At 36.8% G+C, this 72,089-nt stretch overlaps 4 protein-coding genes across 6 annotated transcripts; all 4 read left to right on the plus strand.

Annotated features, from left to right (window-relative positions):
• The first annotated feature begins 31,150 nt into the window (after nucleotides 1-31,150).
• Nucleotides 31,151-35,604, plus strand: LOC111880556 (uncharacterized). 2 transcript variants are annotated; one of them, XM_023876983.2, is made up of 13 exons: nucleotides 31,151-31,567; nucleotides 32,031-32,205; nucleotides 32,307-32,390; nucleotides 32,562-32,803; nucleotides 32,914-33,154; nucleotides 33,246-33,325; nucleotides 33,409-33,493; nucleotides 33,620-33,751; nucleotides 33,843-33,956; nucleotides 34,036-34,083; nucleotides 34,157-34,241; nucleotides 34,356-34,391; nucleotides 34,936-35,604. In XM_023876983.2, the coding sequence occupies exons 1-13, from the start codon at nucleotides 31,431-31,433 to the stop codon at nucleotides 35,028-35,030; spliced, it is 1,554 nt and encodes a 517-aa protein (XP_023732751.1). In that variant the 5' UTR covers nucleotides 31,151-31,430; the 3' UTR covers nucleotides 35,031-35,604. The 2 variants fall into 2 exon arrangements, with proteins under 2 accessions (XP_023732751.1, XP_023732752.1); XM_023876984.2 differs by having other exon boundaries at nucleotides 34,160-34,241.
• Nucleotides 35,605-36,932: 1,328 nt separating this feature from the next.
• Nucleotides 36,933-38,233, plus strand: LOC111880566 (uncharacterized protein At4g33100). The gene is made up of 4 exons (XM_023876997.3): nucleotides 36,933-37,188; nucleotides 37,299-37,383; nucleotides 37,737-37,842; nucleotides 37,995-38,233. The coding sequence occupies exons 1-3, from the start codon at nucleotides 37,094-37,096 to the stop codon at nucleotides 37,815-37,817; spliced, it is 261 nt and encodes an 86-aa protein (XP_023732765.1). The 5' UTR covers nucleotides 36,933-37,093; the 3' UTR covers nucleotides 37,818-37,842; nucleotides 37,995-38,233.
• Nucleotides 38,234-44,393: 6,160 nt separating this feature from the next.
• On the plus strand, nucleotides 44,394-47,650 carry LOC111880565 (25S rRNA (cytosine-C(5))-methyltransferase NSUN5). Of its 2 annotated transcripts, none has more exons than XM_023876996.3 (13): nucleotides 44,394-44,763; nucleotides 45,168-45,226; nucleotides 45,368-45,418; nucleotides 45,501-45,636; nucleotides 45,730-45,815; nucleotides 45,896-45,994; nucleotides 46,085-46,138; nucleotides 46,250-46,394; nucleotides 46,509-46,570; nucleotides 46,654-46,747; nucleotides 46,847-46,927; nucleotides 47,000-47,161; nucleotides 47,261-47,650. In XM_023876996.3, the coding sequence occupies exons 1-13, from the start codon at nucleotides 44,523-44,525 to the stop codon at nucleotides 47,488-47,490; spliced, it is 1,500 nt and encodes a 499-aa protein (XP_023732764.1). In that variant the 5' UTR covers nucleotides 44,394-44,522; the 3' UTR covers nucleotides 47,491-47,650. The 2 variants fall into 2 exon arrangements, with proteins under 2 accessions (XP_023732764.1, XP_023732763.1); XM_023876995.3 differs by having other exon boundaries at nucleotides 44,395-44,763; nucleotides 45,727-45,815.
• Nucleotides 47,651-55,198: 7,548 nt separating this feature from the next.
• LOC111880564 (probable protein arginine N-methyltransferase 3) lies at nucleotides 55,199-58,087 on the plus strand. The gene is made up of 8 exons (XM_023876994.3): nucleotides 55,199-55,407; nucleotides 55,693-56,011; nucleotides 56,116-56,502; nucleotides 56,638-56,735; nucleotides 56,826-56,904; nucleotides 56,986-57,207; nucleotides 57,300-57,467; nucleotides 57,538-58,087. Exons 2-8 carry the CDS (start codon nucleotides 55,703-55,705, stop codon nucleotides 57,976-57,978), a joined length of 1,704 nt encoding a protein of 567 aa, XP_023732762.1. The 5' UTR covers nucleotides 55,199-55,407; nucleotides 55,693-55,702; the 3' UTR covers nucleotides 57,979-58,087.
• The last annotated feature ends 14,002 nt before the right edge of the window (nucleotides 58,088-72,089 follow it).

Below are 72,089 nucleotides of genomic sequence, written 5' to 3' on the forward strand. Positions count from 1 at the left end.
GCATAATTAAAGCATTCATAGAAGGGTTAGCAGTAGATTTCTTCTTCCTGATCTCATCCGGCTTTCTCTGCAACAACGCTTCTTCATCTTTTTCTTCATCCTTTTCTGCCATTTTCTTGAGGACGCAATCTTTTGCATAGTGGTTCTTTCCTCCACAGTAATAGCAGCTCACTCCCGAATCTCCTTAAGCTTTCGGTTCCTTCTTTGGTTCTTCCGCCTTCGGTTCTTCCCAGACCTTTTCTGAACTATAACTTCCCTGCCAATTTCTATTCTTATTTGTGGGAAATCTTTTCTTGATGAACCTCTTGGGGTTTGACACCATCATAGCATAGTCTTCAGAAGTGAGGTCGTAGTCCTCCAAGTTGAGATCTTCTTCTTCCATCACCGCTTTGCTTTTGGACAAAAGAGCCAACGAACCCAAGCTTGAGACCACACTCTTCTCCTGTAACACGATCTTTTCTTGAGATTTCAGGATGCCTACCAGTTTCGCCAAAGAGTAGGATTTAAATTGCTCATGCGCTTTAACAGTGGACACAACAGCTCTCCACTCAGATCTGAGGCCATTCAAAAACGTAACCTTCTGCTCAATTAGCTTCCTTTCAATGTTATGTTTAATCATCTTGCTAAGAAGATGATTGAAGCGACCGAACGTTTGAGTCACGGTCTCTTCGGCCCCCTGCTTGAATTCACCAAACTCAGACAAGAGTAAGGTTTGAATGGAGTGTTCAAGATCTTCGTCTGTAGAATACAATTCTCGTAGCCTGTCCCATATTTCTTTTGCAGTCGTGCATGAACTCACTAGCCTGAAAGTATCGGATTGAAGATCGAATCTGATCAATCTCAACGCTTTGATATTGCACTGAAATTTATCTTTTTCGTCTTGAGCAATATCTTTAATGTCTTTCAAAAGATCATTATACTCCTTCTGAGTTTTAATAATCCTTGAAGTTGCTGAATGAGCGAAAGGTCCATAAACGATTGCTTCCCAGATGAGGTATCCATTGTCCTCAGATCCTATAACATAGTCTTCAAAGTGATGTGCCCAGACTTCATAATCGTGGGTGTAAAGGATGGGAATCTTCGTTGTTGATCCAATGTTGTTCGAAATATTAATTGGATTGGATTGCGACTCGTCCATGCTTGATCGAATAACCTGTTAAAAGATCAGACTAGTAATGTATTAAATTAGGGCAAAACAATAAATATCGAGTTACGTCAATTATGGGATGACAGCTCAATAAATATCAGTAAATGCGGAATAACCCTAATCGAAACCTTTTTCACAGAAAAGAAGTGTATGAATTACACAGCCTTCTGCTCTGATACCAATTGAAGAGTTAAAAACTAACTTGAAGATCGATTAGATCTTTATAACAGGTAGAATAATAAATATGAAAACAGCGAATAACACAAGAATGGATCAAAGTGTGTCGAATGATTAATCAACAATCCTCAGCAGAGCTCGATAAAGAACTTCTACTGTAGAGGATTTAGGGTTTACAAGAACGATGAAGAAATAATCTATGATCTATCGTAATCGCTATCAATCGTTAACCTAATATGCATGCAAGCATATATATTTATATTAAACCCTATCAGCTCACGGTTGGACAGGCCCAAACCGGAGTAACAAAACTTGGACTATTAACCGAGCCCAATGGACGCAATACATCAAAAAGCTACGCTACCCAACATAAGCCTATAGAATCTTAATTACACACATGGCCTTATGTTCTTACTAAGTTAGACTGAGTGATTTTGGGAACGTTCCAAAAGTCTCAGGAAGTTTTTCTCGTTGTCCCTTTCATGTCCAGTTGTTAAACTCCTCCTGGTCCTTCGGCATTCTTCTCTATTGGGCAATTCCTCCTGAAGTGTCCCGTTTCACCGTATTCATGGCATACGGGACTTACTTCTGGGTTGGGGGTTGGAGTGACACATAGGTTCGGGGCCCTATAGTAGCAGGAGGTGTGCCCCTTCTTGTTGCACCTATTGCAATGCAATTCCCGACAGACTCCATGATGATTGTAGCTGCACTTGCTGCAAAGCGGGGAGTTTCCATAATATGGTATTCTCGATGCTGAGGTAGGAGGGCCAGTGGGGGTAGGGGCTGCTACAACTTGTTGCCTTTTGGTAGGCCCTTGAGTCGATCTGATTCCTTTCTTGTTCCCCCGCTTTCGCTTCATGACCTTAGGTTTGGAGTTTGGGGTGTCTGGGTAAGTTGTCCCTCGTTGGTTTCCTTGGTTGTTACTATGGTTGGAGTTATCGACACCATTTCCATTTCCATTTGGATTGTTGGCGTTAAGTTGCGCCATGACAGCTATCACGGCAGCTGTTACAACGGCTTGTAAGGTTGTGGGGACCATCTGTAGAATTGGTGTTTCGCTGGCTAGCTGGTTGTTTCCAAGGGAAGACATGATTATGTTGCATAATGAGAAAACAAGTTCGTGAGTAGCTATGGTTATTTCTAGTCGTATCTCATCTATGATTATAGATATGAACTTATACTTGTACTCATATAAATCACATGTTTTGTTGAACGATTGCAGTTGTTTCGACCTAAATCCCTATGATGTATTAATGGTAGTATGTAGAAATATGTATTGTACAAATTTTAGGTTACCCTAATAGATTATAGATATCAAATCCTTAAGTTGGCTCAAGTTACATGAGTTCTTGTAGGGCGTTCCTCTCTTGATTTACTACTGCTAGTTGTGATGAACTACATGGTAAACCTAGGACTTAATGTGAATAGTGTGATGACTCGCATATGCCTAAATAGCATAAAGGTGTCCAACCATTTCGCTCATTTCACGAGTGGCCTCTTCCGCTCTCTGCTCTGCTAAGGCTGCCCTAGCCTTAGCTTCCATGAGTTGTTGCCTTAGGGTGGTCACCTCCTCTTCTAAGGGGCGGAGATGATTGGTAAGGTCTTCCTGTTCTGCGTGTTGGTTCGATATTGCTTCTGAGAGGTAAGGATAGCTAAGGATATCTTTGGCGTCTTCATCCATGTCTGACTCCTCATCAGAATCCTTTCCCTCGTGGTTCATCTCTTGGTATTCTTCAGGACCCATTTCTGGGTTCTCCCTTTTTCACTTCCTCTGGTTCTCCCTCGATCCATTCATTGGCTATTACCGTAGGGTAATAGGGGTCTTCGAGGTGAAGCTCAGTCATGTTGTCTTCACGAGAGTGGAAGTATGAGATACATGTATAAGATTTAAGTGTGGAGGTCATATGGTATTCTAAAACGCTACTATAGTATTACATGTTTGATCCTAGGACTTCCTGATGTATGATACCGATACGTTTTTAGACTTGTTGTTATTGTTTAGTATCATAAAATACTCCTATAGTATTTTTAAACCTTAGTCTTGGCTCTAATGCTCCTCTACATGTATGGTTTGTAAGTTTTGGTCTGGTTGCAACGCCACCCTTACTCCTAAGCACATGTTGGTCGTATCTCAAATAAATATAGTTGATCAGGCTATATTTATCTCAGATATGATCACATAACTGCCCAGGTTTTACTGTAGTGTTCAACATCTAAATACTTTTGTTTTCTTTGTATTATGATATGGTTCTAGCAAGTATGTATACTTTTAGAAGATACTTATATTCTTAAGGTATACTTTTAGTCAGAGTGTTTTTAGTCCCATTGTATTTATAGTTGTATATATTGTATGGTTAAATATACTAGTTCACTATAAACAATGCTATGATACCAACCTGTCATACCCCCGAATCGGGACGGTGAAAACGTCTGGGGGCGGTTGACTTCATTGTACAGTATCATAACAATTAAATATGAATGAAACATAGCAACTAAACATCATACATTGGAAATACACACTTACATAGTTTACAAATTTAACTAGTTCATCAGTTAAACAAAAGTAAGAAGGTAAAATTTCTTGAAGTCGCACCACTTGATCTCAGAGCCGAGCTTATTACCTGTAACTGGATCCCCGAGAATACAAGTCGTTTTGAAAAGCATCAACTAAAAAGTTGGTGAGTTCATAATCAGTTTTGTATAAAAATGGTTTTTGTACTTGTTTAGAATAGTTTTCATAGTGTTTTCAGAAATCCGATATTTTCTAAAAAGAAATTGTTTGAAATATTTGTGTCCGATCTTATATTAATACATGTGTGTTAATGTTTGTGAAAATAGAAAAAGAATGATTCCAGACAACCCCATGTTGTCTGCAATAGATAATGCTAGAATCTCAACCCCCGTGGTTGAGTACCGATGCGTATAGATTATCGTTTTATCAAAAAGAATGTTTCCCGTAAATTTGTAACATTAATTCCTCTAAGTAAGCAATTATAACCATACTTGATAATGACAATTTCGCCTGTCATGACATCTATTAGACGCCGACTTGCTTAAGGTATGGTTTGTCATGCTAGACTAGCCTAGTCTAACTGTAGCGAACAGCTTAGGTGTGGGGTGTCACCCCCATATAGATTTATACACAAACACACGCTCTCGCTCTGGGAGACTCTATTTATAACTACAAGCTACGTTTGTACACTCATTTGGTGCCAAACGAAACGTCTCACTAGATCCTTAATCAAAGTTTACGCGGAAAAAGAAGAAAAACATATAAAACTCATTCCCAGGCCCAATGAGCCATGTAAGTGAACCACTAAGGCATCGATAAACATGTAAGTCATTTGAAGGCCCGATTGGAATGAGATTATATAACATGGGCCCAATATATATGTAAAAGGACCACTAAGGCCCATTTCACATGTAACATATTTACAGGCCCAAATAGCACGCAAATAGAAACCAAGGTTTGTAGCACATGTTAATGGGTCAATGAGACCGAATAAACATATAAATAGTATTCAGGACCTATCAAACATATTAATGGGTTACTAAGGCCTAATTTTAGTAAAAATAACACCTTAGTCCCCCTTTTCTTCAAAACTTGTATTTATGGCTAGTTTTTTGTAAAGATAACATTTTAAACCCATTTTTATCAAAAATATCATTTTTGGCTTTATTTTTGTGAAAATACACATTTTTCTGGTTTTTTACTTTTCTGACCCGGTTGTTGGAAAATTTGTAGAAAAATCATGGTAAGTCGAAATTTGGATCCATAAACTCTGGAAGTTTGGAAATTTTGTCTACTTTATTCACAATGTTTCTCATAATTTTTTAATGGCCTCAAACAAGTGTGAAATTGCTCACCTTCACAGGCTGGTCCAAGATTATTTCAAATATGATAGGCAGTTTTGTAAAATTCGCCAAAAATTGTAGAAAAATCGTACGAAAATGTGAGAGTAGTCATTTTAAAGGTAATAACCTGAACTTTTTGCGTGTAAAACAATTTTGAAAAATATTACCGTTAAGCCCATTTTTGATGAATTTAATGGGGAATCTTCACCGAAACCCATATTTTAAAAAATTAAACCCCATAAATCCATATTTTAATCATATTTTGGGGAAATCCTTAACTAAGGATAATATCTTTTAAACAAGATATTGTCTAGGATTGTTGACATTTCCAAGAAGTTATGACACCATACCCACTTTATGTCACTATTCACTCCTTACCATATCAAATCACAGTCCTTTTATGCATCTTCCAACTCTCCATTTGACTTACTTACACTAAAAGATCTATATCTCACTCACTCCCCAAAAGAATCATTTATCACATTCTTAAAACAAATACTCCCTCCATCCCTCTCTCTCTCTCTCTCTCTCTCTCTCTCTCTCTCTCTCTCTCTTTCTCAATTTTCCTCACTAGAGCTCGAAATTCCCAGGAAGTTCTTGAACTTCTCCTCCAATCTTGGTAAGTAAATTCATCCCACTCTTGAATATTCTACACTCCTTCACTCATATCATGGAATTCTTATACAAATATCATCATATTTGTTCTTAGGATCTTTAAATCCTCAAGCATTCTCTAAGTGTTATTGACTTGGAAACCCCCTCTCTGAAGGGTTTTGAGCATTCTAACACTTCCTAAGTGTACATGCAACCCTAATAACCTTGGATCTATGTTTGTCTAATTATTATGCAAAGTTGAATTCCAAGGTTATATTCCTATCTAGCATACATGGGGAACAATTTTAACTTGAATCATAGATAGAATAACTTACCTTGTTGTTGCTTGTGTTCCTTGAAACCTTGTGAGCCTAGCACCCCAAGTGTGATGCCTCAAATGCTTCACACAACACCAAATGCTCTTGGAAAGACTCTTGAGATAACACACACTTCTCAAAATCGGCCAAGCCCTCTAGTTCCTTAGTTGTGCCGATTTTTAGTGGAGAATATGCTTCTTATATAGTGTTGACACATCTAGGGTTACACCATGTAAACCCTAATGTGTCATGACTCTTCATTTCCATGACCCATGGGTTTGTAACTCCCATGGAGCATCCATGGAGTATCCTATGGGTAGAGCCCAACTTGATAATCCATGGAGCCTCTTAGCCCACTATACAAGATATGGATGATTTACATAATCAACCCATATATTTAATTAGTTATCCTTTGATCACTTAATTAATTCCAAATTAATTCTTTGATCAACTAATCAAATAATATTATTAATATATTAGAACTTATAATATATTAATAATCTCCAAGTGTTATTTCTCTCATTTAGTCTATCCAATTGCATGGTGCCATGCAACCCAAATGGACCATGCCGGGTCGGGTCAAGTACAAGCCCGAAATAGTTATGGACTTAGACACCTTATCCAACAGTCTCCCACTTGGATAAGTCTAATAACTATATCTCTAGTACTTCAGGAACCGACCGGCAATCGTAGCTCTTTCAAGGTTTCTCGGAACTGAGAAGATGATAGTACGCCATTTAAGATAAGTGATCATATAATCCTCCGTTCTAGATATCAGCCGGACAAATACATGGAACATTGTCTTGCTTATTGTCCAGCATTTGTTTCCCGATTTCCGATTTGTTTGACATAGAACTTAATTGAACACATCAACTTAGTTCTGACCGGGCCCGGTACATGGGTCAAAACAAAATCATCGAGGGGCCCAGATATCAGCTTCTAATCTAAGAAGGAACAGATAAACTTCGACGCATATGTTTGTTCTACCACTTATTGAATTACACACAAAAGTACGTTTTATAACATCGAGTTACCAATGCGGTTTCGTACAGTCAATGCATAACCAACTCGTAAGTAACAAATCATATCTCTAGGTTTGAAGACTTATATGATATTACCGTCTCACGATCACTCGAGATAGAATTCCATGAAGTGATTCCAGTGAGCGTGGGTTGAGTCCAATGCTCAGAACTTATGAGCACTCATGATTGTTGTAGCCTTGTCCAAGACCTCTACAACCAAACATGACAGTCTTGATTCATATCTACTTCCAACATATGACCGACTGTGGAGGTTTGAATAATATGTTATACCAAACAAAATTATTCTGGAAGTCAAAACATGCAAAAGAAATATAGTAAACGATCGACAAGAGATAGCAACACTTTACTCATAAATAAAACTCCTTTTATTCATCATCTAATGTCAATTACACTTTACAAATTTCTGGGTTATCTAACTACTAAATCTAATATCATCCTTCAGCCCTATGCTCCGAGCATGCTGAAGATGCTTAACCCGAGTCAGTCCCTTCGTGAGGGGATCTGCTGGGTTCTCATCCGATGATACCCTCTTTGCCACGAGGAGTCCTTCTTCGATCCGATGTCTGATGAAATGGTATTTTCTGTCGATGTGTCTGGATCTCCCGTGATCCCTTGGTTCCTTAGCTAAGGCAACAACACTTTCACTATCACAGAAAATTTCCATTGGCTCTTTAATAGCTGGTACAACTCCAAGGTCTCCAATGAAGTTCTTCAGCCATATAGCCTCCTTTGCTGCTTCGCTAGCTGCAATATACTCTGATTCACAAGTAGAATCTGCCACTGTCTCTTGCTTGGAACTCTTCCAAGAAATTGCTCCTCCGTTTAGGGTAAAGACCCAGCCCGACTGAGAGCGGAAATTATCCCTATCAGTCTGGAAGCTAGCATCACTATACCCTACAACTCTCAAGTTATCACTCCCACCGAGGGTAAGAACCCAGTCCTTAGTCCTCCGTAGGTACTTGAGAATATTCTTTACCGCAGTCCAGTGTGCCTTGCCAGGGTTCGCCAGATACCTGCTAACCATGCTCAAGGCAAAAGCTACATCGGGTCGAGTACACGTCATAGCATACATGATCGATCCTACAGCCGAAGCGTAAGGTGTTCGACTCATTTCTGCTATCTCAGCCTCAGTGCTAGGGCTTTGTGTCTTACTCAATCTGGTGTTACTCTGGATGGGTAACTCTCCTTTCTTGGAATCCTGCATGCTGAATCGCTTCAGCACTTTATCCAAGTAGGTACTCTGACTAAGTCCAATTAGTCTTTTACTCCGATCTCTCAAGATTCTTATCCCTAGAATATAGGCAGCTTCACCAAGGTCCTTCATAGCGAAACACTTCCCAAGCCAGGACTTTACTTCCTGCAGAGTTGGAATGTCGTTTCCTATGAGTAGTATGTCATCCACATACAATACCAAAAAGCTAACTATACTCCCACTAGCCTTGACATACACACAAGATTCATCTTCACTCCTAGAAAAGCCAAATTCCTTGACCTTTTCATCAAAGCAAAGATTCCATCTGCGAGGTGCTTGCTTCAATCCATAAATGGATTTCTCAAGCTTACACACTCTATTAGGGTACTCGTTGCTGACAAAACCCTCTGGCTGACTCATGTAGACATCTTCAGCCAACTTTCCATTAAGGAAAGCGGTTTTGACATCCATCTGCCATATTTCATAGTCATGAAATGCAGCTATGGCTAACAGAACCCGAATAGACTTAATCTTGGCTACCGGAGAAAAGGTCTCATCATAATCCACTCCAGGAATTTGAGAGAAGCCCTTTGCAACCAGTCTAGCCTTATAAGTGTGTACTTTACCATCCATGTCAGTCTTCTTCTTGAAGACCCATTTGCACCCTACTGTCTTACGACCTGGTACATTTTCAACCAAGTTCCAAACTTGATTGTCATACATGGATTGTATCTCGCTATCCATAGCCTCTTTCCATTTAGCAGACTCGGGGCCTGCCATGGCTTCCTCATAGCTGTTAGGGTCATCTTGACTTACTAGTGTTTCATCACTAATAAGTGTCTCACCTTCTGCAGTAATATGGAATCCATAGTAATGCTCAGGTGCACTCCTAACTCTCGTGGAACGTCTCAGAGGTACAGATTTGTCAATTGGCTCAACAGGAGTTTCCTCCTCAAGTTGAGGGCTAGAGTTTGAAGTTCCTTCACCGCTTGATTCTTGAATTTCTTCAAGATCAATTTGTCTCCCACTATCTCCTTGGCTTATAAACTCTCTTTCTCGAAAGACTCCTCTTCTTGCTACAAAGACCACATTGTCACTAGGTCTGTAGAAGAGGTAACCAAAGGATCGCTGTGGGTAACCGATGAAAATACACCTCTCGCTTCGAGGTTCGAGCTTATCATGAGTCTCGCGTCTCACGAAATCCTCGCAACCCCAAATCTTGATGTGGTCTAGTTTAGGTACTTTACCAGTCCACATCTCGTGAGGAGTTTTGGCAACTTTCTTTGTAGGGACTAGATTAAGAATATGGGCGGCAGTCTCTAAGGCATACCCCCAGAATGAGATTGGTAGCGAAGCTCGACTCATCATGGAACGAACCATATCCAACAAGGTTCGATTACGCCTCTCAGCCACACCATTCAACTGTGGTGTCCTGGGAGGTGTCAATTGTGAGACTATCCCACATTCCCTTAGATAGTCGAGGAACTCTGAACTAAGATACTCACCACCACGATCGGATCGAAGCATCTTAATATTCCTGCCCAATTGATTCTCGACTTCCTGTTTAAATTCCTTAAACCTCTCGAAAGTCTCTGACTTATGCTTGATCAAGTAGACATATCCATATCTACTATAATCATCAGTAAAAGTCAAATAATAACGATTAGCATCCCTTGTGGCATGTTTGAATGGTCCACACACATCCGTGTGTATAAGGTCTAACAAACCTTCACCCCTCTCACATGAACCTGTGAAGGGTGACATTGTCATTTTTCCAAGTAAGCATGATTCGCAACTATCACCTGACTTTAGGTCAAACGACTCCAAGACTCCATCTTTTTGGAGTTGGCCTATGCGTTTCTTGCTTATATGTCCAAGACGACAATGCCATAAAGATGCTTTATCCAAGTTATTATTAGTAGAATCAATACACAAAACATTATTTCCCAAGTTATCTACAACAGATACAGCTTCATACACACCATCACAAGGTAATGCTTTAAAATAAAAGACATTATTATAAAAAACATATATAGAACCAACTTCATTATTAAATGAAAAGGTAAACCCTTGTTTGTACAAAGCATGAAAGGAAATAATATTTCTTGCCATTCCTGGCGAATAACAACACTTATTCAAATCTAAACTAAACCCACTACTTAGCGATAAAGTATAAACTCCAATCTTGGTAACAGGTATAGCTTTCCTATTCCCCATGATCAAGTTTATTCTTCCTTGCTCCACATCCTCACTTCTTCTTAGTCCCTGCAAGTCACAACAAATGTGAATACCACACCCGGTATCAAGGACCCAAGAATTAGAATGGGGTGAGTTATTAGAAATGATAGTGTAAATACCTGCATGGTTGGGTTTAACTTTCCCATCCTTCACATCTTGCTAGTATTTTGGGCAGTTCCGCTTCCAATGAGCTTTTTCATGGCAATAGAAGCATTCAGCCTCTTTTGGGTCAGAAGAAGGAGTAATGAAACCTTTCTTGGTTCCACTTGAAGAAGAGCCATCAAGGGTCCGAACCTTGGTACCCTTAGAAGAGCTCTTTCTCTTCCTCCCTCGACTTTTCCCGATTGCCAAAACTGGAGTAGAGTTTTGAGTAGGAGTGATAGCAACCGACTTCCCCTTAAGACCTGTTTCTGCGGTCTTGAGAAGTCCCTGAAGTTTGCTGAGGGTGACTTCTTCCTTGTTCATGTGATATGTCCTGCGGAATTGATCATAGCACGATGGTAAGGAATGCAAAATAATATCTATTGCAAGATCCTCCGGGAAGTTCACATTAAGCTTCAGCAAACGATCCACATACCTTTGCATTTTCTGCATGTGGCTCGTGACGGATTCCCCGTCCTTCATCATGGTTGTTATCATGGAGCAGATGATTTCATACCTCTCTTGTCTTGCACTTTGATGGTATCTTTCCATCAAATCTTGGTGCATTTCATAAGGGTAGAAATCCTCATAAGACTTTTGGAGTTCCGCTGTCATCGTGGCCATCATGATGCAAGCCACTTTCGTAGCATCCCTTTCATGTGCCCGAAATTCAGCGATCTCCTGAGGAGTTGCAGTGGACTCATCAATCTCCTTAAGCTCCTTGTCAAGGACATATTCTTTGTCCTCGTAGCGGGTAATCATCCTGATGTTTCTGATCCACTCATTGAAGTTGGATCCATCAAAGGTGACTTTCCCACACAAGTTCATAAGGGTGAAGGAGCCATTAGGATTAGAGCCAGAAGCATTGTTGGAAGACATCTGAAGAGAAGAGAACAAGATTAGTTTAGATATAAGAGAGTCCTTAATAAAACACCCAAATGTAATATTAAGGCTAGGATCCAATCACAATATAATATAACTTAGAAGAGGTATGCCGTAATCTAAGCTATATCATATTTGAAAGGTAGGTGAATGACGATTCACCAATTTCCACCACGAAAACCGCAATATTTTAGTATTAGGTTTTTTTTCTTTTGAATGGTTCTTAGAAATTCCTAGATTCTTTGAGATTCAATGAACTTTTCAAAGGCATGTTTCAATCTCGAGTGTGCCCTCCAAGTTTTGTGACTGGGATACCGAGGATCACAAAACGAGGTGTGAAGTAACCATGCAAATCACTTGGTACCCTTAAAGTTTATCACTCAATCGATGTGCCGGTTAACCACACACGCTCCATCGATACTATAATAAACCCTAAGTCACCCTTTACCTACCTTGTTAAGTCCAAGTTAGTGTGCCGGTTAACCACACACGCTCCACCAACGACTTAATCAAAGTGTAAAGTGTAATTTCATGGAATAGCACCTTATTCACATTTTTCTAAAGTAACTAAGATTGGGAATTTAATAAAACATTTAGTTACTTTATAATATTCATCATACTTTGAATGAGAATTAATAAGTCCTTGTCTTACCCGTTCGGCTAACGACCCTCCACCGATCAAGCAAGCGGTGGGTGAGAGTGGACACCCATTAAGTCACCATTTTATAGGCAACAACCTTATACCCACCTTATAGACCGGCTTCGTGAATGAGGCGTACTAGCGGTAAGACGACTTTGTTCTTATACATATATATATATATATATATAATTATTAAATCATAATAATATAAGTATAAGGGTTGAATTTTAACTTTTAAAATTCTAAGGGTTGGAACTAAAGTTTTAACTTGACTTTACTTGTTCCAAAACTTGAGGGCAAGTTTTGTAAACTTTCAAAACTTTTCATTTCTTGTAACTTATGAGTTTAATAGAGTAATAAAATGAAGACTCTTCATTTTTCTAACTCTTATGTTCTTTTAATGGTTTTTAATCCAAGAGACTTTTGGTTTTCCATAACTTGAGGACAAGTTATGGACTCCATTAAAACACATTATGATCAAGAATTAAATTACCACATAGGTTACAAATAATTCCTATGATCATCTAAACATCATAAGAACAAGAATATGAATATGAACACTTTCAAGAATCAAAATCACATAAAACTTTGTAATTTTGATAACTAGTTGTTGTAAATGAATTAGCAAAAACATTACTCCATCTAAAACAAGTTTTCAAGTACCAAAACAGTTTAGAATAATGTTTCCAATCCATTTTCCAGCAAAGAAATTCGAAATTCCGTTTTTTTTTTTATAATTATTTTTGACTTTCTTCAACTTTTAAGCACAAATAACAAACAAACAAGCCTAGGCTCTGATACCACTGAAGGGTTTTGAGCATTCTAACACTTCCTAAGTGTACATGCAACCCTAATAACCTTGGATCTATGTTTGTCTAATTATTATGCAAAGTTGAATTCCAAGGTTATATTCCTATCTAGCATACATGGGGAACAATTTTAACTTGAATCATAGATAGAATAACTTACCTTGTTGTTGCTTGTGTTCCTTGAAACCTTGTGAGCCTAGCACCCCAAGTGTGATGCCTCAAATGCTTCACACAACACCAAATGCTCTTGGAAAGACTCTTGAGATAACACACACTTCTCAAAATCGGCCAAGCCCTCTAGTTCCTTAGTTGTGCCGATTTTTAGTGGAGAATATGCTTCTTATATAGTGTTGACACATCTAGGGTTACACCATGTAAACCCTAATGTGTCATGACTCTTCATTTCCATGACCCATGGGTTTGTAACTCCCATGGAGCATCCATGGAGTATCCTATGGGTAGAGCCCAACTTGATAATCCATGGAGCCTCTTAGCCCACTATACAAGATATGGATGATTTACATAATCAACCCATATATTTAATTAGTTATCCTTTGATCACTTAATTAATTCCAAATTAATTCTTTGATCAACTAATCAAATAATATTATTAATATATTAGAACTTATAATATATTAATAATCTCCAAGTGTTATTTCTCTCATTTAGTCTATCCAATTGCATGGTGCCATGCAACCCAAATGGACCATGCCGGGTCGGGTCAAGTACAAGCCCGAAATAGTTATGGACTTAGACACCTTATCCAACACTCTCTTCAACATCCATCTCAAGGAATCACTAAAGGCGAGTTCTTACCACCTTTTTTCACGTTTTTATCTTGTTTTATGGGGGAGAATACAAGTCACAACATCAAAAACACGCTTAAACTCAAATGACAGCTTTCAATAGAAAAGTTATGGTTTAATCACGATCTGTTTTGACCATCTTAAACACCATAACTTTCAAATCTGTTTAATATGAAAATATATCAGGTTTATACCTTTAAAATGACTACTTGCACAAGTTCATACGATTTTTCTATAATTTATGGTGATTTTTACAAAACTGTATATCACTGTAGTAAAGATTTCGGACCAGTCAGTGAAAATGGTCATTTTGATACTAGGTATAAATCATTAAAAATCATAATAAAAATTGTGAGTATACTAGACATATTTTCTGAACTTCCGGAGTTTACGGATTTAGATTTCGACTCACGATGATTTTTCTGTGATTTTTACAATAACAGGGACAGAAAAGTTAAAATTTATAACTAACAATTTACAAGTTATTCACACTTTGTAATGTGTTGAGCAAAGTGTGTATCTATGATGACTACATATTTTACATGTGTTTTCTGTTAAGTTACATTTAAATAACAGAAATTACTCATTCAGGGTAAGGGTTCTTGGTCATTAAAACCATTCAAGGTGAACTATAATAAGTATAGTTTGTGTTTTGCTAAATTACTAATCACTATGAAAAGGGTCAACTCTCACCACCAACGGGTTTTCATCACTACATGATAAAATGTAATGGATATAGTTTATGGTTCTTACACTACAATAACCCTACTAAAAGGGGTTCAATTTCACTACAGAAAAGGTTTTTCATTCACTCTACACGTAAACTCGTTAACGTAAATTGTGAGACACTACTTCATTGTACTCTTAGAGTGCGGGTTAAAAATTCCTGAAAGTTATAACCATAGTCTCTTGTAGGGAGAGCATGATAGTTGTATATAGATCTATATTGGGATTAACAACCCACACCCAAGCTTCTTGCAACAGCCCGACCGGTCGGTCGGGGGTGACAAATGTCATAACAGTTTCCGACGCCTGAAGAACGTCGCAGCAGGTCTACTATGTCATAGTATGGTTATAGCGACTCACATAGGGAGTTAACGACACATATAGTTTATGGGACTTTTTACTTAAAAAGGGGTTTTATTTATTTAAATCTGCCTACACTATTACAAGTACGAAATAACACACATACACTCGGTCTTGGGATTTAAGACTACATTTCATTTTATAAGGAAAATATTGGATTTTTCTTGAGTATACACTACATTTACAAACAAAGGTTTTCAAACTCTACATTCAAAAGCTCATGCACTCACCAACTTAGTTGTTGACACTCTTTCGAATTTACTTATATTCTTAGGTACTCAATAGAAATTGGTGACCACCAGCTTTTGAGGATGGAACGCTTCGGCGTTAATCAAAATATTTTATCGTTATATTGTAATTGATTTTGAAACATGTAACTTGTGAAATCATTTAACTTTCTCGATTATATTTATAATGATTGTATTTGCTTTGAGCACTATTATACTCGTTGTTGTGATACTATACATGAAGTCCTCCACCCCCGGACGTTTCCGCCATCCTTGGTTTGGGGGTGTGACAGAATACAAGTTGTTTTGTGTAGATCTGTGTGTGTATGCATGATTTTGTGTGTTTTCTTTAGTTACATATGTTTTATGTGTTGTAAACATCATGAACTAAAAGATCTACTAAAATATGATGATATTAGTATAACATAACACTTATTTCAACTTACCTTACAAGAAAAAGGTTTAAAATACATTTAGGTTACTTGGATCAAAGAAAAACTTCATGAAAGGGGCTAAAATCGACAAAATGACAAAGTATGGGTTATTTATGTAACTCACGGCTAGTAAGGGGTTCAAAAGGAAACTTTTTCTAAACATAGCTAATCTCGACATTTGAGACCTTATAGGGACCAAAAATGTAAATATTTTCATAAATGGGCCTTATTTGGGCTTCTCACGGTTTTGGGCCCAAAAATTGTAATTTTTGATATTTTGATTGTCATTTTCAAGAAAGTTGTGTCAAAAATGTAATTTTTTGATAAAAAGGGTCAAAGTTGTGAAATTATGAAAATTTGGGGCAAAAAGATGAAATTTTCTATAATGGGCCGAATATGTATATTTTCACAAAAACCAAGCCAAAAATGACAGTTTTGACAAAAATGATTTGAAAATGTTATTTTTACAAATACTAGCCTTAAATACAAGTTTGGTCCAAAATGGGGCCTAAAATGTTATTTTTACTAAAATTGGGCCTTTAATATGAAATTTTTGGCTTAATGGGCCAAGAATGTCAATTTTTACAAAAAGTGGGTTTTTTATGCCATTTTAGTAAATAATTGAGCTACTACTAGAAAAATAATAACAAAGCGGGCTAATTTTGTCATTCTCATGTTATTGGGTCTTAGTGGCTCATTTATATGCTTGATAGGTCCTGAATACTATTTATATGTTTATTAGGCCTCATTGACCCATTAATATGCGTGACGGACCTTGGATACTATTTGTGTGCTATTTGGGCATGTAAATACCTTACATGTGAAATGGGTCTTAGTGACCTTTTACATATATTTTGGGCCCATGTTATATAATCTCATTCCTTTTGGGCCTGAAAATGACTTACATGTTTAGTGAGCCTCAGTGGTTCGCTTACATGGTTCAATGGGCCTGGAATGAGTTTTATATGTTTCTCTTCGCGTAAATTCGATTAAGGATCTAGTGAGACATGTCGGTTGACACCTATTGAGTGTACGATCGTAGCCTGTAGTTATAACCAGAGTCTCTTGGAGGGAGAGCGGGGTTTGTGTATAGATCTATATGGGGATGACACCCCACACCTGAGCTGTTCGCTACAGTTAGATTACACCGGTCTAAAGTGATGAAAACCTTATTCTATTTTTCCGTCGACGTTCTACAATGCCAAGATAGGCGAAATTGCCATTAATTAGTATGATTATAACGACTCACTTAGAGGAATTAACGTTATGAAATTTACGGGAGACCATTCTTTTTTCTCTTTGGATTACTCGGGAACATACTCGCGCCGGTACTCGACCTCGGGGGTTGATACACCATCATTCTCTTTTACAGGCAACATAGGGTTATCTGGGGACATTCTCTTTACACTCTCTTCATTTACTCCTGGCATTCTATTAAACAAAAACACACATGCATTAATACAAGATCGGACACAAACATACAAAACTATTTTAATAAAATACAGGATTTCCTTGTGATTACAAAGTTGTACAAATCATTTTCGCAAACATGCTTATGAACTCACCAACATTTTTGTCACACCCCAAAACCAAGAACGACGGAAACGTTCTGGGGCGGAGGACGTCATGTACAGTATCACAACAATGAAAAGTAGTAAACAAGCAACAACATCATCCATTGCATTAATAATATAATTTTAATACAAGTGTTCTGTCAAATTATAATAGACACTAAAGTATAAACAAAATGAAAGATGAGTCTTGAACGAGCACCATCTTCTCTGAACCTTGCATCGGTACCTGCCTATGGTTGACCTGAGGATACAAGTTATTTTGAAAGAGAGTATCAGCTTTAAAGCTGGTGAGATCATAAGTATTTTAGTGTCTTAATTTGTATGTAAGTATTTGTATGTATACGAATTGTAAGTATTGAAAATGTATATGAACTGTAAGTATAAAAATGTTTTGTAAGTATCTGTGGGGATGGAGTCCAGCCATGTTATCTATACGAGAATTGGGGTAAGAAAATAATTATTAGACGAACTATCTAGATAATTATTTAGCAAAATTTCATCAGTTACATCGCTGTTTGTGAAGTGCATACCAGTTATATGTAATCGAAACAGGATAGGCCTTTGAATAAGTGACCTTAACTCCATATTCACACAGAATAGGGGTAAAGTAAATTTTCACAGATTCTAAGTCTATAACATCCTAATTACATATAGCCTTAGTGTATCCACTTAGCAACTATCAACTTAGTAATGAAGATCCCGTTTTAGTTCTCAAGTATGAAGTACTTATAGTAACACCAAATACTCCTATATCATTTTAAGTTTAATGTTATGTTCTACTGCTCTCATTGTGGTAGGGTTGGTAAGATTTTAGACTTGTTGCAACCACACAACTACACTTACGCACATGCTAGTCAACCCTCGGATAATATAGTTGATCAAGCTATATCTTCCCAGTGTTGACTATATGTCTCTAAGTCCACCTGTGTTGCCCAACAACCGTAATTCTTTTGTACTGTCCTAGTGACACTGATTTTAGCATGAATGCAGGCACGTATACTTAATTAAATATTTTATTATTTAAAGTGTAAACTCTTGGTCAGAGTATTTTTAATCCCATTGTATTTATAGTTAGTATATCTTTTATGGGTTGATATACTTAATTCACTATAAACAATGCTCTGATACCAATCTGTCACACCCCAAAACCAAGAACGGCGGAAACGTTCTAGGGCGGAGGACGTCATGTACAGTATCACAACAATGAAAAGTAGTAAACAAGCAACAACATCATCCATTGCATTAATAATATAATTTTAATACAAGTGTTCTGTCAAATTATAATAGACACTAAAGTATAAACAAAATGAAAGATGAGTCTTAAACGAGCACCATCTTCTCTGAACCTTGCATCGGTACCTGCCTATGGTTGACCTGAGGATACAAGTTATTTTGAAAGAGAGTATCAGCTTTAAAGCTGGTGAGATCATAAGTATTTTAGTGTCTTAATTTGTATGTAAGTATTTGTATGTATACGAATTGTAAGTATTGAAAATGTATATGAACTGTAAGTATAAAAATGTTTTGTAAAACAACTATAAATGTTTGAAAAACCCTAGAAATCCCTATGATTCCTACTATTATATAAGGGTGTCTTCTACCAAGACCTAACTGTTCTAAATGTAGTCTTCTACCAAGACTTAACTGTTCTAAATGTTCGTTTCTTGTAAAAGTGTATAATTTTCCCAAGTGTAACTATCATTAACAAAATACAGTTTGTATATCTAATGTTTAAGTGAAATGATCACTAAATATATGTAAAGGGGTAAATTAATGTAGTACTGTAGTGTTGTATTATAGGAACTACTGCTGTACTAACTGCCTTAAACCGGATTTATATTAAGGCATCATGTGATTAATTGTACCATACTATCGACTCGGTAACAACGACAAATGTAGGTCGTAAAAAGGTATGACGTTTGGCACCCGCATACCTGCAGGTCCGGCTGTAGCTAGCAGCAAGGTGTAGGATAGTCAATCCAGTATAGATCTATACGCAAACTCACGCTCTCCCTCCAAGAGACTCTGGCTACAACTCGGGCCATGACATTTAAGGCATGCTCCGATACAGTGGATCACAATTATGTCAACGTATTCATGTATATGTAATGTAATGAAATGTTCTACGTGTGCTAGCTGTAATGTATGTTCTCTCTATCTAGTAAGAATAGTAATGTACTGTAATGTTCTAGCTGTAATGTATGTTCTCTCTATCTAGCAATTATTGACTCATGAATGAACTGACTCATTGTATGATATCGCGTTCTAGTAATAGTTCTAGTATCTTCCTAAACTACCCATATGGTAGCTTACTAGTAATTTAACTGGTACTTATGGACATGGATGTATACCCTTGCTACCCAAGGGCATTGGATGAACTGGAAGGACCTTTATGACTATATATGTACATATGATATATAACTAATATTTAAACAACCTTCGGACGGATACCCAATGTCCCACCAGACCACATCTCAAGCGCGAAAAGGAAATAGGGTGGATATCCTTCCTAAGTCCTTTAAACATTTCTTATATATCTATACATATATAGGCATGCAATTGATAATATAAAAGCATAAAATAAGTTTTGTAAAATCTTTGAACATAATTATTATCTAAGAAAAGATCGACTTGATGTCGATCTACAAAACGGTTTGAAGGCATGGGTTTGATAAAACAGTTTAATATAAAGAAACATTTGTTTGGAACACAATTGTAAATAAGTTTGAAATGTAACATACAGAGTAAAATGTACAGTGTAATAAGGAGTTTTAAACACATAAAGTGTTTATGAAAAACATTTGAAGGAAACTGTTTGGTAAAACGGCTAATGAGTAGCCAATCATTTGAATGATGCTTATTAATCACATGTGATTGATATAATAATTAGCATCATTCTACTTGTATCCCCCCACATAAAACATTTAAAAACAGTTAAAACATTGATTAAGGGGTATGAACTCACCTGTTGTAGGTGATACGGATGAACTGAAGAGGTAGGACTGCTAGGTGTCAAGTGAAGTCTTGAACACACTCTATGATCCTAGTTAACATATAATATCACATATATGTAACAAATTAGTCTATAAACAACTAATAAACAAGTCAACACACCCTAGGACATGCTAAACACCTTTATCAAGTGTTATTAGCCTCTAGGATTGCATTTAAGTGTTTGTAGGGGAAGCTATTGTGGGTAGGGCTCAAGGAAAACTCCACCATGAGGTTCACGGCCCTAATGACCCTACTAAATGAGTTTACGGCCGTAAGCTCATACTTAGGTGACCATTTGATGTTTGATGCTCTATAAGGCCCTAATAAGCATTTCTACTTAATGGCTTGGTCTATGGAAGACTTTAGGGCATTATATAACTCCTTTAAGGAGTTTACAGCCCTGGGACCATATCCCTTGGAGATTACGGCCGTAATCTCCCTTGGATGGGTGGTCTTGGTGTTTTCAAGTCCCTAAATCAACTAGGAGCTAAACTATGCTAGTGTACAAAGCTTTAAAAGAGTTTATAGCACCATTTGGCACTATTGTTTGGAGTTCACGGCCCTGGAACTTCTTGGGTCGTGAACACCTTACTCTTGGTGTTCTAAGGGTGTTTGCTAGTCCTAAACTCATTAGGGTACATGTATAATGTAACAGCCCGAATTTCCAGGTATCTTTATTGTTTATGATTTTGGTGTTTTGAGAGGGGACTCGACGAGTTGGAGCTCAGACTCGCCGAGTAGGGTCGCGATTCTGGACGCGGGATTCGCCTGGACTCGGCGAGTCCGCGCTGCTTAATGAAACCCTAATTTCTCGGGTTTGGGACCTATTTAAAGGGCCTTATGGCCGTCATTTGTGCTCACCAGTCCCTTGAGTGAAACCCTAATCGAGTGTGAGCGTTTGGAGCAAAGTAGGAGGCCATTATTGATCTTGGAGGTGTCATTTTGCAAGGAAAGGGAAAATCAGCTAAGGGGAAAGCAAGAGGAGCCATCTTCTGAGGGTTTGGAGTCCAGAGCATCACTATTGTGGTAATACCTTTGAGCTATCCTTTTCTATGTTGATGTTTGCATTGATTTAGGGTTTATTGAACCCTTTTATGGCTAGATCTTGTGCTCCCTTGGTCCCTTAAGCGATTTAGACCATAGATCTGGACCCTTGGAGGTCCAGAGTGTCCCTTTGCCCAAGCTTTTTGGGAATCAATGGAGGTTTTGGATTGGAATCCTTATGCCTTAGGTAAAAAATGCTACTTATGAGCCATGGGGTGTGTTATGGACACCAAGTTAGGGGCTTTACGTGATGAATCAGTCTAGGAAGGCCAGATCTATGAATTGTTGGAGCAGATCTGACCTTAGAAGCGAGTTTGAGTGATTGCATGGCATGGACTCGCCGAGTCCGATGAGCAGACTCGGCGAGTAGCTTGAAGATTGCCTTGAGTTCGCTCAGTGAGTGGTCCAGTCGAGTCATAGGTTGACTCAGTGAGTCAGGGTGAGTTAGAGAGGGTTGACAGGTGGACTGAGTCGAGCTGGGACTCGCCGAGTTGTTCTTGAGACTCGGCGAGTTGAGTCGGGGTGGCCCCGCGATTCTTCCAGGTGGAACTCGTCGAGTCAGGGGGGGTACTCGACGTGTAAGAAGGGAATCCTAGAGAGTTGGTGAAAACGTCTAGACTCGCCGAGTCCGGTCAAAGTTGACCGTTGACCGTTGACCAGAGTTGACCTGTGTTGACTTCTTAGGGATAGTCAACCTTAGAGATAAAAAGTGTTAATAAGAGATGTATGATGTTATAGGGAGATTGTAGCTCGGAGGATCGAGCACGAGTGATTTCGGGATTTACTAGCTATCGACATTCACGAGGTGAGTCTTCTCATTATACTGTACCCGGAAGGGTTTGATTGTGTGACCGGAAGGTCGGATATGATATGAGACATATGTGTTATATGTGATAAGTTAATTGTTATATGTGCTATGTATGATATGTTTAATGTGGGCCGGAAGGCATTATGATATGGGCCGGAAGGCGAATATGTTATGGGCCGGAAGGCATTGTAGTGTGGACCGAAGGGTTGGCGTGGGTAGGACCGGAAGGTTTACCCAGCAGGGACGGAAGTCCCCTGAGACACATGGACCGGAAGGTCAGGGCCTGGAAAGGCGTATGTGCGTAAGTTGTATTTTGGGGAAACTCACTAAGCGATTATGCTTACAGTTGTTGTGCATGTGTTTCAGGTACTAGCGAGGACCGTGGGAAGGCGCCGACGTGATCTGTACACACTGATAGATGATTTATGATCTTGGGATTCATATGATTTGTATTATGATATGACACGTTGAATGTTTATGCCTTGTTTTGGATGAAAATACTTCCTTTTGAAATGAAAATTTTGTTAAAAAAAAAAAAAAAAAAAAATTCGTTGTTACAAATTGGTATCAGAGCCTTGGTTTGAGGGATTCGGGTACACCTTCGGGCGTAACTGAACTCAAACCGAGGACTTGAGGAAAACTTTTAAAATAAAGGCATAAAATCTTTATAAAGTATTTGTGGTAAACAAGAATGAAGCAGTGTGTACGATCAGCCAGCGCCCGAACGGTAAAGATCCCCAAAATACTCTTACAATGTTGTGTTAAGAGATATGATATGATATGAATTGTTATGCATGCTAGAAGACTAGGTATTCATGATAGGACTAGAGTGGCCTAATTTGTGATGCCTTAGTCTAGGGAAGTTTGTTGCTATGAGATGTTGTGATAGCGAGCGGGTAGTTAGTGCATAACAAGAGTAGAGTACTCACGATCCGGGGTTTGGGGAGGAGAACTTGGGATGAATGCTGATGCGGTGTGGTCGGTAGTATTGGGCCCGTACTACCGAAGACACCGGGTCAGTGGGCAACCCAAGTAGGAATCCCTAGGTATTGGAGACTGAGTAGGGTTGCGTTATCGAGTACGATTATGCTCGATAGAGTCTCTGATAAGTTCTATGTTGTATTTCAGAGGCATCATGGTTGGACCACGCCACAGACCGAGTACGAGCAGTGTGAGTGACGAGGAGATTTGTCAGATGATTCATGAGGAGGTGGCTGCGGCGATCCGGGCCGAGATTCCTGAGATGTTTGGGTCTATTAAGACCACTTTGATGGAGACCTTTGATGAGCGGTACGCCGCGTTGACTGAGGCTGCAGCCGCTGCAGCTACCGCAGCTGTGGCCACTGCCAGGCCACAGGGAGGTGACTCGTTGCTGTTTCGGGAGTTCAGCAACACGAAGCCACCTGAGTTTGACGAGACGTAGGATCCGATCGCTGCTATGAGGTAGATTGCTGATATCGAGGGATGCTTCTACACTTGTTCATGTCCGGAGCATCTGAGGGTACGGTTCGCCTTGAACCAGCTTCGTCTGGGAGCGAAGGATTGGTGGAAGTTCGTGACGACGAACTTCACTTTGGCAGAGATTTCAGCTGTGACGTGGGAGAGGTTTACCTCTATGTTCAGAGACGAGTATGTTCCGCCAGTGGAGAGGGAACGGTTGGTTCAGGAGTTCTTGACCCTCAAGCAGGGTACTGATTCGGTTACGGTGATCACGCGGAAGTTTCATGAGAGAGCGATGTTCTGCCCCGAGCAGGTGTCCATAGAGCAGGCTCGGATGAGCCGGTATTTGGGTGTGTTGAGGAGGGATATCCGGGAGTTCGTGTCGAACTCCACATATCATACCTTTGTTGAGCTTCAGGCGAATGCCAGGAAGCGCGAGATTGAGTTGGAGACCCAGGCCAGGGAGGAGGTCGAGTCTCAACGGGTGGATCGGCGGCCGGCTCAGTCTCAGCCGGCAGCCAAGCGGACTAAGTCCGCCGATTCGAGGACGAGAGGTCCGAAGGGCTGCACTTGCGGAAAGTGCGGCAAGGGTCACGAGGGGACATGTCGGTCTGGTGCTTGCTACAAGTGTGGCAAGGAGGGGCACATCGCTAGGGATTGCCCCAAGGGGTTTATGGTTTGCTTTCATTGCAACCAGACCGGCCATCGGAAGGCCAAGTGCCCTCAGCTTCTTCAGGGATCTGCACCTGCTGCCAGGGCTACTGAGACTCGACCAGTGAAGGCCGAGGCCCCGAGGGCTCGTGGGAGAGCCTTTCAGCTGACTGCGGAGGAGGTCCGCGCTGCGCCCGATGTTATGGCAGGTATGCTTTATTTCATTTATTTATTTTGATGTTGAGATATTATGCTTATGCTATGATATGCGTAGGTACTTTCCTTGTGAACTCTGTACCTGCTTTAGTGTTATTTGACTCGGGTGCGAGTCGGTCTTTCGTATCTTTGGCCTTTAGTCAGCAGATCGGTATTAGTCGTGAGCCGTTGAGTCGGCCTCTGAGAGTTTCTATAGCAGATGAGAGAGTGATTTGTGCCACGGAGGTTCTCCAGAGATGTGTGTTAGAGATTTTCGGGGTTGAGTTTCCGATTGATCTGATTCCTATTGCGATGGGTGATGTCTGTGTCATTGTGGGCATGGACTGGTTGAGCCGATTTGGTGCAGTCATCGACTGTGAGCGTCAGCTGGTGACCATACGAGACCCTAGTGGGGGAGTTCTTTCAGTGTACGGCGAGGGTACACGTTCTGGATCAGCTTTTTGTTCGGCCGCTAGGGCGAGGCAGTGTCTACAACAGGGCTGTAAGGGTTTTGTGGCGTATGTGATGGATACGCGGGTGGCTTCCGAGAGACCGAGTTTAGTTGAGGAGGTTCCGGTGGTGCGTGAGTTTCCAAATGTTTTTCCCGAGGAGTTGCCGGGTGTACCTCCTGTGAGGCAAGTGGAGTTTGGTATTGATTTGGTTCCGAGGGCCGCGCCTATCGCTAAGGTGCCTTATCGTCTTGCACCTCCAGAGATGCAAGAGTTATCCTCGAAGCTTCAGGAGTTGCTGGGGAAGGGATTCATTCGGCCGAGCAGCTCGTCGTGGGGAGCATCTATTCTGTTTGTCAAAAAGAAGGATGGTTCACACCGGATGTGCATTGATTACCGGGAGTTGAACAAGCTGACGGTCAAGAACCGTTACCCGTTACCGAGGATCGACGATTTATTCGATCAGTTGCAGGGAGCATCTTGGTTTTCCAAGATCGATTTGAGGTTGGGATATCATCAGGTGAGAGTGCGGGATGAGGACGTCCAAAAGACAACGTTCAGGACGCGATATGGGCATTATGAGTTTGTGGTGATGCCTTTTGGGCTCACCAATGCCCCTGCTGTGTTCATGGATCTCATGAACAGGGTATGCAGGCCGATGTTGGATCGGTCGGTGATTGTATTTATCGATGATATTCTGGTGTATTCGAGATCTAGAGAGCAGCATGAGGAGCATTTGAGGGAGGTCCTTGGGGTTTTGAGATCGGAGAAGCTTTATGCAAAGTTCTCCAAGTGTGATTTCTGGTTGCGGGAGGTTAATTCCTAGGACATCTCGTTAACCAGGAAGGGATTCTGGTCGATCCGGCCAAGGTTGAGGCAGTGATGAGTTGGGAGGTGCCGAAGTCACCATCTGAGATCAGGAGCTTCCTTGGGTTGGCAGGGTATTATCGGAGATTTATCAAGGATTTCTCCAAGATCGCAGTGCCGCTCACCAGATTGACCCGGAAGGGTGTTGCCTTCTCATGGGGTCCCGAGCAACAGACCTCCTTTGAGACACTTCGCCAAAGGTTGTGCGAAGCCCCGGTATTAGCTCTCCCAGAAGGGATGGATGATTTTGTAGTATATTGTGATGCATCGATTTTGGGGCTGGGTGCGGTGTTGATGCAGATGGGACATGTGATAGCATATGCATCGAGACAGCTGAAGCCTCATGAGACGAGATATCCCACGCATGATCTAGAGTTGGGGGCAGTAGTGTTCGCCCTCAAGATTTGGCGTCACTGCTTGTATGGGGTTCGGTGTACGATATACACGGACCATAAGAGTTTGAAGTACTTGATGGATCAGCCCAACCTAAATATGCGTCAGAGGAGGTGGTTGGATGTGGTCAAGGATTATGATTGTGAGATCCTGTACCACCCAGGCAAGGCTAATGTGGTAGCCGATGCGTTGAGCCGCAGGGCGGAGAGCACTCCACTGCGAGATGTATGTTTGAGATTGACCGTGATAGCACCGGTACTGGATGTCATTCGTGGGGCACAGGCCGAGGCTGTGCAACCGGAGATGCAGAAGAGGGAACGGGTCGTTGGTTTGGTTTCAGAGTTCGTTACCGATGGTCGAGGGCTTATGACTTTTCAGGGTCGGATTTGGGTATCGTTTGTGGGCGGTACGCGTACTACTTTGATGGAAGATGCTCATCGGTCGAAATTTTCGATCCATCCGGGGGCCACGAAGATGTATTTGGATTTGAGGAAAGAGTATTGGTGGCCCTGTATGAAGAGGGACGTCGCCTGGTTTGTTGAGAGGTGCTTGACCTGCCGTAGGGTCAAGGCCGAGCACCAGAGACCGCATGGCAAGTTGCAGCCATTGGAGGTTCCCGAGTGGAAGTGGAAACAGATCACCATGGATTTCATCACCAAATTGCCGAGGACTGCCAGAGGAGTTGATGCAATTTGGGTGATTGTGGATAGGTTGACGAAGAGCGCTCACTTCCTTGCCATCAGTGAGAGTTCTTCAGCGGAGAAGTTGGCGGAGATATATGTGAGGGAAGTGGTATCTCGGCATGGGGTGCCGATCTCGATTGTTTCGGACCGTGATGTGCGTTTCATTTCCAGATTCTGGAAGAAATTTCATGAGGAGTTGGGTACTAGATTGCATTTTAGTACCGCGTATCATCCCCAGACAGACGGCCAGAGCGAGCGGACTATTCAGACGCTTGAGGACATGCTTCGAGTGTGTGTATTAGATTTCGGGGGTAGCTGGGATGCGTATTTACCCTTGGCAGAGTTTTCCTACAACAACAGCCATCATTCGAGCATTGGTATGCCACCCTTTAAGCTGTTGTATGGTAGGAGGTGTCGGACCCCCATTTGTTGGGGAGAGGTTGGGCAGAGAGTGATGGGCAGTACAGAGATCGTGCTTCAGACGACAGAGCAGATTCAGCAGGTCATACAGAGGTTATTGACCGCCCAGAGCCGACAGAAGAGTTATGCAGACAGACGCCGGTCCGAGCTTGAGTTTCAAGTCGGCGACTTCGTTCTCCTGAAGGTCTCTCCTTGGAAAGGAGTGATTCGATTCAGGAAGAGGGGCAAATTGGGGCCCCGGTATATTGGGCCATTTCGTGTGATTGCGAGGGTAGGTCGGGTAGCCTATCGTTTGGAGTTGCCAGTAGAGTTGGGGCAGATCCACGACACTTTTCATGTGTCGCAATTGAGGAAGTGTATAGCCGATGAGTCGGCAGTGGTTCCATTAGAGGATATTCAGGTGGATGCGAGCCTGAATTATGCCGAGAGACCAGTGGCCATCAGAGATCAGAAGATCAAGGTTCTGAGGAACAAGGAGGTACCTATGGTGTTGGTTCAGTGGCAACACCGGAAGGGATCGGAGATGACCTGGGAGCCGGAGCGCGAGATGCGGGAGCAGCATCCGGAGCTATTTTCAGAGCGAGACTTCGAGGGCGAAGTCTAGTTCTAGTGGGGGAGAATTGTAACAGCCCGAATTTCCAGGTATCTTTATTGTTTATGATTTTGGTGTTTTGAGAGGGGACTCGGCGAGTTGGAGCTCAGACTCGCCGAGTAGGGTCGCGATTCTAGACGCGGGATTCGCCTGGACTCGGCGAGTCCGTGCTGCTTAATGAAACCCTAATTTCTCGGGTTTGGGACTTATTTAAAGGGCCTTATGGCCGTCATTTGTGCTCACCAGTCCCTTGAGTGAAACCCTAATCGAGTGTGAGCGTTTGGAGCAAAGTAGGAGGCCATTATTGATCTTGGAGGTGTCATTTTGCAAGGAAAGGGAAAATCAGCTAAGGGGAAAGCAAGAGGAGCCATCTTCTGAGGGTTTGGAGTCCAGAGCATCACTATTGTGGTAATACCTTCGAGCTATCCTTTTCTATGTTGATGTTTGCATTGATTTAGGGTTTATTGAACCATATTTGGTAAACCTTCCGGTCCCTGCTGGGTAAACCTTCCGGTCTCTTATTAACACAATGCTCGATGTAAACAATGTATGTTGTTATATTACATGTGTGATGATGATGATGTTATGTTTCAATTATATACTATGTGATGATACTACAAGGATGAAGTCACGCGTAAGCCCCCAGACGTTTCCGCCGTCTGGTTCGGGGGTGTGACATCATGTGATAATATTATATATACACATCTTAACACATCTAGAACCGTATTTGGTTCACACATTGTATATCATCAAATACACATTTATCACATATTCCGGGCAATAAGCACATAATTGACATATGTGCACCTAATTCCACATCTTCTGGGAAGGAGAACTAAACATTCCTTATGATGGGTATGGATACCTTCCCTATCACAATACGTATTAAAGTCGTGAGGGCAGCAGATCCCGTAAAAACTCTACAGTTAAGCGTACTTAGGCGATAGTAGTACCGAGATGGGTGACCCTTTAGGAAGTCCCTGTGTCAAGTGGCCCAAAGCGAACAATATTGTTATATGTGTCAGGGGGATGTTACAAATGGTATTAGAGTTGGGGAACGAGTTTATGTGTTCGACATGGATGTCAAACCCTATAAAGTGGGTAGCTACCTGCACTTGATTCCACATCGGCTAGGAAGGAGAACTAAACATTCCTTATGAGGTGTGTGGATACCTTCCTTATTACAACACGTTTTAAAGCCATAAGGGCATCATATCCCATAATAACTCTGCAGTTAAGCGTGCTTGGGCGAGAGTAGTACCGGGATGGGTGACCCCCTTAGGAAGTCCTCATGCCGAGTGACCCAAAGCGAACAATATTATGATACATGCCAGAGGGGGATGTTAGGTCGTACCTATATATTCTTGATTCCTAAGAAGACATAAACCCTTACTCTAAACGATTTACTAGGTGAGATAACTCTCCTTGATAACCATGGACTAGGATCTGTGAGGGTCGATTGGGATGGGTATGTATGAGTATAAGGTTTTATAGATATTCAAGTTCGAGATATATTTATATTGTTTGGTAAGAGTTGATTTTGCAAGCTTGATAATTACTAAATATTATCATAATAATATTTTGGGATTGAAGTCCCTATGTATCTCACCAAGTTTCCCAACTTGACCCACTCATTGTATATGCATCACATGTAGCGGTGGACTGCTGAAGACCTTAATAGGATTTTGAGTGAATGAGGAGAATACCTGTAAAGGTATTCAAGACCGTTAGGTTGTTACGTTGTAATGTATGTTATGTATCGTTTACGACATCCTTAGAATTTTATTATTTGAGACAATCATTTGTACTCAAAATATTTAATGTACTGGGAATTTCCGCAATAAAAATATTATAATTTTTGAAAGCATAATTTTTTTGGTTATGAAAGACAAAGATGTCATAAATATCACGCGTCTTAATCATGATCACATTGAGAGCTTCCATTGATATAAGGAAAAAAAGGGAGACAAAAGATCTCATTGTCTAACCCCTTTATTTATCGAGAATTCACTAATCGGGGAACCATTTACTAGAAACGATGTTCTAGATGATTGCAAGCAACCATAAATCCAAACCCTCCAAAGTGTCGGGAAACCCAATTGCTCCATGATGGAGTCAAGGAAGTTCCAAGTTCCAATTCACCGAATCAAAAGCCTTAGTGAAATACACTTTCAATAATAACATGTCCATGTTATTCCTTCTTAACCAGGAAACGACTTCATTAATTTATAAGGGGCCCATTAAGGATATTCCTATCTATAATGAAACCCGATTAGACCTCCCCCACCATTGAACCGATAATCATTTTAAGTCGATTGGCTAACACTTTAGGAATTACTTTATAAATACCACCAATTAAGTTAGTTTGACAATAACCGCCATGAGAGAGTAGGTCATTGACCTTAGGGAAAGGTAGGATAAAAGAAGAATTACAACAAAGATTTTGGAACCGAAAACATGGAAAAAATTTCAAGGTTTGATTCAAAAATTGTCCAAAATGATTTTTTGAACTTGAAAGAAAACCCATAGGGTCGAAGGTTCAATCGTTGTCATTCTCATAGCTTCAAATAATCAATTTTATTTCAGACAACAATAAAGGCTCTGTGAAAGACAAGACAACTTCAACCAATTTTATTTATATTTTTATCTTTCAAATAGTTAATTAAAAATATAGGACTATGATTCAAAAAGTGTCCAAAATGATTTTATGAACTTGAAAGAAAACCTATAAGATCAAAGTTTAACCATTTTCATAGCTTCAAATAACCAATTTTATTTCTAACAACATTAAAGGTTCTGTGGAAGACAATACGAGTTCAACCAATTAAAATTGATATTTTTATCTTTCAAATAGTTCATTAAAATATAGGATAAAAAATAATAATTTATGTGTCAATTACTTAACAGTCTTCCATGTCTTAAAAACAAACGTTAATCACAAACAACAATACATGAAAACAAAGAGAGATGGAGGGGTAAAAGCTCAATTAGCCATGATGTGACACATGGTGCTTGGACAATGACCAAGTACTCAATATCTTTGATTTTGGTCAAAATAGTTTGTGACTTATGGAGAATACTGTTCCGAAAAACATTTTTAATACACATAAATGCTACAAGCCTACAGTGTAGACCTTTTTTTTTGTTTTTTTTTTAATCATTTTAACTTCAGTTTAGAAGGAGAAACACAATTTGTTTCAAATTAGTTCACTTACAATGTAATTATTCCAAAACTTTAAATTATAATAACTTCAACATATTACTACTTATATTGAAGAATATATTTTTAAGTTTTAACTTATATATAACACAAATTTAATAAAAAAATATAAATACATTAACACATTTTTTGTTAGATTGGTATTTTATGCATGGACCATTTCAAAGAAGAAAAGAAACATGGTGGCACTTGACTGTTTTATATTGTGGCGTCAAAGAAGACAAGAAAGAGAAACCCAATATCGAGATTGGACAGATCAACCCAGCTGTCATACAAATAGCCGATCTAGTTTATGGGGTTTTCATATGCCCCTTTACACCAGATTAAAACCCTACCTATCATCATCGACATACATATTACATACACATACATACTACAGGTTACTTGGTGACTTGATGCTGATGAGGTAAACCAGAAAGGGGCTCCGGAGGTTTCCATTTTACCTCTAATCTTCTTATTTCCATATAATTATATATAAAAAAACCCCTAGATTCAGATTAACTGTGTGAAAAATGGAGGAGGGGGTGAAAGGGGGAGACGATGAGATTCTGGGGTCAAGCTTGACCATGGAGAAAGTGGCTGCTGCTAAGCAATTCATAGAGAATCACTACAAAACCCAGATGAAAAACATTCAGGAACGCAAAGAAAGGTATTCATAAAAGCAAATTTTGTGTGAATTGAAACCGTGATTCTTACTCACTCCATGGGATTCCCGTGTCCTGCATTTGTTTTTCATTTTATGTTTAAATTGGCGAATCTCGAATCGGAGTACTTTGGGGTTCTCTCTGAGGCTAGGTTTAGTACAGTCTTGTCTCCTGCATTTATTATGCTCTGAGATCTACGCTTGGTTGCTGAAAAACCGGTGGGAATTGAATCCAGTTTACTTCATCTGTATTAAGTAACTGAATTGATTAGATTGGAGTTTCATTTAGTTGTGGGTTCGATGCATGCCATTGATTTAGTTATGTTCTTCAATTCTCGATTTGAACTTACTTTATCAGGCTGATTATTGTTTGTAAATGCTAGTACGATACTTAATTGGCATCACAAACATCATTTTTGAGTTTTGAGAGACAACAATATCAACTTTGACATGCACTTTTCCATTGCAGGCGATGGATCTTAGAGAGGAAGTTGGCTTCTTCAGACGTGCCTAAAGAAGAACAGATTAATCTGATTAAGGATTTAGAGAGAAAGGAAACAGAGTTCATGCGACTTAAAAGGAACAAAATATGTGTTGATGATTTTGAACTTTTGACAATCATTGGGAGAGGAGCTTTTGGCGAGGTAATAGTAATACTCATATCATCAATCACAATTCCTTTATCTGTATTTCCCTTCTTATTGTCTGCAATTCCTTTATCACTTTTATCTATCTTTCATTACAGGTACGATTATGTCGCGAGAAAAAATCTGGCAACATCTATGCAATGAAAAAACTGAAGAAATCAGAAATGCTTGTTAGAGGACAGGTAGATATATATATATATATATATATATATATATATATATATATATATATATATATATATATATATATAATGAACTTAATGGGAAGTGTTTCTTTTTGACTTGATACAAAAAGTGAGGAAAACATACTTTCCCTATTAAGTCCTAACTTTTTACAAATCTACCCTCAACAGGTGGAACATGTAAGGGCTGAGAGAAACTTGCTTGCTGAGGTGGCGAGTCACTGCATAGTAAAATTATATTACTCATTTCAAGACACTGAGTATTTGTATCTGATTATGGAATATCTTCCTGGAGGTGACATGATGACTTTATTAATGAGAGAAGACACACTGAAAGAAAATGTTGCTAAGTTTTACATAGCTCAAAGTGTCATGGCAATAGAGTCCATTCACAAACATAACTACATTCACAGGTTCGTATAAAGATAATAATAATGATATTTTTTTTTGTTGTAATTAATATTAAGTATTAAGTATTAAGATAAGATGTTTGATGTGAGTTTTTTTTTTGTTTGTTGTTCAGAGATATAAAACCAGACAACCTTCTTCTAGACAAAAACGGACACATGAAGCTTTCAGATTTTGGGCTGTGTAAGCCTCTTGATTGTAGGACGTTGTCTACATTGAATGAAAATGAAGCCATGAGTGATGAAAATATAAGAGAACCAATGGATGTTGATGGTTTTCCTGATGCTGTGAATGGACATAGATGGAAGAGTGCTCATGAACAGCTTCAACATTGGCAGATGAACAGAAGAAAACTGGTATGCTACTGTTTTATGAGTTATTGAAGGTTATTATTGTTTGTTTTAGATGATTAATTAATTTGATCTTTTTGGTTTTATGTGAGAGAAGGCGTTTTCAACAGTGGGGACACCGGACTATATTGCCCCTGAAGTGTTGTTGAAGAAAGGATATGGGATGGAGTGTGACTGGTTAGTGTTGTATTACTATTTGCTGATGCTGAGGATATTTTTGTCATTTTCTTTTATTTCACTAAGTTTTACTATTAATGCAGGTGGTCACTAGGTGCAATTATGTATGAGATGCTTGTTGGATATCCTCCATTTTACTCTGATGATCCGATAACTACATGTAGGAAGGTATAACATGCTGCAATTGATTGTTATTTTTTATTTTTTATTTTTTATTTTCCAGTTTCAAATACTATGAAAATAAATTCTGTATATTTTGTTACAACTTTTTTGCCTCTATCTGTTGAATTACAGATTGTTCATTGGAGGAATCATCTTAGATTTCCAGAAGATACAATGTTGTCACCAGAAGCAAAGGATCTCATCTACAGGTTGCTTTGTGATGTGGAACATAGGTTGGGGACAGGTGGGCCCGACCAAATAAAGGTATGCTAATTGCTACACATAATGTCATATAAAAAAAACCTAATTTTGATTTTAGATAAAACTTATTTAATTTAAATTCATTTTCTCTCAGTCTCACCCATGGTTCAAGGATGTTGTGTGGGATCAATTATATGAAATGGAGGCAGCCTTTAAACCTGAAGTCAATGGGGAGCTTGACACCCAAAATTTTATGAAATTTGATGAGGTGTCCATCTATCTATCTATCTATCTATACATATAAAGTAATTTAACTATAAATAAAAGTGAACTTTTTTTTTTAACAGTTGAATCCTCCAACTTCTGGAAGAACCAGTTCAGGCCCCTCGAGGAAGGTGTGTATAACTTTTATTGATGCATGATAAGCTTGTTTGAAAGATACTTATATTCTATTATATTATTATACAGCAGCAATTAAATCCCAAGGACTTGAATTTTGTGGGCTACACGTACAAGAACTTTGATGCGGTAAAAGCACTGCGTGATAATCCTGGTGAGTTTTTATGTGGGCAATATGACTGAAAGGCCCTTGCATTTTTTTAAGAATTTACATGAGATGCAAAGAACGACTTTGGTATCTTACTAATTCTTGTTTAACTTTGACTAGATCTCATGCGGAGTGCATCCAGTGATTCCTTATATGGTTAGCAATTTCCTACTTTATAATTAAAAACTCAAATTCTTTATTTTTATTCCCAAAAGGAGCGTGGCCTTGTATTGTGTTTGGCATGCATTGGATTGTGACACTGACTGATGTTGATAGGACACAGATTGTAATTTTTTTTGTAAAGGTGGGCTCTCGATCTCTCGTTTGTGAAAAAAAAGACATAAATGCCCTCCTCATCCTCATAATTATCATAACTAGCCCTAGAAAGGGCGTCGAGTCCCATCCCATTCTCATGCAACAAGCGCAGCCTTATGGCTGCGTTTGTTACAGGTTACAATATTGGATGGGACTGGACAAACTTTCTAGGGCTATTTCTGATAATTATGAGGATAAGGAGGGCATTTATGTCTTTTTTTTTCACAAACAAGAGATCGAGAGCCGACCTTTATAAAAAAAAATTACAATTTGTGTCCTATCGACATCGGTCACAGTCACAATCCAGTGCATGCCAAACACAATACAAGGAACGGAAACGGGCTGTTGATAGTAAGATGTGTTTATTAAATGTGGCAACAAACAGCTGGGGAACTGAAGATGGATTATACAACAAAAGGGACAGCGGAAGAAAGCGACATACAGATGATCACATCAGCGGGCGATGTAATGTATCCATAATTAATAGCTATGGGATTAAAAGGCATAACCTATTGTTGTGTGTTATAATCAATCAATCAATCAGGTTGCTGTTGCCCCTCATTAATGGCAACCCAACCCAACCCCGATCCCCTCCCATTTGGCAGCCAATTAAAAGGCCTCCTCTGCCTCTTTCCATGAACTGATTCTACCAAATCCAGTGTAACCCACCCAACTCTACTGCCCCTCAAATCTATCTTTTTGAGGGCAGTAGTATTAATTAAATGGGTGGCATTGGTTGGTGTAAAAAATAAGATAAGATAATAATTAATGTAAGTGTAATTGTACAGTAGTAGTGTATAATCACTAAAAACCCCAAGTGAGTGAGAGGGACTGGAGGGGATTGAAAGTATCAGGACTGGGGGTAGTAAAGTAAAATGCCGTCTGTATGTCTGTCTGTGTGTTTTGGTTTGCCCAGGTTGACAAGTATAAAACTTGTCTTCTCTTGTGGCAGTTTCTAGAATATTTTATTTTATTTTTCTGACTTTTATTTTTTTCTTGTGTCATGTGTGTGAGCTTTTCTTTTATTGGAAGAATGGATTTTATTTTAGTATAAGTTCATGTATGTCACTTATTGCTTTCCTTTATCCTAAATTAGTGCTGTGTGAAACTGCAAAACGTGTACCCTAGTATTTTAACATGCTTATAAAAAGGGAGACCCAAAACAAAATAGGGTCAAATATTTCTCACATTTTACCTATTTACCAATCAAATTGTTTGTTAGATGAATATGTAATCACTTTTGGTGGATTGCCACAACATATAATTTTATAATCGGACCAGGTTATGTGATGACATGACATTGGATACATACGTGTTTAACTGTTTATCAAACTTTTGTTTTTCATTAAGTTTATGTAATAATATTGTACTTTTACTGATTTAAGTAACCTGTTATAATTAAAATGTTGCATGTTTCTATTATAAAAAAAATATATGTACATTGATGAATCAATTTAATTCAAAGTTTTAAAAAATAATAAGATGTAATAAATAATAATATAAAGCGATATACATAAATAAAAATTGTTATATTTTGGTACTTTTTTTTTTTTTTTTTTTGTGGTTGTAACAACTTTATTTTATTTTGGTCAATAAAAATCATGTTTAAAAAAAAAATCCACTGCAACAACTATAATCTTAAATTTTCAGTTCAAAATCGTTTCTTAATAACCTATAAACTCATATTTACCTTTTTGAAACGCCTATTATTTATATAATCCTAGGTGTGAAACTCATGTATTACATGTGTTTATTTAAAATATATATATATATATATATATATATATATATATATATATATATATATATATATATATATATATATATATATATATATATGAAATTTTAACAATTTGAAAAGTTTAAATTTATAAGAATAATGAAAAAATATTTAAATTATTAAAATTAATGAAGCTTTAATATATTGAATACATTATATATATAAATCATTTCTAATAAATACCTTACATATTTATTATCTTACATATTAAATATAAAATTTTAATTTAATAAAATGAAAAATACAATAAAATGACAAGTGTAAAATAGAAAATTCAAAAATTCTAGAAAATGTTATTTGTTCAAATGAAGGAGAAGAAGACACGTAACAAAAAAAAACTTTATTTATTAAGGAGGATGTATATAACCTGGTAAGAAAACAAGATATTATGTCATTGTTATGAGAAGTCATAGTAAGAAAACAAAATGTTATTTCATGTTATGTTATGTTATTTTTAACAACGAAAATATATAATATATACAAATTTTCTCTAAAAGTAGATGACTTTCATCAATTCATGATATATAAAATGTAGTGATTAAATAAATAAAAAAACGTATTTTTATATGTATAATGTACGTATCTAACAAAAAAAATAATACCTTCTAACACCAATTCGAGCAATGAAGCAATGCGCCTGAATTTGCTCCCCCAAACCGCCTCCAGTCCACTCCCGCCGTCCCTTGGCCATATATGTTATGTTGGGCCCTCAATTTGTTTTTCCATTCTATTCTCTCCGATTTGATTATCAAAAAGGCTTTACATGGGATTCATAAGGGACAAACGGAATTCATCTTCTTCAACGACGACTTCTCCTTGTGCCGATCTCAGAGCTGCGTATAATAATTGCTTCAACAAGTGAGTCTACGATGAATTCTTAACCAGAAAACCCTTCGATTTTTGTATATATGGGTTTCAGTATGAAAAACCCTCATTAACATCTGTATTTTCATGTGTATACATTACAGGTGGTATTCTGACAAGTTCTTGAAGGGACATTGGGATAAAGAAGAATGTGTTTCCGAGTGGGACAAGTACAGAGATTGTTTATCTGTAAGCTCATGTTAATCTGTTTCCTATCATCATTTACCTAATATAAATCAACAATATCCAAAATGAAACACAAGTTTAATGCCATCATTGTAAAACTGATCTTCGTTTGACCTAGGGTGTATACACTTTGGGGAAATTCGTTTAGTCAATTTCATCGTATTTCTGGCTATATCTAGTTTGATATGAATCAATGAACACTCCAGGAAGAAGTAATAATCTGAGGTTCTGGATCAAACATGGCTCTTCCTACATCTACAACAGAAATTTATGCAAGATTGTATTTTATATTCATAGCAAGTAATTTGAAGCATGCCATTAGCCCTAGTTTTTATTTTTGTAATCCTTCTTTTCAGAAACATCTGGAAGACAAGAATTTGAGTCGCTTTCTGGAAGCTGAAGGAGTGAAGAGAATACCTGCTCCTATTGCTAAATGATTCATGCTTGTTTTTATATGAAGTGGTAATTTGCTACATCTTTCAAATGTTTATTGAAGTTTCTTTTGTATTTTATTTAGTATTACTTTTTTGTGGAAAACAGTCATTTGTGCTCACATTTGGGCTTTTGATGTTCTTGTATTTTCTGTAAAAATGATGAATTTAATAAATCTGCAGGTATGGCAAAATGCTGACTGACTGGATCTTAGAAACCATCTTTTTGTCCAAAAACTGATTGTGTTCTTACATTTAATGGTGCTTATGCTTCTCATGGATTGTAGGGTCTGAGTAGTTAGGTTGTGTTTGATAAGCAGGACATGTGACACTGATAGAAAATGTTATACTGTTTTTGGCCTGAAATTGAGACTCATTTTGTTGCAAATATAAAATTTTATAATTGTTAGGATTCCTTTTTAGACTGATTTTGTTGTGATCATTAACAAAAGTTGTCGATTGATGTCTAAGGAGCTTGTTTGTAGTATGAAGTATGTGAGGTGTTGAAAAGCCTACAAAACTTTTGATTGAACAATTTAAAAGATCATCTAGATGTTTTGCTTTTTTTTTTTTTTATGAAAATAACATCAGAAATTTAAGATTAGTTTTTAAAGACAAGAGCATTCACCATGGCTCTTGCTTAATTTGATCCTAAAATTAAGTAATGGTTTTAGAAATTGTTATAATAAGGGGGAGTTTGGTTTGTGGAATATTATGGAGGTAGTAGAATTTGTCAAAGGAATTGGAATTTATCATAGGATTTGGAAAGTAAATTATGTAGTATGACTAAAATACATTTTTATTAATTTTTTGTAAATTAGTATCATTTTTAATAAAAATGATAGAACTTTTATTTAATTAAAATTTCATTTATTAAACTCTTATCCACTCAAACATTATGTTGTTTTTTTTTTTTTTAATTTGCACTTAGTATATGATGAGAAAAGATAGCTTCACAAATCGAAAAGATTTAATTGCATTTGATAAAATAAACAATTAATAGGTATATAGCTATGGGGCTAGGTCCAGTGTCACTTACGCCTTGTTCTCGAGTTCCATTTAAGGAGAGAAATGAAAGGATACGGAGGGAAAGTGAGGGGTGTCGAAGGAAAATCGTGTTCCCGAGTTTCATTAATGGAAGGAAAGTGAGGGGAGGGAAAGGATTTTAGAGTCATATTTTCCTTCCAAATTTTCCTCCCAAATTGGGCGGATTTGGGAAGAAAGTGAGGGGAAGGAAAATTTTAAGTTTATTTTCTTTTTCCTCATAATTTGGGAACACAAAAACTAAAAATTTTCCTTTCATTTCCTTTCATTTTCTTTGAATTTGGGAACATAGAATAGTGAAAATTTTCCTTCACCTCCCTTTCTTTCTGTCAAAATTTTCCTTCCCTTTCCTTTAATGAATTTACATAAAAACTCGGGAACAAGGCGTTAGTCCGGAGTTGGGTGCATATTTGACGAGTTAAAGAAAGGATATTATATATATATATATATATATATATATATATATATATATATATATATATATATATATATATATATATATGTGTGTGTGTGTATGTGTCTAAATACATGTGCGTGAGTATACGTGTGGGGGTATGTGGGTATAGAGTTTGATGGGTGTAAGTGTAGGGGTGAGTTAGGGTTGGATGTAGAGGTGGGCATCAATATTATTGTGTATGTATAGGTGGAGTGAGGCAGGTGGGATGGATGTGTGTGGGGGGTTGGGGGCTGATGGGGGCGTAGGCATGCTTATTGGTGTGGATGTAGGGTGATGTGTGTTTAGATATGGATGTGGATGTAGGGGTGATGTATGTTTAGATATGGATGTGGATGTAGGGGTGATGTGTGTTATCAATGTTAAGAATAAATTATTCACAAGATCAAAATAATTGTAAGAAAATATTGAATAACTTAATATTTTTCATAATTAAATCAAACCATCTAATCGTAGATAACATTTACATTATATCAAATAGCTTAATCATGACCTAACCGAGGTTATCCGGAGTTGAGCAAAGGTAGATGTCGAAGTGGTTTCTGTTGTTAAGTTCAGCCGGTTCTAGGAAAGGAGAAATGTGACCGTGACCTAACCATGGGAACATTAAAAACATTTGCTTTTTTCCATGTCTGCTCATTGCCATCATCATTTTGTGATCTAAAAGCTTATGATATCTATAAGATGGTTGTTTTGGAGGTTGACTTGTTGCGGAAAAGAAGGTGGCATTATGTAGACAATTTGTTATTATGAAAAACTGCTTAAAATACATATGAGGGAAATCCATTTAGAAAGTTGAATGCGGTGTTTATTTACATGCATGATTCTGTTGAGATATATTTTGATTGGTTTTCTATCATAATAAAATCGTGATAAAGAATAAGACAAGTTATTTACGTCAGACGGTTTAATTTAATTATGGGAAATGTCTCAATTATGTTATTTGATATATAGTAAAGATTATTTATAGTTAGACGGTTTGATTTAGTTATAAAAAAATATCTTATTCTTGTGAATAATTTATTCTTAACATTGATACATATCAATGATTTTCAACACCATTTTCAACTTCCACGAAGTGTAAAAACCTTCTAAAATTTCAAACTTATCTATTTTAATTTACAGTTCTTTATCGCTCTTTTGCCTGAGCATCATAATCATTGGTTGCTTACCTGAAATAAAATTAAATTATTTTGGTTAATCTAAAAGAAGCCTTGGAAATGGAAATGAAGTACCCTTATGTTTGGGCCACCAAACGTTTGTTAAAATGCTAAGGAGAGAAATTCATTTGTTACATTCCTATAATACTTCTAGATTACAAGACCGATATTATGTTGTAGGTGGTCGCCAAAGATAGTGGAATTGTTGGTGGCCTCTGGAGTGGGGAACATATGATGGCTAACGATGTCTTTTTGATGAATTGATTACGGTGGGAATTGAAAAATGTATGGGTAGGTCCCTTTTTTCATTAAATTATCATAAAAATCATTATGTAAAAAATAAAAATTATATATATATATATATATATATATATATATATATATATATATATATATATATATATATATATATATATATATATATATATATATAAAAGGTAAGATAATCATTTAAAGTTTGATAGGGACTGCCAATCTAGCTAGGCTAAGGACATAAAGACAAAACTGTAAATTTGGTCCTTGTGGTTTGCAAAACTCTTTGGATAAGGTCTAAAAAGTTTCTGACTTGCACAGAAGGTCAAAAATCAAGGTTTTTCTAGGTTTTTGGTCCAAAAAAACATGAAAAGACGGTTATGCCATTTTTATTTTCCTCTTTGTATTTTTATAATTATTAAAATTGTAACAACGTAAATTTTCAAAACAAAATTTTCATTTCTTAAAAACATGTTTTCATCCAAAACAAGTCATAAAGATCCAATGTATCATATCATAATACAAATCATATAAATCCCAAGATCATAAATCCTCCATCAGTGTGTACAGATCACGTCGGCGCCTTCCCACGGTCCTCGCTAGTACCTGAAACATATAACACAACTGTAAGCATAAATGCTTAGTGAGTTCCCCAAAATACTACTTACGCACATACGCCTTTCCAGGCTATAACCTTCCGGTCCATGTGTCTCAGGGGACTTTCGTCCCGACCCGGTAAACCTTCCGGTCCTACCCGTGTCGACCTTCCGGTCCACATCACAATGCCTTCCGGCCCATAACATAAAATGCCTTCCGGCCCATAACATAAAATGCCTTCCGGCCCATATCAAACATAGCATACATAGCACATACAAACGGTTAACTTATCGTATTCAATGCATACAACTCATAACATATCCGACCTCTCGGTCACACATAAATACCCTTCCGGGTACAGTATAGTGAGAAGACTCACCTCGCAGGAAGTCTAGAATCTCACGTGCTCGCTATCTCCGAATCTCGAAACGAAGACCCAACCCCGCCTAATCATAACGAAATATCATTATAATTAATATAGACTTTCAAGACTAGGCTACACCCTTATCATTATCCCACAGAGGGGTAAAAGACCATTTTACCCTTCCTTGACTCATGTTGACCAAACCCTAAAAGTCAACGAAAGTCAACTGACCACAGTACGCGGGGCGTACCAGCTTCTGTACGCGGGTCGTACATCGATGAGTCACAATCGGGGGCCGCAACCCCTTACGTTGCGCGTACTGGGAGTTACGCCCAGCGTAAATCCCAGATTCAGCCATGCCATATTTTTTTGTCTTAAATGGTTAAGACACTCTTTCAACTTCTAGATCTGGCTCTCATTAAGCCTCCTAATCCATAAAGTCAGAACCTTTAAGCCTTGGCATGGCTGTAAAGGCTCCTACACTCTCTAATACCTTCCTTTTCAACTCCAAAGATCTAGATCTCATGCATGGCTAAATATATACGTCCAAGATCACATTTTTATGAACATACAACTCAAATGGACCTGGAATAAGGTAGATCTAAGCCAATGGAGACTACTTGCTCATAAAGTCTCCATCTTTGGGACCAAAACCCTAGAAATTGGTCCATGAAGCATACTATAAGAACTACAAGGCAAGATCTGAACTTTTTACCTTAGGAAGAAGCTCCAACCTTTGCTTTTCACGGATCTACACTTGCACACCAACTTCTAGCCTCCACAATGGACTCCTCTTTCCTTTTGCTACCTTGAAATGACACCTCAAAGCTTAGAACACTCACAAACAAACTATGAACGAAGGAACAACTCTCTTAGGGTTTCTTTCTGAAGGATGGTGGCTGAGGAACCAAGCCATCTCATTCCTTTTATAGCCAAAAACTCAAATTAGGGTTTTGGGTCTGGACCGATTACGCCCGACGTAACCTTGGGTACGCCCAGCGTACCCGACGATGACGTGTTTAAATGAGGCGCACGAGTACGCGCAGCGTACTCCTTGTACGCCCAGCGTATTTGCCCAACACAAAGGCCCAAAATGACAAATAAATAAAGATGAAGGGCTAATCGGTTGTACCTGAATTTCGGCTGTTACAAAAATACTATTTTAATTTAAAAATAAAAAAAGAAAGTAATTATCCACCCCACCACTTACCTCCACCTCACACACACACACACCCCCCGAATAACTTCTCACCCCAATCCTGTCTTCGATTGGCAACCTTGAAAACCTCCAAGACTTGATTTTTAAACTCCATCAAACTCATCGGAAAAAATCCCAGGTGAGCTTGGGAGCTGCCAGAGTCTCAAGACTCTTTACTTGTTCGACAACAGACTCGTCGGAGTAAACAACTACCTTGCGGAATGAAACAACGGCCTCGTCGGAGTCTGGTTCAACATCCTAATTTCACCACCACCACTACCACCCCCCTCTTTATGCCCATCGTCGGTAGAACCCTCTACCCCTCACACACTCACACACATGATGAAAGAAGCACATCAACTTACTCCTTGTTCATCCACGGTTCCCAATTAATATGCAACAACTCATCTTTCTCCTGCTCATCTTACCTTCCCAATTTCAAGATCAATTCCATCTCCCCAGGCTAGAGTACAAAGAACAAACCCGATTTCCCAAACCCTAGATGATAATACGATCGAATCCAGCATTAGAACTCTTGTAACTCGCTTTAATCTGATTGTCTTAGGGTTGAAGTTTGAAATCAAATATGTTAAAGAGTTCTTCGTCTACAGGTTTGTCATTTTCTTCTTCTAAGTAATCAGAATGATACTTATAACAATACTTTTTAGAAATCTTGAAACTCTGACGTGTTTTCAGGGACGTAGTTTCTGATTTTGCGATTTTTATGGTTTGTTCCAATTTTTAAGATTTTCTCCATTGAAGTGTTCTTGGGTATTTTTCTAGATCTCAGTTGATTCCGTGTTCAGATGATATTTGTGTTGGATTGTTGTGGGTTAAATATGTTAAATGATTTTTTGATTAAATTAGCATGTTGAATAATTCTGTTTCTGATTTGAGATGAAGTTTTGAGGGAGCATCGATATTAATTTTGAAAGACTGGAGCTATTTTATTTTATAGTAATCAATGTTTAGGCTTCATTTTTATTATGGATTTTGTGATGGGTTTGATGTTGGTATGTGTCCGAGTTCCTTGTGTGTGTGTTTGGAGTTGCAGGTGTGTTTATGTTTAGAGAGAGAGAGATAGATAGTGTGTGTGTGTGTGTGTGAGAAAGAAAGAGAGAGTAGGAGGAAGAGAAGGAGGAGGAAGAGAGAGAATGGGGAGGGCTACGGTGGGGTGGGTAGAGAAAGAGATGGGGTGAGTCAACTTAATTCATTTTTTGCATTAATATTTATAAAATAAAAATATAAAAAATATAAAAAAGAAATATAAATGACAAAACAGTCAATTCAAGTGTCCCATGAACCAAAAATACAAAAATTTCCTAAGTTAATGACTAAAAACCCAATAAAAAACCTTGATTTTGAACCTTTTGTGCAAGTCAGAAACTTTTTGGACCCTACCAAAGATTTTTGCAAACCACAAGGACCAAATTTGTAGTTTTGTCTACAATATATGCAATTTAAAAAATCATTGGACTATATCCAAAGAAATCAACAAAGCAAAGGGACTATCTTTGCAGTTTTGTCCATTCCTTTTCAGCTCAAAACTGTGAACCTAAAAACAATCCGACACCAAAGGGAAGCATTATTTCTCAGGTTTCAACACCAGTCTCCTTCCTGTGCTAGAAGAGTGAAGTGAACCATGGTATATAAGAAGGTGATGGACCCTGTAAAACAGGCGGCGAAGGAGTCTAAGAGCCGGCGGCTGACTAACATCGAGCGTTCTTCATACTTCGCACGCCGAGAGGCGGCTAAGGTCTTGAAAAGCGTATTGCAAGGAGACGCTAATCGTAGAGCCGTTGGTTCCATTAAAACCCTCGTTTATAGTCCCTCCATAAGGAACAAGAAAGCCACATTTGCTTTAGTCTGCCAAACCCTAAAATGTGAGTTTCAATCTGCTCTCTTCTCTTAAGCACTTATAATTGAATTCTATTTTCTATTTTGCCACAAACGATAAAAAACGAAAAAAGTCTTGTGATTTGTGAATGTATATCGTCGGACAACAAAGTTAAGTTTATGCTAATTGATCGTTTTTGCAAATGGAAATAGCTTTTCTACACAGCTTTCATTACTTGTTTTAATCTGCTAAACCCGAAATATTGCTAGTGTTCATAAACATTAGAAATCAAAACGAAGTTAGTTTCCATATTTTTCAATTAACAATTTAACACTAAGTGAAAGTTCCAAATTAGAAATCGAAACGAAATTGACATTGCAAAAAACACTAGTTGTTTAATGATTTTTTCTAATTTCATATTGATTTCATCTCTTGTTTCTCTATTCACAGATCTTCCAATCATCAAGGATGTATTGGAGATTGCTAATGTATTAAACAGCAAATGGAAGGTAAGTAATACCTCAAAAAACATATTTGATACCTGATCTTCATTCCATACTCACCATATATATTCGAATGTTATTATTTTTTTTAATCTCTCGTTACTATTTATTTGAAATTTATTGCTTCTGTTATTCGTTTTGTAACAGAGGCAAGTGGAATTAATGTACATAATCACCTATGACATTCTTTTCGGACAGGTATCTTCACTTTCTTGGATGCCACATTATATAATATTTTCTTTAAATTAATCATATACATAATTTTAACATTTCTTCATAGGATTCATCTCTAACAGGAGATCCAGAAAAGTACCTTATTTTGAGGAAAAGTCAACTACAGTCAGCTCTTGCAAAGATCTTATTAAAGAAGGGAGCAAAACGTATAGAAGATTTAATGTCCCAATATAAGATTCCTGGTTTGTTCTACCAATAACAATCCACTTTATTATTTATAACTTACACAACTATATTTATTAAATGAGATCTATGATTTATCATTTATGTAGCAGATGTTAAAAAACCTCGATATGTTCGTGTCAATACTCTGAAATTGGATGTTGAAACTGCTGTGTCTGAATTAAGCAAAGATAATATGGTAACATTAATATACATTATGGTACCCTATTTAATTTATCTTTTTTATTTTTCTGATTTTAGTTATAATAATCTTTATAGGTGGAGAAGGATGACATGATTCCTGATTTATTAGTGCTTCCACCAGCTACTGATTTGCACAATCATCCTTTGGTCACAAACGGGAGTGTATTTATGCAAGTAAGATTTAGTAATTTTTTTCATTTTGGTTTATTTTATTTCATTATCTTCTTCATCCATAATTACATTAATATAATTTCTTTTTTTTAGGGTAAGGCAAGCTCCATGGTGGCAGTTGCCCTTGCGCCTAAACCAGGGTGGGAGGTTCGTTAATCTTTAGTTATATATATATAATTAATATTTTGGGTGTTTTTTTTAATTTGATTAATACGTAAATGTTTGACTTTTTTTTTTTTTTTTTTTTTTTTTTTAAAGGTTATTGATGCATGTGCAGCTCCTGGAAATAAAACTGTACACCTTGCTGCTGTTATGAAAGGTGAAGGGAAAATTATTGCTTGTGAACTTAATAAAGATAGAGTTAAGAGATTGGAACACACCACAAACTTGGCGGGGGCCACCAGTATCCTTACACTTTTTTTTTTTTTTTTTTTTTTTTTTGACTAACTGCTGTATGGATAAAATAAATAAATGTTTTAATAATATTTGAGAAAAATAGACTTGACATGATTTATAGATGTGGAGGTTTTGCACGAGAATTTCTTGAACTTGAATCCTGAAGATGAATTGTATTCTAAGGTAAGTTTTTACTTACTTTGAGAATGATTTGAAAATCTGACTTTCTATTTTTGGATTATCTGATTTTTATTGGCTGCTTTTAGGTTCGTGCTATATTGTTAGACCCTTCATGTTCTGGATCTGGAACAGTTGCTGATAGATTGGATTATCTGCTTCCATCGCATTCACATACCTCAGGTAAATTGCTAAAAATATATCTTAGAACTAAATTTATTTATTTATTTTATTTTTTTGATTAAATTTATATGTTTTTTTTGATCTTTTTATGTTTGGAAGGTGATGGTAATGGTGGTGATGTGGGCCGGCTACTCAAACTTGCTGCTTTCCAGGAGAAGGCATTAATTCATGCATTGTCTTGTAAGTTTGTTGTTGTAGTGAAAAGACCGAAATACCCTTTTTTGGTTTTGTAATATTTTTGTATGTGTTTAGTTCCAGGAGTTGAGAGAGTAGTCTACAGCACATGTTCTGTTCACCAAATTGAGAATGAAGATGTGATAAAATCAGTGTTGCCTTTTGCTGCATCTTTGGGTTTCCACCTGGCAACTCCATTTCCACAGTGGGCCCGCAGAGGTCTGCCAGTTGTCGAAGGATGTAAGGCCATGTTCTCTTATTTTTTTAAATATAAATGAGGACAAATTTATAAAAAGTTAGGACTTGCGTATAACATTAACACCCCTCTGTAATTTTCAGCACAACATCTGCTTCGAACTGATCCTGTGGAGGATAAAGAGGGGTTCTTCATCGCGTTATTTACTCGTTCTCCTGAAAGCCCTCAGAAAGTTGAGAGGGGTAGTTTGGACAATTTGAAACATGAAGCTGTTGGGAAATGTGATTGCCACAAAAAGTTTTTAAGGGTTCTACCATTTACCAGAATTTCGAGATTGTATCTACATAGAAATTTAGTGATGCATGGAAGGTGATTCTCAATTTTATTTATGACACAATTTTGTATCATTTTGACATAAATTTGTTTTTGGTTTCTAGTTTTTTAGAACACTTCAATAACTTGGGTTGAAAGGAGAGACTCGTTTGTTGTTTATCGTTTTCTCTATATATTTATAAGTTTGTTTTTGCTTTCTAGAGGCTAATCATTTTCTCCATATTTATTAGGCCGTGTTTGATATTGAGTTTGGAAATAAATAAAAAAAAAAAACATTTTTTGGTAAAAATGTTTATTAGTTTATGCAGTTTAAAATAAAGTTTTTAAAAATGTGTTTAAATTTATTTATTCGGTGAACTGATTAACATTTTTTTGAAATGTTTTGGCAAAAACTGTTTATATACATAAAATGATAAAAAAAACATTTTTATATATTACTTTTAGGCACCACATTGATGATAAAACACCATAGTTTTAAATTCTTGTATCGATCTCATAGCATGAAAAACAATTTATTTATAATGGATTAAATGTTTTCAAACCTCAAACAAAATTCAAAAATTCAGGAAAAGAGAAATTGAAGAGAAAACCTTACTTGTGTAAAAACAAACCCTTAACTGAAAGAAAAGATATGTAAAGAAAAAAAAAATCCTAAACTGAACACCATGTAAAAATCAAAATAAAAAATTAACGATCAAAACTAAAAGATGTGATATTAAAAAGAAAACAGGACCCATAAACTAATTTAACTTGGGATGACAAATATTTGGAAGCAAATGAGAGAACCAAGTGTAGAAGACGGAGTGAGAACCGGGAGTAGAACATGGAGTAGCATTGTAGCTTAAATTAAATGAGTTGTGTTTTTGTTATTTTATACAAGAATGAATAAGTCATTTACAAGAAGTTAAAAGTTGTTTCTTGAAAACTCATTAATAGTAGCTAGGAAAAACAGTTTTAAAGAGTCATTTCGATTGCTAAATATTTTTTTTAACTTATTGTGGTTTCACCATCCTTTTCACTTTTTTATCACCTCAATGCTACATCAATTTCCATGATTTTTCCCACATTTTCATTTCATATAGGAAATGATCACCTCTCACTATTTATCACTTTTAATGTTAAAATCTCTTTTGCAATATAAGTGAAGGTTGCACCAAGGAAAAATAAAAAGTGGGGTGAGAGGTGGTGAATTCTCACTGTGTAAGAGGAAAAAATGAAGGCGTGGTGGTCCCATACCCACCGCACCCAATGATAAGGGTGTACATCTCAATCTTAAAAGTTAGCAAGTTAATAAATAGTTTCAATACATGGTCTTACGTACCTTAAGGACGTGTTTTGCTCACCGATTTCGAAAGAATTTGGAGGAATAGAATATAAGATCCAACAAAATTAGCGTTTGGTTAACAAAATCAAAGCAATTAGAATTTTTTTAGATTCCAATAAATTCCGTACTCGAAGGAATTGGTCATTCTTTGCGTAAAGGTAAAAATTTTAGATTCCATTCCTTATGTTTTATTGTAAACACACAAATGCGCTCCCATCTCCTCCTTATTTCCTACACGATTCATAAAATCAAAAACATATTATCATCATCTCTCTCACACCCTATCCATCCACACACCTACCTACCTACCTATCCACCTCACCTACACATACACAAGCCCACCTTTACCCCATCCACCCGACTCATCCCTACAACCCACACACCCAACACCACCCTATACCTACCTACCCACACATATACATACCCCCATGCCCTTACACCCACACCAATACCCACCCCACCCCACACCCACCTATAGGTACAAGCACACTCCCATGCCAATCAAGTTGGACGACGACATCAAAGCCCTCCCCACCCCACTCCTACATGCTTACGCCCACCCCATCTGTCACACCTCAAAACCAAGAACGGCGGAAACGTTTTGGAACGGAGGACATCATGTAATGTATCACAACAATGTAAAGTAGTAAACAAACAACAACATCATCCCTTGCATTGATAGTATAATTTTAATTACAAGTGTGTTATTTCTTAGTAATAAACAACATAATGAATATTCAAAATAAAAGACGAGTCTTGACTGCTCCGTCTTCACAAAACCTGGTCGTCGTACCTGTCTACTTGTGACCTGAGAATACAAGTTATTTTGAAAGAGAGTATCAGCAATAAAGCTGGTGAATTCATAAGTATTTATGTGTCTTTGATTTGTAAAACTGCAAAGAAAAGACTTGTAAATGTTTGAAGAAGAGTTTGTATCACCGAAAATGTTTGTAAGTAATTGTAAACGTTTGAAAACCCTAGAAAATCCCATATTTCCTAAAAAGTAGTCTTCTACCAAGACTCAACTGTTTTGAAAGTATGCATCACTGTAAGTGTCACGGTTTTTCCCTGTATAACTATTATTATAAAACTATATTCTACCTCATCGTTTATGTGAATATGTCACAAGGTAAAGGTAATAAGGAATATAATATAATTATTTTCATCGTATCCTTTTGTATTTGTCGTTCGTAAAGTGTAAGTACTGTAGTATTGCATAAGTGACTACTATCGTACTAATTACTTTAAACCGGATTTATATCAAAGTATTATGTGATTAATTGTACCATACTATCGACTGAAAATCACGACAATGGAAGTCGTCAAAAGGTATGACGTTGGCACCCGAAGACCTGCCGGTCCCACTGTAGTTAGCAGTAAGGTGTAGGATAGTCAATCCAGTATAGATCTATACGCAAACTCACGTTCTCCCTCCAGGAGATTCTGGTTACAACTCAGGCCATGACAATGAAGGCATGCTCCGATACAGTGGATCATATTTATGATAAAGTATACTTGTATATGTAATGTAGGTACCTGTGTAATGCATGTATTGTTTCTCATCATAGTATAGTTGTATATGTTCTCATAGTAGTAAGTAATGACTCATGAATGAAATGACTCTTGTGTGATTCCTTGTACTTGGAATGGTAAGTAGTATCTCCTAACTATACCTATTATAGTTATTAGTAATGTACGTGTATAACCGAAAGTATGCCTTTGGTACCCAAAGGTACTGAACTGACTAATGGAACTTTTATGTCTATATATGTATACATGATATATAACTAATATTTAGACGACATTCGGACGAATAATCGATGCCCTGAGGCCACATCCCAACGAGGAAAAGGAAATAAAGCTAGTTAGCCGTCCTAAGTCCTTTAAACATTACTTATATAATTATACATATATGGGCATGCATTTGGCAATATAAAAGTATAAAAGAAGTTTTGTAAAACCTTTGAAAAGTTTAATAACCAAGAAATGATGACTTGATGTCAGTTTTATAAAACGATTTGAAAGTAGTTTGTTTGATAAGACAGTTTTAAGTATAAGAAAAACCTTTGTTAGAAACACAATTGTAACAGAGTTTGAAAGGAAACATATGGTATGTAAGACAGTTTGATAAAGAGTTTTAATCATGTAAAAACGTTTGAGAAAGTCATTTGAAGTACTATGTTTGGTAAAACAGCTAAAAGTATAGTAAATCCATTTGTATGCTAGTTATTAATCACATGTGATTGATATAATAACTAGCATGATTCAACTTGTATCCCCCCCATAAAAGCATTTATAAACATTTAAAAACATTTAAAAGGTTAGTTAAGGGGTATGAACTCACCTGCAGTGAGTGGATCATATGGAAGTATCGGACAAGTGCTTGGTGTCAAGTGAAGACTTAAACACACACAATTATCCTAATAACATATAAAGACATGTGTATATATACAATTAGTGGTTATAACACTAATTAGACAAGTTAAGACATCCTAATACATGCAAAACACTTGCTTTAAGTGCTAAAAGTCCTAAGGATTTCATCTAAGGGTTGTAGGACTTGGGTTTTGAGTTTAGGGTCCAAGGGTAAACTCCTTATGAGTTTACGACCTTGGGACCAACTCCCTTATGGCTGTAAACTCATGAGTTTACTGCCGTAAACTCATGGTACTTCTACCATTTTGTGTCTTGAAGCCTATAAGTCATAAAGAAGCATTCCTACTTCATGTCTAAGCCTTTGGAAGTGATTGTGACATCAATTCACTCATTTGTGGAGTTTATGGCCCATGGACCATTTCTCCATGTGATTACAACCGTAAAATATAATGATTCATTGTCTTTTTTATGTTTTAAGGTCCTAAGTACATCAAGGATATGATCTAGACTAGTATCCAAGACTTGGTAAGGGATTAGGGTGCATTTTGCCCCACTTATAGGGGTTCATGGCCCAAGAACATGTCTTGGCCGTAAAATCCTTTGATCACATGATTCTTTGTGATTTCTAAGCCCTAAACATGTTAAACCTAGTGTAGAATGAGTTAGAACAAGAGTACTTACGGTCTAGGAGCTTGAATGGTCGATTTTGGCCAAGAACAGTAGTGTGTGTTCTTGGTGTTCTTGGTGAAACTTGAAGATCTACACAAATGGAATGATTTCACGGATGAAATCATGTAAGATCACTAGTTCATGTAAGAAGTCAACTATTTAGGACAAGAAACTTACGAGTTTTGACGATCGGGGATGATGATCGGGATGATAGTTGAGAGGATTTCAGCCAAGGGAAGGGAAGGAATGAACAAATGGCTAACATATCATCATATAAGGGGGAGTTTACGGCCTACACGGAGTTTACGACCGTAAACTCCCATGTGGTGGCCGTGAACTCCTTGTAAAGGGGTTTCAGACTTGTTCTTTGTGCTATAACTTCAGCAAATAAACCCCAACACTTATCCTTTAAGTGTACAAGGCTCAGAACGCTCAAAAAGACTCCAAATTGTGCTAAATAATAGCAGGAATGATTTTGACTTTTAATGAAGTGTTTGACTGAACACGATAGAAAATTTCGGGTTGTCACATCGTCCTACATTCCTACCCCATATCTGATGGGTTTTCTAGGTTATAAAAAAATTCATGTGGAAAAAAAAACACTTAAACCCTTAAGTTCATATGCAACCTAGAAAATGATCTATGTTTTCTCTATTGATAACTATAAATTATGAATATCAAGAAACCCTACTTTAATCGAAATTACAAGAAGGATTAGAGTTACATACATTTTGATTAATATATCAATTAATCAATAAAATCTCATTTGAATTCCTTGGAAAGCAAACACCAAAAGCTTGGATGTCTCTAATGGCTTGTACCCGATTTGAATATAATAATAATATGTTGGATTAGGTAATTATCAAATATGATTAATCTAGAAACCCTAAAACACATAGCCAAAACCGGCCATGCTAAGAGGGTTCTAGAAAGCCAATTTTGCTCAACTATTGAACAATTACAACTTAGTCCATACACTTCCAATTAATTCTAATTAACCCGCAACTAATTCCAATTAATTTTTGATTACTTCTAAATTAATTATAACTATTTCTAATTAATATATTAATCATATAATAATATTAATAAATCATTTATTTCAATTTCTAATTAATTTATTAATCACATAACAAATTAACAAATGATCCTCTTTCCCCAAAAAGTCATTCTATTCAGTTATAGGTTATAAGGGCAACCCATACAAACTTTGCTTATTTGTCAAGAATATAGCAATTTAGTTATTGACTTAGACACTTTAATCCAACAATACACACCCCTACCTCCATTACACCTATATATACCTATCCATTCGTCCACCTTACCGTACACTCTTGCATACATCTACCCATTCACCTATACCTACAACCACACCCATGCCCCACTCCTTACCCTATCATACTCCCATACCCACCCCACCCTATTCTTATCCTACCTAACACCTCACACAACATCTACATCCACACCACACACGTATATGCCATGCCACCAAGCCCATGCAGATGTTGATGTCGACATCACCCACCCTACTCCTACACCCACACCCACATCCACACTCACTTGCCTAAGCCTACGCGAACAAGATCATATATGTTTGAGTAGGTAAAAGTTTAATTAATGTAGATTTTATAATTTTTTATTAAAAGTAATAAAGAGTTATACATGTCAACGAAACACATAATAAATCCCAATTTTTTCAAATTTCAATTCCTTTATATTCTAATTTCTTTAATGTATTTTATTTTTTGTAAAAATATTTGCGAACCAAAACACTAAAAAAAATCTAGGGTTAATGCCATAAAAGCCCTTTTATATACAACCTTATTCCATTTTAGACTCAAATTCCTTTTGTTCCTTATTTTCATTATATTTTGGAAAATTTTCATTTTTGGGCCCTTGGAAATAGGCAATGATGGCATGTAAGTTTGACTTACATGAAATACTTTTATCAGTTTGCATTTAACCCCAATGTTTATGTATGAGTTTGTATTTAGCCATAATATTTTTTGTTCTCCATTTTCCATTAGTTTTTAGAAAAAATTTCATTTTATCCATTGGCCAATCACCAATAAATATTTTAAAACGTAATAACTTAAAATGAAAAAGGAAAAGACGAAAGCAAGAGTCGAAACTATGACTTCTTCTTGAGGGGAGAGTCGTGTTAGCTAGTAAACTAATGACTTTTTTTTGGGTATTATCAATGTTTGTTGAATTTAATGTGTATATATGCATTTTAGTATAAAGGGAAAAAACCTAGTGTAAGTATGTCAAATACATCTAATAAACAATATGACATGCTAATCTTTGAATCAATCAAATTTGTTAATTCAATCTTAACTCATCTGAGAAAAAATTGGCTATTTCTAATGGCATAGTTGTTGAAAACCAAAGAAATAAGTATTTGAGGATTAAATGTAAGAAATAACATTAAACATTCTTTTTTTTTTTCCTTATTAGAGCATAACACTTTTTTATATTTTCGTATGACAATATGTACCTTCAAATTAATATCTATCAAGGCATTGTACTTTGATAAATATACTTAGGGGGTGTTTGGTTAAGTTTTTTAAAACAACTTATTAGGTTTCACACCACTATAAGTTAAAAAAGTGTTTGGATGAAAATAACTTATTCCAGTGGGGGAACCTCTAATAAGTTATTTTTTCATAAGTTACCCTACACTTTCTTATTAACTTATAAGCTAATAAGCTAATAAACAACAATTTTTTTTCCAAACACCCCCTTACTATAACAATATGTAATATGTTGATTCAAATTATGATGGTTTGACACAACTTAATAGATTTTTATGCGATAACAAAAAGAGCAATTGACTCATCGGTTAATACGCCCCACCCTTAAAAAGAAGTCACAAGTTTGACTCTTGCCTTTAGTGCATCTTCCCTTTTCATTTTAAGCTTTTATAAATATATGTTGGTGACTGTGCAAGGCTAAAATGAAAAAAAATTTCATTCAAAAAAATAATGACAAATGGGAAACAAACAAAATGTTGGGGCAAAATGCAAATTCAAACATAAATATTAGAGCTAAATACAAACCCATAAAAAAAAAAGCCATGCCAACCAAACCAACATGTCATTATAACTTGTTGGTGACCTACTAATGATCCAAAACTAAATTCTTTTTGAAAATATAATGACATATGAAAAAACTGAGACTAAAACATATATATATATATATATATATATATATATATATATATATATATATATATATATATATATATATATATATATATATATATATATATATATATATATATATATATATATATATATATATATATAATAGTTTTTGTGGCATTAATCCAAAAATTTGAACTTTTTGTGTAAAATAAAACAAGTATTGCACTCCCGAATATGTTTAGGGCTTTATGCAAGGAAAAGAGGGTCTAAACGGGAATTTCTTAAATATTTTGCAGGTTGCTAGGGTTTAAGGGATTGTATGATTGTATCCACATCTGTAGTATCTAGGCGAGGATACCAAAAACCCTAGTCGTCTGGATCCCTTCTCCGGCACCCATTCTACTCTATCTGCCGTTATCCCTCTTGCTTCATATTGACATTACCGGTAACGATTTCTCCCTTTCTTTTCTTTCTGATTTCATAAGTTAACATGTGTCCAATTGGTTGTAATTTAGTCGATTTGTCTTCAAGTTTCTTCTTTTTAGACTCTTCTTCATCTAGTTGAATTCAATTTGTGGTTGTTTGTTTGATCAGTCCTAATGATAAAAAAATTATATGTAAATTTACCTTGAACTTCTCCACGGTAATCAGCGTTCTTCCAGTTCCTCAGTTTAAGCTATTTGATGGCAAAGTTCTAACATTTTAAATCTTAATTTCATTTGGTTTTAAGATTTAAGATAATGGTGGCTCCGCTCTACAACACTGTCGACTCACCCATGGGAGACAATGAAGAACAGTTGCCCGGTATAAAAGACATGGATGTGGATGATAAAAAACAGATTTGGGACGATTGGAATGCTGATGAAGAATACGATGAAGATGACGACGTTGAACTGCTCTGTTTATTTTGTGATTCTAAATACATTTCAAGTGATTCACTCTTCGAACATTGCTTTTCAAGCCACAGTTTTGATTTTGGAAGCATCAGAACTACAATGAACCTGGATTTCTATGGTTGTTTCAAGCTCCTCAACTATATAAGATCACAGGTAAGAACTGTTAGACAACGCTCAAAACAAACGCTTTATCAGAAAGTAACATATTGTAAAATTTTTTGCATTTAACTGTTTGTTTTGATTATTATTTTTAATAGGTGGGACAAAATCGATGTTGGAGTTGTGGAACTACATGTCAGTCTAGGTCAGAACTACAAGATCATTTACATGAACCTTCTTTAGGAAGCAGTAATCTTCCATGGGACAATGACATGTACCTGAAACCATATATGGAAGAAGATCATTTGTTATATGATTTTGATAAAGATGAAGAAGTTGATGATGATTCTATGATATCATCTAAAGAAGACATGCTGGAAAATTTAAAGATAAGCATTGAAGAAAACGGGGCGAGTTCATCAGAAGTAAAATCTAATGATAAAAAGTCAAACAATGCCATTGACCATGAAATAGTAATCGTGAATAAAAACTATTTTGGCTCATATGGTTCATTTGGTATCCACAGAGAGATGATAAGTGACAAGGTATCATTACTTCTATGACTTGTCTTATACCATGTCAATGGGACTAAATTGTAGTTTTGTCCTTGTCTGTGCAAATGACGTAATCGCCCTCCTCATTTTTATCACTAAAAATAGCTAATATGTTATGTTATATAGGTAAGGACGGATGCTTACAGACAAGCTATAGTAGACAACCCTTCTCTTATAAAGGGTGCGGTTGTTTTGGATGTTGGTTGTGGTACAGGGATATTAAGGTAATATTCCTTTTGTTTTGTGTATGGATATACGAGGGCAAATTTGTCAAAAAGTTATCTTATTTTATTTCTAATCGTTATCTTTTATAGTCTGTTTGCAGCCCAAGCAGGGGCCTCGATAGTAAATGCAGTTGAAGCAAGTGATAAGATGGCTTCCGTAGCCTCTCAGGTAATCCATTCAAAAGACATAAATACCCTTCTCCTTCTCATCCTCCCTATTTAACGAAGTTTTATTACTGGAAACATGCAGATTGCAAAAGACAATAACAGAAATGGAGTAGTTAAAGTTGTGAATGGAATGGTTGAAGATCTTATTGAATCAAAACAAATTGAGCCCAAAAGTGTTGATGTTTTAGTGAGTGAGTGGATGGGTTATTGCTTACTCTATGAGTCAATGTTGAACTCAGTTCTTATTGCAAGAGATCATTGGCTTAAGCCTGGAGGTGCTATGCTCCCAGATACTGCCACCATGGTTTGTATCTAAAAATCCAATTATAGCATTCTACTTTCAATCTTTTTTTTAAAAAAAAAAAAATGTTAACTGTTTATTTATTTATATTTTAGTTTGTTGCTGGATTTGGAAAAGGGGCTACAAGTATGCCATTTTGGGAAAATGTTTATGGATTCGACATGTCATCAATTGGTAAAGAACTGGTGGAAGATGCTGCTCATATTCCCATTGTTGATGTTGTGGATGGAAATAATTTAGTCACTAATACCGCTCTCCTTAAGGTTGGTTTACACCTTTACTTTGTTAAAAGACCAAAATACCCTCGTTAACTTTTTTATTTGTTTTGGTTAGACGTTTGATTTAGTGACAATGAAACACGATGAAGTCGATTTCACAGCCTCGGTCCAATTACAACAAAAGGGACAATCCACCGTAAGCAAATGTTATGGAATTGTACTTTGGTTCGATACTTCCTTCACAAACCGATTTTGCAAAGAAGCCCCTACAGTTTTGTCAACGTCACCATACACCCCCTCAACTCATTGGTCTCAAACTTTGCTCACTTTTTGCAAACCAATTTCACTATCATCGTCATCATCATTGGTGGATATGGCCCACAATAGTTCTTTGCCAGCTGGCACAGATGCCAACCCAGCAGTTAGTATAAATTCACGCATCAGTATTGTACGTGGTCTAGAACATCGAAGCATTGATATTTCAATGGAGGTGACTGCTGTTGGGTTTGATGGGCGAAAACGGAAATTGCCTGTGCAAATGTTTAATATGCGTTAGATTTTGATATGGTTGATGTTTCTTTGTATCGTGTAACCTTGTGACAATTTTTGTTTTATTATTTATTTTAAATGATGATTTTCATAGTTATGGAAGTGTTATTGGCATATGTGTTGACTAGTTATTAGCTACTGCATGTGCCTATTCTTTATTACTCGGTTGAAAACAAACTAAGTTTTGTTTAAGTAATGAATATTAGCATCTTACGTAGATTTTTTTTTTTTTATAAATAAAGTTTGGAGCAAATTCAAAAAAAATTTAAAATGTTGAAAAGATGAAAAGTAGAAAACTAGATTGGTTACTATGGATTTTTTTGTAAACATGGACTATGTATTTTTTTTCCTCACATATGGACAAATTATGTCTATTTTATAGGTACAGAAGAAAAAAAAATTGTTGATGATGTTTTGTTAGGAATAGTAGCTATAAATGTCCATTTTGACTATCAAACAACTCCCATAAAAAATAGAAAATGTTGGTGCTTGTTTCCATCATACTACCATCAAACCATATCAAATGGGAAACAATTCATCATAATTTCAATTTCAAAAAAAAAATCTAAAAAGATAAGAACAAAAATATTGGGTTTTGATACAAACCATCAAATCAATAAGCAATGAATTCGTAAAAAATATTGGGTTTTGATACAAAATATAAGTTTGTTTTTCATAAAAACTGACAAAGGAAGACTTTAAAAATAACAAGTTTATTTTTAGTTCATAATAAAACCAAACCATCATGGATCTGTTTATAGAGGTTAGAATGAAATAAAAGCACAACCAAAGAGTGTTGATGAAGATGGAAAGATCAAATAACAAGATCTTCTCTATAAGTATCCACCATCAAGATTAAGGCATTTGGAATGCTAGTTTCTTCTTGTATAAAGTACTTCTTAAGCCTTTAAGTACTTAACTCAAATAAGCATAATAAGAGAATCACTTTAAGTCACTAAAGACTTGAATGATCTTCAAAAGAAAGCAAGAGAAGTAGCTCCATGCTACTTACGGTTTTGGTGAAGAATAAGATGAAGAAGAGAGTGTTTCACTTAACAAAAATGCAAGCCTCATACATCTCTTATATAGTCCTGCAAGGTAAGGCCTAACCATAGCCAATACTCTAAAGTAATGGCTAGCATTTAGGAGCATGTGAGACAAAACATGGAGGTTGACAAACAACCCCCATATTTTAATATTTTTAGCCATACCTCTTGAAAAAGAGGAGGATTCTTTAATTTTTATGATCTCAAAGTTTATAAAATATAAACATTGTCTTCAGGTAAAAGACAAAAGAATCCAACTAGTCCAAAATATTGTGCATGGCTTATTAATTCATACCATATGAAATAATAACTAGTTATACTCTCTTATAATTATTATTTTCACAAAACAATAATTATTCCATAATTAAATACAAGAATTGATATTATTTATTAATAATCATATTAATAACTTGATAAAGGTGTGACCCTATAGGACCATATATTGTTAGCAATATCACTCTATAATGATTATTGGACATATAGATCCAACAATCTCCCACTTGCACAAAATTCATTATAGACTGATATAGACAGTAGCTGACGTCTAGCAACGGGCTATTGCCCTTAATAGCATATGAAGCATGCCATCTTATCAACAGCCAATTCCATACGCTCTAAGCTACAATTGTTACTAAAGGTTTGGTATCAATTATTCCTTTATCTCAGACATCATGTCGAATGTGAGATATGGATCACCATCAATCTCATTTAGTTTTCAACTTTTAGTAGGGCCTTAGATGTCTAACTCTCAATGAATAAGAGGGAAAAACCCCTCTCGACTACATACACCCATCCAATATCCAAATACTAAATTTCAATCAATACATCTACTTATATAAACAATGCCTTATAACATGCTTTAGCTAATGAAGGAGTTTTGTCAAGTACATTTATCAAACTTGATTTGTATAAACTTTGCGAATACAAACATTTTCAGTTATATATATATATATATATATATATATATATATATATATATATATATAAAGAAAACTATTGAGAATGTATTAGATGCTTAAATATGATTTAGATACCAATACTCGCATAATGGGATTACTCATAGTCATAATGAACCATACAAGTGGTTTTCCAAACCACAATGTACTCTAACTCTGATGTGTAACTGTAATTAAAATCTACATGAAACCACAATCCATGTAATTTGATCTTCATTAATAATAAGGACACGCCCGATTGTGATTGAGAGTCATGTTAATCTATTTGAAAAGTTAGCACATATAACAACTTTAAACATAGCTTTCTTTCAAATACTCCGTAGATTAGGAATATTTCTCTAGTTCTCGCAAGTACTTTAGAATGTTCCTGTAAGTCACACAATGACTTGTTCTCGAATTATATTGGTATCATTTGACATGCTTTAAGCATACGACTTATTTGGCCTTTATGTATAATCATGACATATATGATTAATCCAATTGCAGCAACATATGGAATACAATTATATTATCTAGTTCAAAACATTGTACTAGGATTTTGAGGAGTGCTCAAAATCATGTCATGTAGTATTTGACAAGATAACTCTCTCAGAGTCCATTATCTTAAGTTCTTTAAGATCCTTGACAATTAATGCAATTTTACTTAATCCTTTAAGTTGCCATGATCTATCTATATAGATCTTTATTCCAAGAGTTAGTATATCAACTACATACAAGGCTATGAATGTTATTGCGCTCCCACTAGCTTTGTAGAAAAACACAAGAGTTGTCCTGATTTATAATCAAATCACAATGTGTAATTATTTTATAAGAAATAAGATTCTTACTTTGAGATGTCAGCTTTAATCTGAGAAGATTTTCATTCATATATGTTTTCTTCCTTGAAAACTTACTTACTCTTTATAGTAAAACTATATCGAGGAAGATTTGTAACACCCCGTTTATTAAATAAATAAATGGATAAAAATTTATATGAATAGTAGCCCTAAAATCCATATTATTTAGTGCGGTGTTGGTTTTGGGAAGCCAAATGTCATAAGTTGGATAGTTTGGGGGTTAAAGTATAAATTCGAGATTTAATTTGTAAAGATTTTAGAAGACAAGGGGATATTTGGTAAGTATTAGAATTAAATTGTAAAGGATTTCAGGAGGCAAGGTTAAAAAGGTAAAATATGGACTCAGTTCGAAAGAAAAAGGGAAAGGAGGGACCAAAGGTGACATTATGGCGAAAAGTTTGGGAAGGCGTCGGGTATATATCCCTCCCGAAATCCTAACCCTAGGAGTAAGATCCACCCGCCACCTTTCCCTTTTTCTATTGCCGACGCCGCACCACCCTTATGTCGCCCTCACCACCGACGACCGCCACGACTGTTGGAGTCGGAGGAACCACCACCATTCACCCAGTCGTCCTCCAACTACATAGCACCATTGAGCGAAGTTGAAGACCGGCATGGAAGGGAGCGAAATGGCATCATGGAGGATCGAAGGAGGAGTGGCGTCGTGGTGGCCTCCGTTCGTGACTCCAGCCACCGCCATCAATGCCAAAGCCGGAAAAACCACCGGGATATGTTGTTGTCACCATTCCTACCGTGGCTGCTTGACCGGGAACCAAAAGAAACCACCGCCACCACCGTGAGGTGGTGGCTACCATCGTAGGATTGTCGTTAACTGCCGTTGCTATTGCCGCCATCTCGTATTGCTGCCTTCGCCACCCAACACAGGTGGGTGTTGGGTTTATTTGTCCGAGCAAAAGGATGTATGTATGTGTGTTTCTACCACTAGAGTGAATACCATATGTCGTGGGTAGTGTGGCTTGGCTGGAGTTCATAAGAAAAGCCACCACCACCACCGTGAGGGGGTGGTTGCCACCACGTACCAATGCCAGCCACCATAAGGGTGGCTGTGTGTGTGTGTTTATCTATTAGTGTGTGTGTTTATGTTCAGGTTAAAGCATTGTAATTGTAATTTATGGCTAGTATAATGGAAAGAAAACTCATAACCACCACTATGAGGTGGTGGCTGTCGCCTCCTACCGCCACCAGCCTTCATGTTGGGTGTCAGTATGCTTTGTGTGTGTTTAGGTCTCGTTTGGGATGCTAGGACAAAAATTGACTAGAACCATAACCACCACCGTGAGCCGCCGTTGACCACCACTACCGGAGGTTGTAATGGGTGGTGCATGACTTAGGAAAACTCTAATTGTCCTAATGAAACCCTAATGGGCATAAGGACTTAGCTTTTGGGCCTAATTGGGTTGTGATGGGTTGGAAAACCCTAATTAGGGTTTAGAAAACCCTAGTTTTGGATATATGGGCCTTGGACTTATTGGGACCCACGTTTGGGCCATTGCAATTAAATTATTAATTACACCCAAGCACACAATATGATTTATCTAGTAGAGTGATGGACTTAATGGATTAAGTCCTTTATGGGTTAAGTGAGAAACACTTAACCCTAATTGTCATTTTATGTGAAACCCTAATTTCACTTTGTCACACCCCAAAACTGGAATGGCAGAAACGTTCTGGGGTGGATGACGTCATGTCAAGTATCACAACACATGCATATAGTAATCAAAGTACAACAAAACATTGCATTAATAGTAATAATTTTACATGGTTACATTACAAGGTATCAAAGTAATACAAGTAAATAGAATAAATACAGCGTGATACTAAGCTATCTTTATCAACAACTCCTGGGATGTACCTGTCTAATGCTAACCTGAGAATACAAGTTATTTGAAAAGCGAGTATCAGCATTTTTACAAATACTGGTGAGTTCATAAGTATTCAGTGTCATTTATTCAAATAAATTTATAAAGTAGTAGTTTAAGTGTTTACTGTGTATTAGAGTTCTTTCCAGAAAATCCTATATTTTCTTTAATAAAGCAGCCTTCTACCAAGGCGAGTCGAATATTATGTGGTAAAAAGTAGTTTTCCCTAAATTGCTATCGTTATCAAAATACTGAATTTGATTATTGAGGAAAACAAACGACATCAGGGAAAAACATATGCCTCAGCAGTGAGGACTACTGACTAAGGCAAGGAATCATAGACTCCAGGAAAGTATCGAACGAACGACATGCCTGGTTCAGTCTAACAAATGGAGGCACAGGCCCCAAAAGGTACCAAATGAAAGGTACAGCTGGTAAGGTCTCAAACAGTGAATACAGACCTCAGACAGTATCAAATGAAAGATACGTCTTATAAGGTCAAAACAGTGAATACAGTGGATACCGTGAATACAGTGAATACAGTGGATACAGACCCCAGACAACACCAAATGAATGATGCGTCTAGTAAGGTCTAAAACAGAGAAAACAGACCCCAGACAGTATCAAATGAAAGATACGTCTTATAAGGTCAAAACAGTGTGACTCTAAAAATGAATTACCAGCATACAGTGTAAATTGTCGGTGAAATATCGTTACCTTAAAGCCATGAATTATAAGGTAACCCGGGATACTCATAACCATACTGACTAGAGTTCCAGACGCCCTACAAGCGTCTATAAGATGTGACATTTGTCACTCGTTGGCTTGGTAGGCCGGGACTGTAGCTAGCAGTCTGGGTGCGGGGTTGTCAATCCCTTATAGATCTATACACACAATGTCCGCTCTCCCTATAGGAGACTCTGGTTACCAACTAGACGACGGAGAAGGCCGTGTCCTGAAGATGCATCCCAAATACTGGGTAGAGACTTCCAAATAGTGGGTTTCTAATGTAAGTGCTGAACTAGAGGTAGAGACTCATAACTGAACTGACTGAAGTAAACCCATATGTCTATGCTTGTGTACATAATATATAACTAATGAATCAAACGACCTTCGGATGGACATCCGATCCCACCAGACCACATCTCAACGAAGAAAAGGAAATAGGGCAGACAAGCCTTCCTAATTCCTTCAATCATTATTTATATGCATCTATACAAGCACAGACATACATCTAACTACGCTTGAGTGTGTATCAAATGGAATCATATCGTGAAGTATAAGTGTACAGTGTGGAATAACCGACTTGTGAAGTATAAGCGTACAGTGGAATATCCGAGTCGTGAAGTATAAGCGTACAGTGGAATATCCGAGTCGTGAAGTATAAGCGTATAGAGTGGGATGATCGAATCGTGAAGTATAAGTGTACCAAGTATAAGTGTATCACGAAGTGGAAACGACGATAAGTGAAGTAAAAGCGTCTATCAAGTATAAGCGACTACAAGTATAAGCGAAATAGAGACAATAACAGGTATAAACGCATCACGAAGTGAAAGTGTTATCGAGTAGGAGTTTAAAATAAATGAAAACAAAGCGACAGTAATTAACAAGTAAAAGTATACATGAAAACCCTGGAAAACCTTTATAATTAGGAAAGTCGCATTTTGTATTCCTTGGTAAAATGTGTGAAAACCTTTAGAAATCTTTGGAACCTTTATAAACCAGTTTAAAATGAATTTTAGTAAAACAGTATAAGTATGAGTTTTGAAACAATTGAAATCCCTTTTGAAAACCAGTATAGTGTCCTACTCGGTTAAATAGTGTACATTGTGGTAAAATCTTGTACATGCGGGTTATGATAACTGGCATGTTTAACTTGTATTCCCCTCCTATAAAACATGTAAAAACATTTAAAAGGGTTCATTCAGGGGTATGAACTCACCTGGTGTAAGTAGGTCCGACGAAGGTGCCGTTTGGGTGTTCGTTGTCACGTAAAGACTCGAACACACTCAATGACCTATTTAACATATGATAACATATGTTGACATACAATTAGTATATTTAATACTAATTAAACAAATATACGCACTCAAAGGAGCAGAAAACACTTTAGGTAAGTGTTTGGGTGTCCCGGGTAGCGTCTAAGGGTGTGTATGACTTAGGAATGGAGTTTACTCTCCGAGAGTAAACCCTTAACACTTAGTTTACGGCCCAGGGACTACTCACCATGATTTTACGGCCGTAAACTCATGGTGAGGGTATCTAGTGTGTTTTAAGGCTCTATCTTGTTCACAGAGTTTTTCTAAGTCCAATTCCAAAAGGCATGAGTGAGTTTAAGGTCTTTTAAGGCTTCATTAGGGAGTTTACGGCCCAGGGACAACTCCTAAGGGAGTTTATGGCCATAAACTCCTATGCCTTGAGTTTTGTGAAGTTTCAAGTCCTTATATCACTTCTAGTAATTATTCAAGGCTATAGGGGTGTTTGGGGTTCCAAGAGGGCACTCCTTTAGAGTTTATGGTCCAAATGACCAATCTTTGAGAGTTTATAGCCGTAAGCTCTATGGCTTGGCCGTGAACTCTCATACACCCATAACTCTTGGAGTTTAAGCCCTTAAATCATTCCTAGCATTTTATAGAATTAGTCTAAGGCCATTTGGGGGGCAAAAACCACATTTTTGGCACATTTAGGGGTGTTTACGGCCTTGGTACATACTTGGGCCATAAACTCCTTTTTTCCCCTTCATTTCGTTGTGTTTAAATGGTCTAAACTTAAAATACCAAGTCCCTAAATTATGTATGAAGCCTAAGGGTGGTTTGGGAGTGTTTTGGGGCATTTTAGCATGGATTAGAGGTGTTTACGGCCTAAGCATGTGCTTGGGCCTTAAACTCTCTTTTATGCCTCAAATCATTGTGTTTTTATGATTAAACACTCCTAGGCTAATCCCTTACTTTATTTCCAAGCCTTTAGGGACATTTTGGGGTCATTTTGGCCTCATTTTAGATGTTTACGGCCTAAGGAGGAGCTTAGGCCATGAACTCCTTTTCAACAGCTTAAATGGTCCAATTCTAAGCTATAAACACAAATCATAATGTTTAGAGTAAGCTAGGGTAAGTGGACTTACGATTTGGAAGCGTTTGGTTGCGGATTTGGGGCGAAAACGAGTCTAGAGAGAGAGTATAGAGAGAGAGGGTGGAAAAGCTCCAAATGGAGTTTACTCCCCTTTATATATGGGTGGGAGTTGGAGCTCGGTAGAATTCTACCCAATACTGCCGTTATACGGGGCTTTTGGTCGCACTCGATTTAGTGGTCGTAATAATAAAAACTAACTTTTTCCAATTAAATGGAAATGTATGTTATGTGTTTTTATTTCCTTTCATCACGACTTAACGGCCTATTAAACATAAACAATTGTAATGTTTATTTAATTGACGACCTCCAATTAACAGAACTTTTATAAACTGGAATATTTCGTTAACGGTAACGGAGAAATGTAACGGGACAACTTGGGTTGTCACACACTTGGGCCTTTCTATTGGGCATTGGTGATTGGGCATATAATAGGCCATTCAAGAACAATCATATGGACTCGAATAATTGGATGGGCTTTAAGGTAAGGCCCATGTAAGGGTTTGTGCCCAATTTGGAAAATTAGGCCATAAATGGGCCATAGTTTTGGCCTTGATGATTATAAGATATTAGGATATTAGAAATGTCAAATGTTTGGACTGGACTAAAGGGTTGGGCCTTAGGGGAAGCCCATGTAGAGGTTTGGGCCCAATTTTCCATATGTTGGGCTTTGACTCATAGTTGACTTTTGGGCCTTTGGATTGGGCCTTGGGCTTGAGTCAAGCTAAGTTGAGGGTAAAGTAGCCTTTTACTCCAAGCATGGACTTATGGTTTTATGTTGGAACTCAATTACTAATTGAGTGTTATTTTGATGATTGAAAGTTTGGAAATCTGTCATCCAGCAGCTAGGGTTTTGTTTGCGGGACTTCAGCAGTGCGAGGTGAGTTACCTTCCAGTAGAAGTGGGTCTACGACCACAATGCCAACCCACTAGTAGGAGTTGTTTGTTAGATGATTGTCTTTGTGATAATTATCTGGTATGCCATTATCTGTTATGTTTGTGTGCTAGGATGTTTTGTGATACATGTTAGTAGTAGTAGGGGTGAATTAGTCCCCAGATACCGGTTGAAAGATACTGAGGGGGTCGTCAGAACCCATGCATGCCTAGAATTATGTTTATGTTATGTCATTATGTGGTAGTGGTAGGGGTGAAATAGTCCCCGGTTACCGGTTGAAAGATACCAAGGGGTTGTCAGAACCCATGCATGCCTAGCAGTATGTTTATGCTATGTTATTATGTGGTAGTGGTAGGGGGTGAAATAGTCCCCGATTACCAATTGAAAGATACCGAAGGTTGACGCCCTCAAGAGAGCGTGGCGTGCCCGTTGACCAGAAGGTTGACTTTTTGACTTTTGAAATATTTTGACCTGAGGTCAAACTTTAGGGTTTTAGGTCATAGGCTGAGTTTGACCCTTGAATTAATGTGTAGGTGGTATGTGAGACTGGTCTATTTGTATTCATGTGCAATGGTGGTTATCCGATCTATTCGCGAGGTGAGTATTCTCACTGTATTACTTATATCATATGGTGTACGTGAGTTGTTGATGACTCGGGGTTGCTGATAACCCGAATTACTATATGTAAGTCCTTGATGACTTGAGGTTGCTGATAACCCAGATTACTGTATACGAGCCGCTGATGACTTGGGGTTCCTGATAACCCAAATTGTTTTATTCGAGCCGTTGATAACTCAGGGTTGCTGATAACCCATAACTGTTATATACATTTAGCTATGCTATATTGTATGTGATATTTTGGGAAACTCACTAAACTTTGACTTACAGTTGTAGATTAGATGTTTTTAATGTACTTTACCAGTTCGTGGGAATACGAAAGCGTGATTGCACATACACATCATCAGTTTTATGATTCGAGATTCAATGTTGTTTTCCTTATAACTGTGATTTTAAATTATAGTTTATGAATAAATAGTATTTCCTTGATTGCAACTTTATAAAAAACGGTGTTTATTCTATTTTTAAAATGAAAAATTTTATTCTGAAATCCAGGATGTTACAATAATCTTCTTCAAGCCTGAGGTCAAAGTTCACCTTCTTTGATCCCCTATATTCTCACTCTCGGTCTATTCCACCACCTTCACCGAACTGAGTGAGTCCATGAACCCTTTGAAGTGTGAACCTCCTCCCTTATTTTTCTATCTAATTTAAATACTTCCCCTTGTTCCCCCAAAATCATCTTGTCGACACCGGGTCAGAATCTAATCCCTAAACAAATAGAGAGAGCCAAGAAACAACTACAAAACATCACAAATATTCACCCACTTGTCTGGTTTGCCCAACCATCATCGTCGACTTCTCATATGCTAGTGATAATCTGGTAATAGAGAGAAAATTGCAATTGGTGTCATCCCTTTCCCCTCTTCATCTTCTTAGAGAGAGAGAGAGGGGAGAGAGAGAGATAGATCAAGGAATTGGAGGAAAAAGGTGGCGTTATAGATTATATTCATTGTTTTCTTTATCTATGTGAGGTGTGGTAGTGCCACAGTATGTGGTTCTAAGAGACTTGTACACCACCCAACTTAAGTATCAAAGTTCATGGATATTCCTACTTGGCATTTTAACAAACACATGACATGAAAAAAAGAAAAACTGTAGTATTTAGTTACAGGCTCATTTTAGATGACTAGAAACACAATAAAATTGTATATTGGCTCCAAAAGTCGATTGTAGATGGAGATATGGGGTTATTTGGCTCCATCATATGTTATATATATATATATATGTGTGTGTGTGTGTGTGTGTGTGTGGATACCCACAAAAGAAAACGATTTCCCTAAAAAATCAGCCTATTTCTTCCATCCTTGTGAAAATCACAGCCTGTTTCTTTTCCTTATCTTCTGAATTGAAGCGTACACTTTACCCTACTTTTCTCTTCTAATTACAGGTGGGTAAAAGATGATTCTTAGTGGTGGTGTGAAGGTGACGTCTACATGATGACAGATGCAAGCTCGAGAAGAATAGGATGGAAGGTGCAATTCAGTGATTGTTCTTGTTAGAAAAAGATGGTATGATGAAGAGAAAGTGATAGAAAGAGAGAGAATAAAAGGGATGGTTATGTATGTGTGTTTTTTAAGTGTATGGGTGTTTAAAATTTCAATGTATGCATGTGTGTAGTTTTAGTTGTAGCTGAGGTGAAGTGGGTTGAGGAAGAAGAAGAAGAGGTAGAGGGAGGTGTGGGTGACCATTGTGTTTATTTTATGCATGGAGAGAGAGAGAGAGAGAGAGAGAGAGAGAGAGAGATCTCTTGGTCTTGGCCACGTCATCTTGACTGGGCATCCACATCTTCTCTAACTGATTGTGTGGCATGGTGGACATGTTATTCTAGGTTAGAGGGATGAAATAAGCATGTCGACATCCACATTATGCCCCCATAAAACACACTAATAAGTTAATGGACTGTTTCGGCAAATTCGAAATATATTATTGGGCTAATGTGCCATTTTTCCTATAAACAAATAAATCTTGTTAAAAGCATTTAAGCATTATTATTAACCATAAAATAAAATTGTCAGTCAGTATTGTAAATAATAATCATTATTCTTAAACCGTATTAGTTGAATTCTGATAAGATCACATATGTTTAACACTTATATAAATAAAAATAAAACAATATGAATGAAATTTATGACATTTAATTTAATATCTTAATAAACAAAAAGTCATTAGTAAATATCATTAATTTTAGAAACATATAAAGTATTTTAGTTAAAACCTATTGAATTATCTAATATCATTTATACTATATTAATTTGAGTACTTATTAATAATTATATGATATAAGTTAAAAATCTTTTGAGTGATTGTGATTATTTGGTTATTTGGGAAAAAAAAATTCGGAGTCTGTTGACATTTTAATTTGTGTTTCGGTTCTAAAACTATATTTAATTTAACAAAGTATATTATATTCTAGCATAAAAACTATGTCTTTCGTCAAGTTCAAATAAATGAATTAAGCATTTAATTTTTAATATTGAAACTAGAATAATAAATGAGTTTAATGAATTAATGAAAAAACAAGTTGAAAAGTTTTTGTGAGTTCCAAATAAATATTGTTAAAGCAAAATAATATCCATAATTTACTTCGGTTTTAATATGGTTTTAATATGTTTCATTTTTTTTCCTATTTGAGTGTGGATTAATTATTCCACGGATTTGATATAGGATATTAAAAGAAAAATTGTTAAGCCTTTTTTTAATATTTTTTAGGTTGCTTTAAAAGAATCAGTTATAGCTTTCTTGAAGAAATCGAATTCTTAAACTATTATATAACTAACTAGATTATGACCTGCGTTAAACGCGGGGAACATAAATTAAATACATATCATATTAATAGGTGACTTTGTCTTAGGTTGAATTTTAAAAAAAATGTTAGTTAGATTCACTTTTAGAGTTTTTGAACCAAACTTATTAGATAAAATAATATTTATATTAGAGCAGTTTGGTTTTTAATATAATAATTTTTAATATAAATGATCTATGTGATATTTGTTTTATAACAACATAATGCGACTTCTTGATTAAAACATATTGTGTAGTAGCTTTATGAATTGACTTTGTTCGGTGTACCAACCCCCATGGAAGCTCATATGGCTCTTTTCATATTGGTCTTGTAAAACCAAAAGCAACAATAAGTTGTTACATGTACCAGCAACATTAAATTCTGCAAAGAAATTTGATAAACATTACAAATAAAGTGAATTGTCATAACCATAAACATCAAATTCAGACATTGTAATTTGGTCGATTTCAAAGTTTTTTTTCTTTATAAAAACTAAAATATGATTTTTTCAGGCTATACCCAATCACATATACATATCTTCCGATCAAATAAATTATTACAAAAAAAACATGTTATGAACAAAAATATAATATTAGTATCATAATTTGCTAAAGGTTAACACTAATAAATAATAATGAACTTTCACAAATCTTGCATTTTGGTCACTACATCCAACTAATAAATGAAATTCAGTTTAGATGATTTATTCAAGAAATGCATCCATGACTTCTTGTAGCTGAATTTTGAGAAATGTTAAGACCTACTGAGAAAAAAAGTTGGGGGACCACGACCCAACTCGCCGAGTTGGATGAACAACTCGTTGAACCCCATTGGTCTAAATCCATTCAGTCACTTCCAATCGAGTTTAATGCTTCCAAACCATAGATCTGGTCCCCTAGGACTAAGTTACCATGTAAAGTTGCTAACTTTACATTCATGCATGGTTTCATGAAGCTAGAAACACCAAAACTAAGTTATATAAGAGGTCTAGGGCATGGGGGAAGGGCCAAGGCTGGATAAAGTTGACAACTTTAAGCCCCATAAGCTCATGAGTGCTTAGATTTGAAGTCACAACTTCATGATACACTCAAATCCCGAAAATGACTTCAATATGGCCCAAAAGTGACAACATACTACCCTAAATGAAGATCTAAGTAATATAAAGCCAAGGTATTATACCTCAAATGAGTCAGAAATGAAGCTCAAACTCCGGATCTATTATCTTCCTCTTGAATCCCGAAGCTTCTCCTTCCTTCTTAAGCTTCAAAATCACAAAGAACACACAACAATGGATCAAAAACACTCAAAGTGGATTAGGGTTTCGTGGCTAGGGTTTGGGGTGATGGAGGCCGCAAATGAGGCCAACCTTTGGAGGTTAAGGTGTTTAAATAAGGTGCAAAACCCTGAAAATAAGGGTTTCACTCTGGTAGTCCTACCCGTCGAGTTGAGGCTCTCAACTCGTCGAGTAGACTTCAAGTCCCGTGTCCAAATTCCATCCCTACTCGACGAGTTTGGGGCCTCCAACTCGTCGATTCCCTTTACAAAAATGAATAATTTTATTTAAATTACATACCAGGATCCATGCGTTACAATATAATTTTGTTTCTGTAACTAAATGAATGAAACTAATATGCTTAAAGTAGATTGATTAATTTTTTTCATGACCTTTCAACAAGAACACAGTAATAACAAATAATAAGAACATAATAAATGCAAGAAATTGAAGAAGAATAAGGAGAACAGAGTAAAGTAAGAGCTTGGAAAAAAATAATTGGAGAAGAAGATTGCTCAAGAAGAACACTGTACATTATAGGACTTAATCCAAAATTATAAGAATAACCACTTCAGTGTAATCGTATATATATGGTGTTTTTGAATAAGGAAATTATTATCTTCTAAAAATAATTGGGATCCTAAGATATTATCTTGGAGATTTTCGGCTATTCATCTAGAAAAAAAGAAAGATGTCATCTATA

The sequence above is a fragment of the Lactuca sativa genome, chromosome 5 (assembly GCF_002870075.4).
Source record: "Lactuca sativa cultivar Salinas chromosome 5, Lsat_Salinas_v11, whole genome shotgun sequence".
Taxonomy (NCBI): Eukaryota; Viridiplantae; Streptophyta; class Magnoliopsida; order Asterales; family Asteraceae; genus Lactuca; species Lactuca sativa.

Coding starts and splice junctions, on each gene's coding strand:
- LOC111880556 (XM_023876983.2), top strand. CDS start 31,431: ATGGAGGAGGGGGTGAAAGGGGGAGACGATGAGATTCTGGGGTCAAGC. Junction 31,568..32,030: donor ATTCAGGAACGCAAAGAAAG/GTATTCATAAAA, acceptor TTTCCATTGCAG/GCGATGGATCTTAGAGAGGA. Junction 34,392..34,935: donor ATCCAGTGATTCCTTATATG/GTTAGCAATTTC, acceptor GGCAACAAACAG/CTGGGGAACTGAAGATGGAT.
- LOC111880566 (XM_023876997.3), top strand. CDS start 37,094: ATGGGATTCATAAGGGACAAACGGAATTCATCTTCTTCAACGACGACT. Junction 37,189..37,298: donor TATAATAATTGCTTCAACAA/GTGAGTCTACGA, acceptor TATACATTACAG/GTGGTATTCTGACAAGTTCT. Junction 37,384..37,736: donor AGTACAGAGATTGTTTATCT/GTAAGCTCATGT, acceptor CCTTCTTTTCAG/AAACATCTGGAAGACAAGAA.
- LOC111880565 (XM_023876995.3), top strand. CDS start 44,523: ATGGTATATAAGAAGGTGATGGACCCTGTAAAACAGGCGGCGAAGGAG. Junction 45,816..45,895: donor AATTAAGCAAAGATAATATG/GTAACATTAATA, acceptor TAATCTTTATAG/GTGGAGAAGGATGACATGAT. Junction 46,139..46,249: donor CGCCTAAACCAGGGTGGGAG/GTTCGTTAATCT, acceptor TTTTTTTTAAAG/GTTATTGATGCATGTGCAGC.
- LOC111880564 (XM_023876994.3), top strand. CDS start 55,703: ATGGTGGCTCCGCTCTACAACACTGTCGACTCACCCATGGGAGACAAT. Junction 57,208..57,299: donor TCCCAGATACTGCCACCATG/GTTTGTATCTAA, acceptor TTTATATTTTAG/TTTGTTGCTGGATTTGGAAA. Junction 57,468..57,537: donor CTAATACCGCTCTCCTTAAG/GTTGGTTTACAC, acceptor TGTTTTGGTTAG/ACGTTTGATTTAGTGACAAT.